Consider the following 72,089-nt stretch of genomic DNA (forward strand, 5'->3'; position numbering starts at 1 on the left):
GAAGACAGGGAAAAGCATATAAGTCAATACTGATATACACATTACTTGCTTCAAAAAGGCCTCATGGTTGAATTGGAAATATGTGCACCTGAGCATAATTCACAACAAGCAAGCAGGAGCTTTTGATAGAGGCTACTGAAAATGCAAGTTGATGATGCAAGTTATTGGTAATAAGAAATTTTTATAGACTTCCATATTCTGCCCTCTTGTATAGATTTGCGGAAATGAACAGTGATAGACATTTTGCCTGAAAACAGAATTTGAAAATAATTTCTAGAAAAGGTAAACACAGCTATCTGTATGGCTTTGTAAAAATGAACAACCATATTCTGGCCAATTGTATAGATTTGTAAATATGAACAACCATATTCTGGCCAATTGTATAGATTTGTAAAAATGAACATGAACAGATTATTATTTATTTTTTTACTTTTTTTTTAATGAAAAATAACTATTTTAAACAACATCAACTGTGAACTGATTTGGGCGTGTGTGTGTGTTAAAGAGACAGACAGGGAGGGACAAAGAGAGAGAGAGGCTACATTACTTGTACTGAAACTGTTCTCTTCTCTCTTTCAAAGCAGCAAAGCGGTCAATGACTTTCTCATTGAAATCAGGCATGCTGAGGACTAGTTCCCTCTCCATGGAAAGCATGGCCAGTGCATTCAGACGTTCCTGGCCCATTGAATTTCGCAGGAATGTCTTAACTCGTGTCAAAGTTGAGAAACATCTCTCAGCTTCAGCTGTTGTCATGGGAGTAGTTATGAGGATGTTCAACAGAGTCACAGTCTCAGAGAACGTCTCCTGGAGGTTGTAGCTCATGAGAACCTGGTACAGTGCCAGTGCACCACAGCAGCCCTTGAATTCAGGATTCTCACAGATCAGAGATAGTTCTGTCTTGAGCTTTGCCTTGCTCAGCATGGGGTATGCATTCACAGTGGCATTCAGAGCCTCATCAGGAAATGAATGGCAGTACCTTTCAAACATGTCTGCTTGCAGTAAGGTAGCACTTGTCGTATCTGATGAATGGTGGTCATTATTGCTGTCAACAAAGAGTCCGTTTTTTGCTGCATCGTGTTAGAGGCTTTTAATAAAATCACGAGGTTACAGCATAAATGACAGGTGACATGACACCCGGAGAACGGCTCCCCCGATTGCCATGGCCGTTCTGACGTCTTCCTCGCCTAACCCCCCTATTTATAAACAACGAAGCTGACCTCTTCTGGCCAATCCCCAGTCTCCAAGACACTTCCGGTCTGCTGGATGTGGCGTTACACCTAAAACCTTCCCTCTGGATACTAACATAAACACATTCCATTTCTTCATGAAAACATTTAACAAAGGCATAATCTTCAGATACTATATTCCCCCCTTCGAGACGAACTAAACGTCTCGAAAACAACCAGAATAGGATTATGACTAGTAACCATTTATCTTATTGAGTATCTTTAACATTAAACTAAAAAACATTCTCCTCTAGAGTGTAAATACCTTTCTATGAAATATGAATAACTGTTTATGAAGTGTGAATACATTACTATCTTTATGAAGTGTGAATACATTACTATGAAATATGAAGAAATCTCTATGGAGTGTAAGAGCGAAAAACTGTCCGGCAGCCATCTTTTCAGATATCCATCCATCAATCAAGACAGTAAAATTCTCTCACGGTCCCTCTGCCCCAGGCAACCACCGTCGGTACTCCAGATAACCTCATAAACCATGTAAATGCATTTTGAAACTATGATGCAATTAAATACACATGTAAGCCCCTGCAAACAAAATCCTATCCAAAAACATCCACTGTACGGCTGGTCAACCCATCGGATCGTACAATGAATCTCTCCTTCCTAGCCTCTCTGTCCCTAAACATTCACCGAAATAAACACAAACATCTAAGATCCTCACATGTATTCAATAACATCAAACATCATTCTACAAAAATTAATACCTGAGACTATTACACAATTATGTATTACACATGTCTATATTTCATTGCAGACACTGGAATGTAGTCCACTACACTTCATCTCCCTGTAGTCTTGACTTGGATGAATGGATTGTTGATGATGAAATCAGCCACACCCTCCTTGTTTCATCTCCTCCAGTCATATTGTCCCTTCATATTGTCTTTGTTTGAGTATTTCAATCTCCACATGTTCTCCCAAATGCTTCTGGAATGAAAAGAAAAGAAACGACCAAACAGTATCTTTTGCAAAACAACCCTTTCAAATTAAACATCAATATCCACTAAGAATATAAACTGATATATAAATGATGCATGAATCACATAAACCTATTCCCCCCTTTGATTCATAAATCATACCAACATCACCCCAATATAGAATTTTTTTTTTGAAAAATAATCAACTCATAAAAAATGATATTTATCCATCAGTAGTCCATCCATCTTCCTCCAGATCAGGAACAGTCAACACCGGCATCTGAGTGTTGTCTCCAGGAATCACTCTCCAACCTATCTCAATATCATAGCTTTCTCAAAGGTCAGTAACAAATTACAAACATCACACAGTGTTATCAAAGCTGAAACTAAAATCTGACCCATCACTGCCCCTACTGGCCTAATTGATCTTGCAACCAAGTCTTCCAAATGCATCCCTTATTTAACCCCAGTGATATTATCTGAAAGTATAACTAATATTTATCACTATGATCTTCCCAAATGTTACACCATACCATGAATAAAGTCCCCCCTTCTCCCTTAAACTTATCCTTCAATGATAGGCTTGAAGCCTATGACATGTCCCTTTTCATCCTATTTTGAACTCTAGTTTCAAATTGATCTGTGTTCGGTGCTACTCCTCTTTTAATAGTAAAAGCCTCATATGGAAGCTTCAACGTTGACATGTAACAAAATCCTTTCCATCCATAATGTAAGAATATATATACGTTTTATCATCACAAACCCTCCAAATATCTCTAAAATTCCCCATAGCCACATTGTCAGACAAAAGCTAATCCTTTAACCATCAAAGTCCTGCTGTTCCTACTAACTGATCCATAAAAAATTACATTATATTTGTCATCTCTAACCTTATGTTCATGCTTATCCAAAGTTATCATATAACATCCCAATCTGATATTCCCATAAACATACCCTTTACCTCATATGTTTTATTAGAACAAAAACAACTTTTAGCCCTCAATGTTTCACCTGAATACTTCAGGGTTCCGTTGTTACCTAATTTTCCTTTCCCATTTAACAATTCCCATATTAATTCACTTAACCCAATTCCACCTAACCCTAGGCTTAAACCACTGTTCTGACAACGACATTATTTTATCTGTCAATGACTGTTGCTAATACCACAGTCATGACAAAGCATAAGACTGACCCATACCTGATAGAGGCCGCGCGACCGTCTAACATGTTTGGTGCTGGAATCCTCAACAGACATGGACCCTCAAGATTCCTCACTGATCTTACAGAATGAGTTAATATATCTCTAATTTCCACAACAGAAGAACGAGCGGCACTGATCAGATACCTCTCCCTGTCTGTCATCAAAATCAAAGATCTCATCCTGTCCTCCATGATGAATCTATATTCTCTCTACTACTATCTGTTCTCCTATTTTAACCCCATTCGTACTATCATTGACAGCACTCTCCATCCGTAACATAACCCATGAGTCTAAAATTCCCCATTTAATTTCAGAAAAGTTGTTGTCGATGTCATACTCCCTCTTTTGCTATTGCCATCGTATCACTAATCCCTTCCAAAGTTACCATTAAAGTAGTTGACTTAATTGCTGTATCAACCCTAATTACTTCCAGTGCAAAAGTTCCCATTATCCTCTGTGTATTATCTACTGTTGGAGTGACTACTATAATCTACTCTTCCTGAACTCCCTCGGTGACTGCGGAAGCTTCACCAGCTTTCAAATCTTCCATCCTAAGCGTCACTTTACGAATTATATAGCCTTTTAACCAATAATTCTTAACCGGAACAACTTCTAATGCTTGCCCTAGATAAGTACACATATATTCTCCCTGACCTTTCTCTGTAACATTACGCCAAATAAGTGAACAGTCACTCCTAACCTCTTCCACTTCATATCGTTGTACAACCTATCCCTCCTTTGGCTAGGTGCAACAGCTTCTACTCTTGGTCCTGATAACAATACCCATTCTCCATAATTATCTCTCCATATGGGAGGAACATCACCATCCTAACCCTAATAAGTATTCTTTCCCTAACATTGGTGCTGTATTGGTTCCCTTATAATCAAATGCGATATATTTATGGCTTTAATACCTATCAATGTTGAAAGAGTTAACTTGCTTCTCACTGTTGTTATAATAGACTGAAGTGTGAATGTCCTTAGTTACTCCTAGTTTTTCCCCCAATATAAAAGTTGTCTTTGCTTGTCCTTCCATCTATCACCACTAGTGTCACTTTTTCCCCAAATCTCAGTCCTTTCTCTAATTCCTGACTTTCAAACTTTTGATTACCCAACATACACCTATAATGACCTTGATCTTCCTACTCTACAGTGTCCTTCACCATTGTTCTCTCTCTTACTACTACCTTTGAAATTTAGCTTACTGTCTCAGAGTTCCTTCAACCCTAATCTACTCCTAACTTATTTTAATCTAATCTTTTCTCTCATAACATTTACAACTTTTCCCCCTGATTTTCACACAATCCCTTACCACCAAATGTTTAGAATATGTGATTGGGAAAGTTCCCCACCTGCTTCTGACTCATTACACACAGACTTGGCAAACGTCTAAACACCTTTTAGCCTAGCCTGAAATCCCTTAGTGTAAGAATGTAACCCAGAATAATAGTCACCCCTTTTAACTTTATTTTTCCAGACAGATTGTCTAATAGACAGAACAATAGATTATCATCCTTCCTATGATATTATCTTTTTAAGCAAATGATTCCCAGATTCCCAAAAACCCAGTCGTCTAGTGTACATCTTATTGTACAATTCAATTTAAACAATGCATCTCTTCCCAACACTGCCATAACAGTTTCTTCTAATATTAGTATGTCTATTTTGATTTCTCTTTGATTTTTATAGCAGAGCTCCATTGATTCCCTAACTTCAATTGTTAGCTATTTTCTCTTCTTCTCTAATCGATTCCCTCAGCAATGCACCCCCCTTCCGGATCTTCTAGACACTAACAGGTGATCTTCACTTGCTACTTCATCTTCCTCTGTTGTTTTCTCCCGACTCATTTTCATCACAGGTAAAGTACCAATCTGTCCACAATTATAACAGTCTTCTGAAAGTTGCTGAAAGTGTAGCTGAAATCTTCCTCCTTTTTCTTCTTTGTTCTTCTCCAATTCTTGGGATCCTCTCAGCAGTTTCTCCTCTTCTTTATCTTCAACTGTGTTACTTCTAAACTATTTGCTTTATCCAGGCATGATAAGCATCGGTCTATATCTCTATTTCTTCTTTGCTAGTCATTGTAGGATAAAATCCTCTCGAACATAAAGCACCTTTAATCTCCAAATCTTCATCACTTTCTTCATCTTCGTTTCTCTCTTGCCAACTTCCTTCTGATCACAGAGTCATATCCACCCATGCATGACCTCTTCATCATCACTCTCATCTTCATCATCCTCATCTTCTTTAAGTTCACTCTTCTCTTCCAGACATCTAATTTTCTTCCTTCTGGAGTTCTGGATTCATCTTCATCGTCGTTTCTGCTTGTCCTCTATCTATTATTCGTCTTCATCTCTGATGCCATAATCACCCTGCTGGATGATCACTGAAAGCTGAGGATAAACCTCCCTAAGCTGTACTTTTTGCTGAATCCGTATGTGAGAAAGGTGTACTAACATCTGCCATTAGTTTCTCCTAACACATCAACCCTTTTACATTCCTTTATTGTGAACTAGCTTATTTTAGACTGTATAGCCTAAGGCTTCCCCCCTGTAATTATTAATATAACCCTAAACAACTCCAAATAAATCCAAATAAATCAATTAAAAATCATGAATAATTAAAACCAATTTTTATTCCTATGTCACCAATTTATCAATTAGTGTTGGCTATCTTACCACAACCCATCAACTGCCAGTAAATGCAAGTTAGTCATCTTCAGACTAAAATACCCATAAACAAAGCCTGTAACCCCTTGCTCTATAACCCATAATTATCATAAATTTACAGAAGAATGTCCGTCTTCGATTCCCAACACATCTGTAATCAAACCCCAGTGATACACAGAGCTTCCAAAATGCAATTTTTTATGAAATAGTATTTGCCAAGCCTATGTAAAATTGTCATAACATCACATATCTTGTTAGGATGATTTTGTGCACTAGCCTGATCTGATCCTCTCGTCTGACTCTGCCTCGTCACACCTTGTCACGTGGCCACGTCAGTCACATGTTAACCCCTCCTCTCTCCTGTCGTATCGTATCGCTCCACTCATATGACAGAAAAAAACAGAGACACAGAATCACATTTTAGTAGTTAATGCCATCACTGAGTATTTCCAACCATTCAATATTCATTCGTTCTACATTATTCACTCTAAGACTAAACTCAGAACTAAATAGATCGCTCAAAAACATTATTTTATTTTAATCCGTTATTTAATTATTTAATTCAATTTATTATAATCCGCTACCATATATCTAATTTATAAATTCAATAGGTTACAAAACAAGTTTCATCTTTAACCAATCGCAGTTTAAACTAGAATCATCGTGTTAAAATTTCTCCTCTGTCTGTCTATTTTCCCTTGCAGGGTTACGCCAAATGGGACCTATGACCTTAACCCACCATTTTGTTTTGTAGGCTTAACCCAACCTCATGTCGTAGTTTTTAGCCCCGTAAAATCAACACGTGTCCTAATCTCGTGTCATAAACTCCCCCTTTCTGTAGTGTAGTATCGCAAAATTAAACGCATGCGCACAGCCATTCAAAAATCCCTTTTCACCGTAGAAGGAAGATTCTCTACTCTCTCTCCCCAAACAGACAGAATAACACTCCAGCTGTAACTCCCGTTTCCCCCTTATAGTCAAACAACATTTAACAGCGCTCACAAAACATATAACCTGACTTAAACACAGAGACAAATTTAAGAGACTTTAATCCATCGCAATGGAATCTCTAAGGATACGTTAGCATGTAGCCCACAACACAATTAGCATTTAGCATTAGCCTCTAGCCACGATGTACCATGTAGCATGAAACACACTCCCATTTAGCCTTGACATTAGCCTTAGCCTCTAGCTAACTGCGGCCTACTACGCAAATAAATATCCTGCACTGCCCTATCAATTTTAAACATATTTATCCTACCGTTTTTGCTACCGGGACTAATGACCATTACACCGAGAAATCAGACCCAATCAAACACCCCGTCGGACGAGAGTCAAATCATAATCACAATCAGATAAACCTCCTTAATCCGAGCTCTCTTTAAGAAGAAAAAACCCACCGTCCACCCATTCTATCGTGTGAACGGATTTGCCGGCCCGACATCTAAAATGGCCCCCCCTGGAGATCTTAAATGGTACAGTGCCCTAAAGAATGCGCATATCTGCCTTAATCGTCACTTCAATACTTAAATCCTACCGTTTAATGCTCTACATTCCAATTATCTGCCGTTTCAATGGAATAACATTTTAGCAGACTCTAGTCGACCGCAATAACGCCACCCGAGGCAAGGTCGGAATGGTGCATCTCTCCAGTGTACACAAGTCGTATCCAATCTAACAAACTCCGAAGCGGTAAGAAAAACTCACCATTTTTTTTTGGGCCATGCTTCAAGCGAGTTAGCCTGGCGGTTGACTGAAACAAGGAAGAGACGCAAACCCAGCCCCACGTTGGGCGCCATTATGTCGTATCTGATGAATGGTGGTCATTATTGCTGTCAACAAAGAGTCCGTTTTTTGCTGCATCGTGTTAGAGGCTTTTAATAAAATCACGAGGTTACAGCATAAATGACAGGTGACATGACACCCGGAGAACGGCTCCCCGATTGCCATGGCCGTTCTGACGTCTTCCTCGCCTAACCCCCCTATTTATAAACAACGAAGCTGACCTCTTCTGGCCAATCCCCAGTCTCCAAGACACTTCCGGTCTGCTGGATGTGGCGTTACACCTAAAACCTTCCCTCTGGATACTAACATAAACACATTCCATTTCTTCATGAAAACATTTAACAAAGGCATAATCTTCAGATACTATACACTCACAAGGTGGCCAGAGAAAGAGAACCTTTCTTTGGTGTGATCCAGGATGGTGTTGCAGACCTCTTCAGACAGCCTCTGCTTCTCCTCTTCTCTCAAAGCTGTTCTGGGTCTTTTGGCTCCTGTTGCTTCTTGTAGCTGCTGTTGAGAGGAGTCCCTGAAGGCAAACAGACCAATGTGTTTGTTGGCTTTGTACAGTATTGTTGTCTATGTGATGCACAGGTATATGCAATGTATCCATGTATAGTACAAATACTTCAGTTCCACTTAAAATGGGCAGGGATGCATAATGTCTTTAGTGTTTAAGTTAGCCTTTGTGTCTCACATAGCCTGGATGTTCAGCACAGTATACAGTGGTGCTCATAAGCTTATGAGCCCATGCTAAAGTTGACTAAAAAGAGGAATAAAAAAGAAAAGAAAATTGGTGTCCTTAAAGGTTGGATTTTCCAACTTTTTTAATTAAGTCATTAAGATCAATTTCCAAAAGATGATTTTTTAAATTTTTTATTCCTCTTTTTAGTCAACTTTAGAATGTGTTCATACACTTATGAGCACCACTGTACAGTACACATAGTATATAAAATAAGCTAGATTACACCACTGGCCATATATAATGAGAATAATGTAATTTCAAACACAAATGCAGTCTCCTTTCATGCATACATTTTCCAAATAAAGCTCTGCTTTGAGAAAGATCGAATGATATTGTTTAATCTTACCTTATGGCCTGCACACTGCTTGTGTAGCTGTCGAGGGCACGTTTGATGAAGACAGCATCGATGTCCTTCTTCTGTAGCTTCTGGTACAGAATGTCGACGTGGGGCATGATTTTGTGAAAAAGCCCCAGGAAAAAAATAAAATCTTCATCATGTAGCATCCTCACGTAGCCAGATGCCTCTCTCACGGTGGGCTGGTCAAATGAACCCAATGAACCCGTCCGGATGGCTTCAAAACATTCTATGAGGTCGTCTCGATTCTCGTAGACAGTGTTCACGACTCTGCTGTTGAAGTTCCACCGTATGGATGAAGGTCTGGGCAGTCTTCGTGCAACAGTCTGGTCAAGAATGCTGGTGCGTTTGGGTGACCGGGAAAAAAAAGTTGCAATCCCGCTCAGATCGGAAAAGAAAATGTTCACTTTTTTTGATGCGAGAAGTAGCTTGCTGCATGATCAAATTCAGCTGATGCGCATAGCAATGCACGTAATGGGCATTCTTGAAATGCTCACGCACCTTTTGCTGCACACCAGCCTTCTCTCCCCTCATCACACTGGCTCCATCGTAAGCTTGCGCAATGAGTTTGACTTTCTCGTCGTCGGCAAAAAGACCGTTCAGTCTCTCCAAAAGCACACTGGCGATTGAGACTGAGGTTGATTCGAGATGGGAAAGAACTCAAAAAAGCGCTCCTGCACTTTGTGGTTGCTATCTATGTACCTCAGCACAAGCACCAGCTGTGTCTGTGTAGAAACGTCCGTGGTCTCGTCAGCTTGGATAGCTACGAAGTTCGCCGACTTCACCTCCTCCACAATATGTTCCCTCATGACCGCTAGCATACACTCCAGTAGCTCGTTTTGAATGGTCTTTGATGTGCCCTTGAAAACTTTAGCATTTTTAAGATGGTCATCAAACACCTCATCTAATTGTGCCACAAAGTTGACAAATCCAAGAACAATACCAGGGTTGGTGGAGCCCTCAGTTTCATCTTTGCCTCGCAAAGCTAGCCATCTTGACAGTAGTACGTGAATTGATTGACGCTGCTACCCGCTCTTTTCTTAGTTATGTTCATGGTTACTTATGTTACGTATGACGAAAGCGCGTAAGTGCAAGCCCTCCCGGAACCCATAGAGATTGTATTGAAAGCTCTGATATTTGAAAAAAAAAGATTTTACATGAGAGTCTATGAGAGACTTCTGGGGCGATTTTCAACCTGACTGAAATCGCCCCAAAAGGGGCGGGGCCATTTGAAGCACGACTTTAGCCTGATTGGATATTTAGTGGCAGATCAGACGTCTAGATTAGAACACTGATAACTACTGTTGCCGTGATATAATTGATTAGAAAAAAAATCCCTTCCTTTTCCCGTTTGGCAGTGCGTCGCCCATATCGCCCTAATGAACACACCGCCCCTGCTGCTGCGTTCTGGATAAGTTGGAGGGGTTTGATGGCACAAGCGGGGAGCCCAGCCAACAGCGAGTTGCAGTAGTCCAGACGGGAGAGGACAAGTGCCTGGATTAGGACCTGCGCCGGTTCCTGTGTGAGATAGGGTCATACTCTATGGATGTTGTAGAGCATGAATCTGCAGGAGCGGGTCACTGCTTTGATGTTTGAAGAGAACGACAGGGTGTTGTCCAGGATCACGCCAAGGGAGGGCAACACTGTGGAGAAGTCAACCGTGATGGAGAGGTCTTTGAGCGGGCAGGCCTTCCCCGGGAGGAAGAGCAGTTCTGTCTTGTCGAGGTTGAGCTTGAGGTGGTGGACCGACATCCAAGTTGAGATATCTGCCAGGCACGCAGAGATGCGTGTCGCCACCTGGGTGTCAGAAGGGGGGAAGGAGAAAAATAGTGTCATCCGCATAGCAATGGTAGGAGAGACCATGTGAGGATATGACGGAGCCAAGTGACTAGGTGTATAGCGAGAAGAGTAGAGGGCCTAGAACCAAGCCCTGGGGGACACCAGTAGTGAGAGTACGTGGTGCAGACACAGATCCTCTCCACGTTACCTGGTAGGAGCGGCCATTGCAGTGAGATTAGTAGGCGAGCAGCCTCTAGTAAAGATGAGGTCAAGCATATTGCATGCCTTGTGAGTTGGAGGGGATTGGTGAAGGGTGAGGTCAAAAGAGGCAAGGAGGGGAAAGAGAGAGTTGGAAAGAAATTAATCGAAGGCAGACGTCGGGAGGTTGAAGTCGCCAAGTACGAAGAGCGGTGAGCCATCGTCAGGAAATGAGCTTATCAAGGTGTCAAGCTCATTGAGGAACTCTCCCAAGGGCACCTGGTGGGCGATAGATGACAATAATGTTAAGCTTGAGTGGACAAGTGACAGTGACAGCGTGGAATTCAAATGAGGAGATGGACAGGTGAGAGAGGGAGAAAAGAGAAAATCTCCACTTAGGAGAAATTAGTAGACCTGTGCCACCACCGCGACAACCAGATGCTCTCTGACTATTTGAGAAAACATAGTCAGATGAAGAAAGAGCAGCTGGAGTAGCAGTGTTCTCTGGGGTGATCCAAAACTCTGTCAGGGCCAAAAAGTAAAGGGACTGAAGGGCAGCATAGGCTGAGATGAACTCAGCGTTCTTCACAGCAGATCGACAGTTCCAAATGCTGCCGGAGACCCGGAATTCCACATGGGTTGTGCGCGCAGGGTACTCTAAATTAGAAGGGTTGCAGCCAAGTGGTGGGGAGCGTCTGTAACGCCTACAGGGAGAGGTACGAAACGGTATAGAAAACACACACATAGTTGACATAGCTACAAAATAGCAAAATTAGATAATCTGTAAATATCTAGGTAAAATACTCAGGTGAGAGAGTGGTGTGGAGCCTCCCCCTCTTTCCTTCCTTGAATAACTCGGCAGAACAACTCGGCAGAACCATCTTTGTTTCGGCAATGGTCTTAGTTTTGCGACAAAACCACCACTGACACGACCGCCGCTGAGAAACCAGGATATTTTTGTACTTTATTAGGATCTCCATTAGCTGTTGCAAAAGCAGCAGCTACTCTTCCTGGGGTCCACACAAAACATTAAACATGACATAATACAGAGCATTAATAGACAAGAACAGCTCAAGGACAGAACTACATCAATTTAAAAAAGGGAGACTGAATAACTAACGCTAATTGCCTAGCAGAGGTGGAGAGCACACCTCCCTGTACTAATTGCTGATTGCCTATTAGAGGTGAAACCACTCCCCCCAATACAGCCACTGATTACCAAAACAAGTCACAAATTGCCCTTCCCCTTGATCCTGGTTGATGTGTCAACAACTATCTGCAAATTATGAGCAGTCAGCAGTTCACACACCAAGCAGGCCACTGGGAAAAAAGGCAGCACTTAAAGTAGATGTCCCTAGCTAGCAAAAAGACAGTACTAGACCGCAACAGATAAAAAGCCGCCTACACATTTATGTACTGAATTAAATATTACCACTACCTTTTTAGAGCCATGTATATCTTTATTTCCCAAACACAATTCAACACAATCGCAATCACTTTTTTTTCTCTTTTCATCATTTTAAGCATCTTTTAATAATAATAATAATAATAGTAACAATACATGGGACATACAGTATATAGCGCTTTTTAAGGACCCAAAGTTGCTTTATAGTTGTAAAAACGAAAAAAAAACAAAAAAAACAGGAGTCAAAACAAAACATCAGAATAAACAAAAACATGAATAAAGAGAGGGGTGGGCTCAAAAAAGGGAAAGAGTGTGATGTATCAGTGTATGGGGAGGGTTGGGATTTGGCTACGAACCCGGTTTAGGGTTTGGGTTAGGTGCTGCTCGGTATGTGTTTGTTACGCATAACACCTAACAAACACTTTGTACTTTTTAAAACACTTTTAACATAGGCCAGGCCCTGTTGTTACCTCATATCCCAGCGATAATGCCTTGCATTATGCCTGGGAAGAAAACACTTCAATTTGCTCAATTTACCCCATGGCCATTGGCTCAACTTACCCAAGGCAAACATTTTGACTATATTATCCGACACAGCTACAAGGATGCACTTTCATGCTAGGTTTAGGACCTCATATTGAAGCTTATAGAGACCCCAACTGATTTATAGTATAATCTTAAAAATATCTACTTTGGTTTAGATACAAACATCATAAAACCTCAACACAATAAATTCATTTTGACATGGTGAAAATCTGTTTTTTGGACCTAACTTGCTTACCACTTTTTCCATGTGGTTTATTCCTTCACATACTTCATAAAATGAGGACCTCTTCCTAAATATTTGGTCAAATTATTCATTTTCTGTATAGTTTCCTAGAAACAAGGGTGGCTCAACTTACCCCTTTGGCTCAACTAACCTCACTCTCCTCTAAATGTTTTTGTAGGAAAGGTATTTGAGGAATGTATTTCTGTAGTGTAATGGGCCATTCATATTTGTTCCTTTCTCTCCTTCCAATAAATTGTCTTATTTTGCCTGGGCTCTATCCCCAGCAAAACAAACGGAAGATCAGGTCATTATTTATCTGATATTATGACGATAGAATATCCCCCACCTGTCTCTGTACTTTATATTGCATGTCCATTTCTAACTCACCAGCTGTGCCAACTCCCTGTCACCTGCACGTCTGTACACCAATCATTCCCACAACCGCGTCTGTCTCTGCCCTGCCCACTCATGCCATGAGACTTGATAATGTGAGTCTGTATCAGTTAAATGTATTAAATAAAATGAAATGGTGATAATTGATTACAATTTTCCTTCAATTGTTTGCTGCACAGAGGTTCTGTGGCAAGGTACTGTATGTTTTTGCAATTTATATTAAAATAGAAAAGTATTATTGTTAAGTGTGATTTGAGGCTTTAATTGTGACAGGTGTCTTCTAATCTAACCTTCTTTCATTGACCTCTAGGTGGCTCCTAGCCTACGAGAATGCACTCTCCTTCCACTTCAGCAACTACTTTGTGGGTTACCTGAGTGAGACCACCACCACTCTGGCTGGAGCAGGCTTTACTGAAGAGAAAGACAACCTCAAATGGTCAGTACATTGAAGCATCATGGTCACTAGGCTTGGCATAGACTTGCCATAAGTTAAATAGTTTGTTTGCCCCCCTCCTAGTTCTCTTTCCCCCCTGAAACAGCCCAACTGAAATGCCTGTGTTTTCTTCTCCAGGGATATGACTGTTGCTTGGCCCCTTCATGTGGAGTTTCCCAGGTCTATGGTGGAGGTGGCCACCTCGTGGAATCTGCCCATGTCCCGATGCCTCAATACCTGTAAGCTTTCTGTGAAATTGATCAAATTTAGAGCATTGTTAGCTTACTTTGAACCACAATAATACAATGTTTTTTATCACCTGTTTTCACAGTTGCCCTCCTACAATGACATTTAAAGCAGTAAACATCCCAACTCAATTACTCTTTCTGAACTGGAATACAAACTTGATCCTCTGAAAACTGTTCTGTCTGATCACCCAGATGTTTTTACCAGTGCTCACAACCTTGGAACCTTTCCAGCCATCCTAGTGACATACACAACCAGTGCACTTCTACATGTGAGTATGCAAGAGCAGGTGTGGGTGAGAGTATGGGTGTGTAAGATATATTTTCTTACCATTGTCTCCTTTGGCCTGTAGGGTCTGAGCTTCCACCTGGGTGCAGTGCTACTGTCTCTCGGGTTCATCACGTAAATTGAGCATGGTAAGTCTGTAAAAGGAGTTCCACGTTACCTTTCAAGGATAACATTATTTACATCTGGAGAATAACTTAAGGTGACATACAAAGTTTGTTTATTACTAATGAACAATCAATCAACTTGGCTGTGACACAAAGCACAGCAAATGCTGTGTAGGCATGATAGGATAAATCATTGTGACCTTTATGTGATCTGCCTGAGACTAATTTTGTTGCATACCCGCTGTTCCAGTTTTGCGGAAGAGACTGGCAGCCATTTTTAACACGTGTATTCTGTCAAAGAAATGTCAGCCAAACTGCACTCACAAGAACAAAAAAGTATGGTTTAATACAAATAAAAAAAAGGTGATATTTATGCATAATGATATTTTCATGTGTAAAGTCTAAAGATTTTTCAGTGTTGGTCCCATGCAAATGGACCAAACAACATTTCACAATAACTCTTATACTAAACCAATGCCAAAAAATCCCCAATAAGAACGTTTGCATTACAGCATGATCTTTCTTCTCTGTCTCCCATCCACACAGGCCCTGTGGGTGTACATTATTAACATAGCCTTCAGTGCCCTGGCAGTCTTCCACCTGGCATATCTGGGCTCTCTGTTCAACTTCAGTGTGGGCTACATGGATGATGATGAGGAGGTAACTATTTACTGAATGGTGTTCAGCTCTAAGATGGCCAAACTCTCATACATTACTCTGATTATACGATGTCACGTAGCACCGTCAGATCTTTTAGAACAAAGCGTTATGGTTGATTTGGGTATTTTAAACCCATGTCTGTTTTCTCCCTCTACAGAGTGACGTGGCCAACCACACCATTCAGAAGTGGACGGAGCTGAGCTGGGCCAGCCACTGGGTGACGTTTGGCTGCTGGGTGCTCTACCGCATAATCCTCTAGATGTGTGAGAGAGAGGGAGCGAGAGAGAGCTGGGGACAGAGAGACATAGAGAAAAGGGATGCAATAACAAGAGGGAATTAATGTGAGCCTGTTGAGGAAAGACCGGCTCTCTACTGCACTGTGAAGTTGTATTGGACTGAAGAGTACACACAACCACCCTATGGACAGTATATTAACTATTTTCTCAATACCAACATACAGTGCTCAGGACACCGCCTAAGAGACTAGGTTATCTACTTACTGTAACCTGCTAGTGACAAACTATTTTTGATACACTTGAAATAATGCCCCACTCTTACTTAATCACATCGTTTTTAATCACATCGTTTTGTTTGAGCTGTTGCATTTGTCTACCCCTTGTGGAGAGACAGACAGCAGATACAGATCAACAGCAGATACGGATCAGACATCTCACTGCGATTCTCAATCAATACCCGTCCTGTTAGCATGACAGTGGTCAATCATTCACTCTCTTTAATGAACAACTAAGAACCCATTCTCTAGTTTTCAGAAGTGATTCCGGAATATGCCATTAAAGTCATATTTTCCTGTTCCTACATATTAGTATGCTACATTTTGTTATTACACCCTTACATCTTACATTTGTTACATTTATAGAGCATGTGAAACCCAGGTTTGAGATGAGGAAAGAGTCCATTTCCGTTTTTATGACCGCACAAACCAACATTATAAGGCAGCAGATTTCCTTTGTGGATTTTAATTGAAAAAATATGTTTGTATTTTTTTAATGTATTTTTTATTTATGGAAATAATAGTGTACATTGGTGTTTGTGGATTTTATACTATGTTTTTCATCTGTCATGTAATTTGAGAAATGTTTTCAATTTTCCTGTTAATAATTATGTAACTGTGATATACAGTGAGGGGAAAAAAGTATTTGATCCCCTGCTGATTTTGTAAGTTTGCCCACTGACAAAGAAATGATCAGTCTATAATTTTAATGGTAGGTTTATTTGAACAGTGAGAGACAGAATAACAACAACAAAAAATCCAGAAAAACGCATGTCAGAAAAGTTATAAATTGATTTGCATTTTAATGAGGGAAATAAGTATTTGACCCCCTCTCAATCAGAAAGATTTCTGGCTCCCAGGTGTCTTTTATACAGGTAACGAGCTGAGATTAGGAGCACACTCTTAAAGGGAGTGCTCCTAATCTCAGCTTGTTACCTGTATAAAAGACACCTGTCCACAGAAGCAATCAATCAATCAGATTCCAAACTCTCCACCATGGCCAAGACCAAAGAGCTCTCCAAGGATGTCAGGGACAAGATTGTAGACCTACACAAGGCTGGAATGGGCTACAAGACCATCGCCAAGCAGTTTGGTGAGAAGGTGACAACAGTTGGTGCAATTGTTCGCAAATGGAAGAAACACAAAATAACTGTCAATCTCCCTCGGCCTGAGGCTCCATGCAAGATCTCACCTCGTGGAGTTGCAATGATCATGAGAACAGTGAGGAATCAGCCCAGAACTACACGGGAGGATCTTGTCAATGATCTCAAGGCAGCTGGGACCATAGTCACCAAGAAAACAATTGGTAACACACTACGCCGTGAAGGACTGAAATCCTGCAGCACCCGCAAGGTCCCCCTGCTCAAGAAAGCACATATACAGGGCCATCTGAAGTTTGCCAATGAACATCTGAATTATTCAGAGGAGAACTGGGTGAAAATGTTGTGGTCAGATGAGATCAAAATCAAGCTCTTTGGCATCAACTCAACTCGCTGTGTTTGGAGGAGGAGGAATGCTGCCTATGACCCCAAGAACACCATCCCCACCTTCAAACATAGAGGTGGAAACATTATGCTTTTTGGGTGTTTTTCTGCTAAGGGGACAACTTCACTGCATCAAAGGGACGATGGACGGGGCCATGTACCGTCAAATCTTGGGTGAGAACCTCCTTCCCTCAGCCAGGGCATTGAAAATGGGTCGTGGATGGGTATTCCAGCATGACAATGATCCAAAACACATGGCCAAGGCAACAAAGGAGTGGCTCAAGAAGAAGCACATTAAGGTCCTGGAGTGGCCTAGCCAGTCTCCAGACCTTAATCCCATAGAAAATCTGTGGAGGGAGCTGACGGTTCGAGTTGCCAAACGTCAGCCTCGAAACCTTAATGACTTGGAGAAGATCTGCAAAGAGGAATGGAACAAAATCCCTCCTGATGTGTGTGCAAACCTGGTGGCCAACTACAAGAAACTTCTGACCTCTGTGATTGCCAACAAGGGTTTTACCACCAAGTACTAAGTCATGTTTTGCAGAGGGGTCAAATACTTATTTCCCTCATTAAAATGCAAATCAATTTATAACATTTTTTACATACATTTTTCTGGATTTTGTTGTTGTTGTTGTTCTGTCTCTCACTGTTCAAATAAACCTACCATTAAAATTATAGACTGATCATGTCTTTGTCAGTGGGCAAACATACAAAATCTTACAACAAATACTTTTTTCCCTCACTGTATTCACCAAATTATTGTAGTTCAGTCAAGAATACTAAAGTATTTACTTGGTCAGTAAGGGTTTTTCATGTTGCTGTAAAGCTGATTATGAAAATGCATAACTTAAGATGAAGTTGCATCTGTAACTTAAGCCTTTGGTCATTTTCAACATGCTGCTCTTTTAAACATGCTTTTAAGGAAATTAATAATTCATGATGGAATACATACTGCTCCTGAACACACTGCACGTTGAAACCTACTGCTCATTTGGTTCATGTGAAGAGGGCCAGTCCAGAACCACCCTTAAGAACTTTTGTTTCCATTTAGTTTCTGTTACACAACTGTGACTGGGAAACTTACACTAGCATATATAACATATACTGTAATTTAGTAGGCTTTCCCTTAGAATACAAGGTGCATGCAATGCACAAGTACACAGCCTTAGCACACCACCTTTCACCACTGTCCTTTTGTCAAACTTGTACCTATATGTGTGAAGCTACTGAGAGAGGTCTGTGATAGTTTTTTTTATACATTTTCTATCAAATGTTAATCACTGTCTATCTTTGGTTCAAGTTTATGTGAAGAACTATTCACTGTTAAAGGAAGCTAACTGAAACAATAAAGTGGGCACCCCGCTTCTGTTTCGGTAAAAAGCTGAGGGTTGGGCCTGGAGAAATGTAACCACTCACAAATTCATAGACAGAACTATGGATGCAAGGACTGACTATCCATGATTTCATAATAACATTTTTAACCATGCTTTGAGGCTATACAGTGTTTGTTTACATGTCCATTGTTTACAAACATTGGAGTTAAACAAGCTTATATTTAGGGTTCTGGTGGGGTACAAAAGTTGAACTATGCTCATGAGGCATTTATAAGTTATATTCTTCAAGAATCAATGGGTATATATAATTAATTTATAAGTCCAAAAATGGATGTAGCAACTAAGGATTCTAGCTTTAAGTAAACTATTTCTGCCAAGTAGACCTGTTCTTACATGGCATTCAAAAACATATTGTGTGAACATGTAACAACAAGAAACTGCTGGACTATTTTAAGAAAAAATTGTTTATTTGCTTATTTACAAGAATGGTTTGGACCGTTAGACAGTTGATCAAAATAAGGAACTTGGGGTGGGAAGAGGGAAAGATTGGGAGGGGTGAAGGTTTCAGTTTCTGGGGAAGCTCAGAGCATTGGCTTGGTTTGACCTTGTGTCCGTCCATTTCTAAGCGTTCAACAATCCAGAGCAGACAACGGGTGAAGGCAAACAGGGTGGGAAGAAAGTTGATCACTGATGGATGGAAATCTGTGTCACTTTCTGCCGTTGCGAGAGCAAGTGAGCGCAGTTGTGTAGCAAGACAGGGCATGTATGCAGGTCCAAGGGAGATGGGGAGAGGATGGGAGGCTGCTTTTCAGCCTTGCCTACCCCAAGGACCACCATTCTTGCGACGGCAGGAACCCAGCAGAGTCTCCAGAGCCATCTTCACAAATGCCTGGAAATTATTGCTTCTCTCCCTTCGGCTGTCCTGCGAGGGGACGGAACACAGAAATAGGCAGTGGCCCTGCTTCTCACATAACAATGGGGGTAATAGCCAACTGTAATTCACTTGGTCCAGCTCTCTCCAATCATTTTGAGAGCAAGGACTCCATGAGGCTGTTAAAGACCATGATCCTCCTACCCTCGGTCCTAGATTAGTCTAATGCTTACCTCCTTGCTTTTTGTTATCATCTCCTTTCTGATCAGCTTTCTTCGGTTGCTCCTTAGGACTCTGTGGTTGCTATGGAGATCAAATGGGGGGAAATTAAATTTAGACAAACTCAAACTTGAATGTTTAACTTACAATGAATGAGGACTATCTGCTGGTTTCTTGTTCTTACCTTGGTAGCTGATTTCTTGTCAGATTTGTTACCTGCAAATGAAGAAAGTATGTTGATTTATTAGTCTTTAGAATAACTGTCCCCTTCATGATGATCCAGGTAAGAGGATGCTGCATTTTCCTTTCCATTTTGCAATAATTTTCATATAGTCAAGTCATTGTATGACTGTAGGGGAGACTGAGGGAATTTAACACTTTTTGTATTTTACTTTATTACTGAGTCCAATTGAACTAGATGGGTAGTCCCAAATTCAGCTTTTAGCTTTTGCCAGTTAATGAATGGAATAAAACACAAATATAGCATTGGCCTAAATTCACTACATTATACACTACCTTGAGAAAAGCCTTTATATATAATAGATATATTTTTTATATACAATAATAATAGACTATAGCCTAATACAAATATATAGGCTACATGAAAGCATAAAAACTACTTTAGAAATACCTTTTGTTCCGGGCATTTTGGCTGTGCTCCAAAGTCTGTGTGTCTTTTAGAAAACTCAGTGCTTATGTGGCGTCCAACTCGCTCATTTATGGCTCCAGCACCTGAATGCTCCTTTCACCGGGGCCCCTTCGGGAAAGAGCGCGGCGAAAAAGCAAAGAGCCCCGTCAGCTGCGCGAGAGGGACACTGTCCTGCGGGCCTTTGCTGAGCTCAGGCGAAACGTCTGAGCGCGCGACCCAAACTCATAATCCCACCATTGTATGGAAGATGAGCTGTCTCATTGTCCTCAAATTAAACAACAAGAAAGCGTTTTTATCATAGGCTATTACTTTAGGCCTACTGGCCTACATAGAGATAATATTATTTATATTTATTATTTATATTTTTGCGTTTGAAGCGCTTTTAGATTGTTATGAAAAGCGCCTTAGTCTAATAAAAAGCATGAGCTGGTGCACACACAGATACATTATTTTGTGTACAGGTGCTGACTAACTGTGAACAAACTGTAAGCTATAAAAAATAAATAAAGAGAGTCGCACACTCTATATATAAACTCCCAGTTCTTTACTGGGTTAACCACCAACGTTTCGGCATCAATGCCTTCTTCAGGGTAATGTCATGAATGCTTGAATCAGGTTATATAGACAAACAGTGCAATTAGTGCAACCAATGTCAATAAAGAGGGTTGTGTCATAATTATTAGGTTGATGAGAATGAATTGAGTGAAACTGTTAAAATATAATAGTTTACAGCATGTTGAATATAATAGGCTATTGTTATCATATGTCAACATAATTAGATATTTTGCATAATATTAGCATCAACATACATACATTTAATTGTTTCCAATTTCATTTCATTTTTGTTACGTGTAATATTTTGGTTCAACCATAATGCATAATAAGCATCATCAACAGGGGGAACATTGGGTGTAAGCTGATAAACTGTAGAAAAAAATATATTCATTTATCAGACTTGTTCATAAAAAATGAGAATTGTTCATAAGGGCCTGAGATCAAAGTCAATATTCAGGCCACTAGGGGTCAATGTTTTTAAATAGGATATCCAGTAGGCCTCCCTCTGTAGTAGTAGGGTCTCGATGTTACCTCCTCTCCTTGGTAGAGTAAAACACTCAATACCTGTGTATTTGAGGGAGGAGATGGGATGGTTAGCTTCAACAAAGTGAGCTGCTACTGGATAGTCAGTGTTCTTACACCTGATTGAGCTGCGGTGTTCAGCTATGCTTGTTTTAATTGTCTTTTCGTTTGTCCTACGTAGGCTTTCCCACATGAACAGGTGATGAGATAGATTACTCCCTTCGTCTTGCATGAGATGAAACTCATAACAGGGATTTTTCGACCTGTATGTGGGTGTCTGAAGAAGGATGTTTTTGTAGTGCTATTGCACTGTGCACATGAGCCACATTTGTAGTTCCCATTTGGAATGGGTGTCAAGCACAGGTGGTCGGTGCACCTTAATTTGGGAGGACCGGCTCGTGGTAATGGCTGGAGCGGAATGGGTGGAATGGTATCAAATACATTCCATTTGCTCCATTCCAGCCATTATCATGAACCGTCCTCTCCTCAGCAGTCTCCACTGGTGTCAAGAGTGTCTGAGTGGGCAATATATAAGCTATCCAGAATATTGTTTTTCTTCTTTGGTTTAGTTTTTAGAAAGAAGTAGAGGGTGCTCAAACAACGTGAGTCGAAGTGCAACTTAAAAATGTGTAAACATCATTGGAAAGGAAAAGGCGCAACACTTGCTCACCATTTAAAATTCTTAGTTTTTTTAAGCAAGTTTAAAAGATTGACGTTTCGGCCTTCAATGGCCTTCTTCAGAATAATCACAAGGAAATGGACAAGTTCATACAGGGCACGGGGAAGACAATTAGGGAGAAAACTCTCTTCAGATGGTGGTGCTTATGAGAGACGGTGTGGTAGACCATACAGGTTGGTTCGCAGGGTGTTGTGTGTTGTGGTCAATGTCTCCTCCTAGTGATGAAATACAGAAGTGGAACCAGTAAAAAACAATTGGAAAACTGGGCAAGCTTTATTCAACTACACTAGGTGTAATTGATATACAACCATTACTATATAATACATGTTGAATATGTTGGGTATTGGAAAATTACAACAGGGCTAAGCAAAACTATGGATAACAACAAAAAACATAAAACGCTTATGCATTTATTTGGGAACACGCCCTAATTGCCATGGTTTCCTGGTTTATTAAAGACTGTACAAACTCTGCATACATACATTTTTGGCGTACAGACATATTATTTGATTTGTAAATCATATTGATTACGTCAAGACATAGTAATGCTGGGTCAGCCATATGTTTTACAAGTCAGCGTAGCTGCGCACTAGGGCAGGATCAATGGTGTCACATGATTTGACACTGACAGCGCTGGCGAAAAGCTAAGGAAGGAAGGTGAGCTATCGGTGAGGTTTTCGTTATATGTTGAATGTCATTTTTTATGGAAAAGGACGTCGTTTAAAATGCTTTTGAACAAATAGACAAAATCAGTCTGCTAAGTAGCATTTGAGGACAGGGGCGTCCAGTTATCATCAGGCATGGCTAGCAAGCAACTGTAGCTAGCCCAATATTTGACTAAAGGAGCCTAACATTACTCCGTAGTCCAAGGACCTTACATGTTCTGTTTTAAAGGGCAAATTGCCTCTGGAAGCCAAAACAACCAAATTCTCAAATATAAACTTGAATCGATTCTCATTTGCGGTTCTAGAAACATAACCCTCTACTTTCATATCACATCCAAATAATTTCACAAATGCAAAATACACACTTACTGTATGTACAGTGTTTTAATCGGGTTTAACACAGTTACAGCGACAGTACTTTTCAGTGACAACACATTTGTGGTGTCTGTCCTTTACACACAGGTGTTCCGAGACGCAGATAGCTAATTAGCACAGGTCTTCCATCTTTACAAGCGCTCAAATACGGCCATGTGGGAACCCTAACCATATAAAGGTGTGTATCAATTTAACCTTTTTGTTTTTTGAAAATTATGTCTTGCTGATATGAAAGATAAGGTCCTTATGCTTCAAAAACTTAAGGCAAGCAATGCATGTTAATGTTCAGACCAAGCGTTGCGGCTCTCTTTACAAAACTTCCCCCTACAGAAGACGCCTTCTTCCAATTTGTATTTATTTTATTTCACCTTTATTTAACCAGGCAAGCCAGTTGAGAACAAGTTCTCATTTACAACTGCGACCTGGCCAAGATAAAGCAAACCAGTGCGATAAAAACAACAACACAGAGTTACATATGGAATAAACAAAACGTACAGTCAATAACACAATAGAAAATGTATATACAGTGTGTGCAAATGTAGTAAGTTATGGAGGTAAGGCAATAAATAGGCCATAGTGCAAAATAATTGCAATTTAGTATTAACACTGGAGTATATATAGATGTGCAGAAGATGATGTGCAAATAGAGATACTGGGGTGCAAATGAGCAAAATAAATAACAATGTAAATAATATAATAATAATAATATAATAATAATATGCCATTTAGCAGACGCTTTTATCCAAAGCGACTTACAGTCATGCGTGCATACATTTTTGTGTATGGGTGGTCCCGGGGATCGAACCCACTACCTTGGCGTTACAAGCGCCGTGCTCTACCAGCTAAATAACAATATGGGGATGAGGTAGTTGGGTGGGCTAATTACAGATGGGCTGTGTACAGGTGCAGTGATCGGTAAGCTGCTCTGACAACTGATGCTTAAAGTTAGTGAGAGAGATAAGTGTCTCCAGCTTCAAAGATTTTTGCAGTTCGTTCCAGTCATTTTCAGCAAAGAACTGGAAGGAATGGTGGCCAAAGGAGGTGTTGGCTTTGGGGATGACCAGTGAGAAATACCTGCTGGAACGCATACTACGGATGGGTGTTGCTATGGTGACGGATGATCTAAGATAAGGCGGTATTTGCCTAGAAGTGATTTATAGATGACCTGGAGCCAGTGGGTTTGGCGACTAATATGTAGTGAGGGCCAGCCAACGAGAGCGTACAGGTCACAATGGTGGGTAGTATATGGGGCTTTGGTGACAAAACGGATGGCACTGTGATAGACTACATCCAATTTGCTGAGTTGAGTGTTGGAAGCTATTTTGTCAATTACATCGCCGAAGTCAAGGATCGGTAGGATAGTCAGTTTTACGAGGGCATGTTTGGCAGCATGAGTGAAGGAGGCTTTGTTGCGAAATAGGAATAACTTTGGATTGGAGATGCTTAATGTGAGTCTGGAAGGAGAGTTTACGGTCTAACCAGACACCTAGGTATTTGTAGTTGTCCACATATTCTAAGTCAGACCCGCCGAGAGTAGTGATTCTAGTTGGGCGGGCGGGTGCAAGCAGTGTTCGATTGAAGAGCATGCATTTAGTTTTACTAGCGTTAAAGAGCAGTTGGAGGCCATGGAAGGAGTGTTGTATGGCATTGAATCTCGTTTGGAGGTTTGTTAGCACAGCGTCCAATGAAGGGCCAGATGTATACAAAATGGTGTCGTCTGCGTAGAGGTGGATCTGAGAGTCACCAGCAGCAAGAGCGACATCATTGATATACACAGAGAATAGTCGGCCTGAGAATTGAACCCTGTGGCACCCCAATAGAGTCCAGACAACAGGCCCTCTGATTTGACACATTGAACTCTATCTGAGAAGTAGTTGGTGAACCAGGCGAGGCAGTCATTTGAGAAACCAAGGCTATTTAGTCTGCCAATGACTTACACTACATAACCAAAAGTATGTGGACACCTGCTCGTCGAACATCTCATTCCAAAATCATGGGCATTAATATGGAGTTGGTCCCCCCTTTGCTGCTATAACAGCCTCCACTCTTCTGGGAAGGCTTTCCAGTAGATGTTGGAACATTGCTGCGGGACAATAGCATTAGTGAGGTCGGGCACTGATGTTGGGCGATATACCTGGCTCACGGTCGGCGTTCCAATTCATCCCAAAGGTGTTTGATAGGGTTGAGGTAAAGGCTCTGTGCAGGCCAGTCAAGTTCTTCCACACCGATTTCGACAAACCATTTTTGTATGGACCTCGCTTTGTGCACGAGGGCATTGTCATAATGAAACAGGAAAGGGCCTTCCCCAAACTGTTGCCAAAAAGTTGGAAGCACAGAATCGTCTAGAATGTCTTTGTATGCTGTAGTCTTAAGATTTCCCTTCACTGGAACTAAGGGGCCTAGCCCGAACCATGAAAAACAGCCCCAGACTATTATTCCTCTTCCACCAAACTTTACAGTTGGCACTATGCATTGGGCCAGGTAGCGTTCTCCTGGCATCCATCAAATCCAGATTAGTCCATCGGACTGCCAGATGGTGAAGCGTGATTCATCACTCCAGAGAATGCGTTTCCACTGTTCCAGAGTCCAATGGCGGCGAGCTTTACACCACTCCAGCCGACGCTTGGCATTGTGCATGGTGATCTTAGGCTTGTGTGCAGCTGCTCGGCCATGTAAACCAATTTCATGAAGCTCCCGACAAACAGTTCTTGTGCTGACGTTGCTTCCAGAGGCAGTTTGGAACTCAGTAGTGAGTGTTGCAACAGAGGACAGACGATTTTTACGCACCTCAGCACTCGTCGGTCCCGTTCTGTTAGCCTACCACTTCACGGCTGAGCCGTTGTTGCTCCTAGACATTTCCACTTCACAATAACAGCACTTACAGTTGACCGGGGCAGCTTTAAAAGTGCAGAAATTTGACAAATTGACTTGTTGGAAAGGTGGCATCCTATGACGGTGCCAACGTTGAATGTTACTTAGCTTTTCAGTAAGGCCATTCTACTGCCAATGTTTGTCTTTGGAGATTGCGTGGCTATGTGCTCGATTTTATACACATGTCAGCAACAGTGTGTCTGAAATAGCAGAATCCACTAATTTGAAGGGTTGTCCACATACTTTTGTATATATAGTGTATATGTAATGGAACTGAATCATGATCAAGGGCTAGCATAGCTTTCTTCACACAGTATAAGCACTCGGAAGCCGACGTTCGTGAGCATTCTCATAGACTTTGACTGGGCGGGTTAGCAAGTTAGTTTTGTGGCATCTACATAAAAGATTTCGGCACCGTTTCTGTCTTTTGTCATTGATATTCTGTGACTAACAATGTAGCTGTCGTTATAATAGGGCAGCCCTTTTAATGTCAAGAAGTCGCAGAAGTCAATCGCTGGATCGTGTCTGTTGCGACCTGTCCTGTTTTGACAGAGTAGCTACCATCTGGAACACAAATTGCATTACACTGTGCCCAATTTCTTTGCCACTGAAGCTATATCCCGGGATTAATGCCGATCTAGCCGACAGTGTTCTGTACCTGCCAATAACACACTGTCTGGACTCTGGAGGCTAAATTGAATTAGCCTGCATGTAGCCTACTCCCCTACCATTCTCTAATTAGTTGTGCTGTGTATGTGTTTATAGGGATCTGACATCTGCCCTGGCCGTGGCGTCCTCTCTACCTTGAATGTTTGTGGAATGGCTGCAGTTTGGCAGCAGGTGTTGGCAGTGGATGCAAGGTAAGTCTCATTTAAAGAACTGGTGGCATGGCTTAATGGCCTCACAGTACTGATAAAAATAAGTCTACTGATACAGATCTTGCATAGATTGCTGTCTAGGGCTAGCCTGGTTAAACCAGACTGACCGCTGCTAAAACAATGGTGATCGCAGTTGTTAGTCTCGTTAAACCAGGCTAGCCAAGGGCATTGATTGTAGTAAAACTGCTGTCAGCATGTTTGTATTAGTGAATAGTAGGCCTAATACTTATACAGCAGTTCTCAGTTCAAGCAAAACGATCTAAAGAAAGGTACAAAGTGAGAAATTACCATTCACAGATCCTACTGTTGCTAATAACTGTTGTCTGTCTCTCTCTCTCGCTCTCTTTACCCCCTTCCCGCGATCACTTCACAGGTACAATGCTTACCGCACACCTACGTTCCCACAGTTCCGCACGCAATACATTCGCCGGCGCAGCCAGCTGCTCAGGGAGAACGCCAAGTGTGGCTTTGAGCCGGGGCTGCGCAGACATTACCTGAGGCTGCGCAGCCAGCTGCTGGGCATGCGCTACGGGCCCCTGTCTGAGCAGAGCAGCTTCAGGGCCAGCAGTGTGCGCAGCTCCCGCACCACATTGGACCACATGGAGGTTAGACTCAGAGACTGAGAGGAAGGGAGAGCGAGAGCGAGATGGTCAGAAACAGAATACTGTCAATAAGTAGTTTGAACAGTCAAGATTAGACTGAGATGAGATGCCGTCAAGGTAAATTGAGATGGAGGGAGAAAGACAAACGTAGGCAGACTCAGAAGATGATTGTTTTGATATGGCCTGTAAATCTCTCACTGCTTGCACTCACTCCATTAGGTTCTCTTGCTCATTATCCCACCCTCTTTCTTGACAGGACTTTGAGGAGGACCCCCGTGCTCAGGGGGCTCGTGGTCACCGTCGATCGGTGAGCAGAGGCTCCTACCAGGTAAAGGCCCAGATGAACAGGGCAGTCTACGATGAGAGGTAACCCCAGCCACTCCTTACTGATCCCATTCATCCTTTAGTCTCTTTTCTTTTGAAACACTGGATTGTTTCATGTTTATAAGCACAGCATTTCATTGAGTGATGGTCAAATGTGTAATAAATTATTCTTCCTGATTAGAAACGTTAGTTTGTTTGTGCCTACAGGCCTCCAGGTGCCTTGGTGCCAACCTCTGTAGCAGAGGCTAGCCGTGCCATGGCCGGGGACACCACTCTGAGTGAGAACTATGCTTTTGCTGGCATGCACCACATATTTGACCAACACGTGGATGCTGCAGGTGAGTGGAAAGGACAGTATGTGATGGAAAGATATCAATGCAAGGACTGAGTATTTCTGTGTCTTATTCTCATGTTTTGTTGGGTTCCCTCTTCTCCTCTAGTTCCACGGCTGCAGTTTGCTAACGATGACAAGCACCTCCTAGCCTGCTGCTCATTGGACAGCACTCTATCTATCATGACCCTGTTCTCGTCCCCGCCCAGTGTGAAGGTGATCCTGAAGGGTCACGCAGGTCCCGTCACTGACTTCGCTTGGTCCCTTAGCAACGACGTCATCGTGTCGACGTCAAAGGATGGGACGCTGCGTATTTGGAACACGGAGGATGGGAGGTGTATCCGTGAGGTCAGAGACCCTGAGGCCAGCGAACTGCTCTGCTGCACCTTCCAGCCCATGAACAACAACCTCACAGTGGTGAGTCATAGTAAAAGCGTTGTCTCTACAATGGCCAAACTCTCTTCCTTACGGCTTCCCTGACCTTCACCAATGCTCACCCTGACCCCCTGACCTCTGTTCTGTCCTCCAGGTGGGGAACAGTAAGCACCTCCTGCAGGTGGTAAACATCTCCACAGGGAAGAAGGTGAAGGGAGGTTCTAGTAAGCTGACAGGACGGGTGCTGTCTATGTCCTTTGATGCCCCTGGGAGGATCCTTTGGGCCGGGGACGACAGGGGCAGCATATTCTCCTTCCTGTTTGACATGGCCACAGGTAGACCGAGGAAAACCCTCTCTGCTTTTTATGAATAAGTAGTATAAAATCATTTTATCTATAAAGCGCTTTATCACAAACCCAAAGTACTAGGCCACAAGCATAGGAAAGAGAAGTGTTGTGTGTGTGTGTGTGTCTAACAACAACTCTGAATTTCGACCCACAGGGAAGCTGACCAAAGCCAAGCGGCTGGTGGTGAGTGAGGGCAGTCCCATCTGCAGCATCTCTGCCCGCTCCTGGATCAGCAGAGAGGCCCGAGACCCCTCCCTGCTTATCAACGCCTGTGTCAACAAACTGCTACTCTACAGGTCACACACACAGAGGCTCCATTAGTTATAATCCAAACACTTAAAAATGAATTTAACTGTCATAGTTTCATTAACTGCTGCATTTTGCATTGGAACGTGTATGTAATATCAGTCATACATACTTGTATGCTATTGCATAAACAAGGAAGGTGTGATCCACTCTGTGCACTGTATGCTGAGTTGAGTTTGACTGGTTCTGTGTTCCTCTCGTCTTCATAGAGTGGTGGATAATGAAGGCACTCTGCAGCTGAAGACGAGCTTCCCTATCAAGCATGGCTACCAGCCCCTCCACAGCATCTTCTGCCCTCTCATGTCCTTCAGACAGGGCGCCTGTGTTGGTATGAGCCTCACTCACACTGCCTTACTTATAACATAGTTATAGCATAGGATTGTTCACACCAGTATTCTCTCTCTAACTCTCTCTCTTTCCTGTTTTTCTCCCCCTTTTCTCCTCTCTTTATGCCAGTGACTGGCAGTGAGGATGCCTGTGTCTACTTCTTCGATGTGGAGCGCAACACTAAGGCCATAGTCAACAAGCTGCAGGGTCACGGTGGCCCAGTGCTGGATGTCAGCTTCAACTGTGATGAGAGCTTACTGGCCTCTGCTGATTCCACTGGCATGGTCATCATCTGGAGGCGGGAGCAGAAGTGATCAACCAACCACACAGTGGGGGAAAAAAGTATTTAGTCAGCCACCAATTGTGCAAGTTCTCCCACTTAAAAAGATGAGAGAGGCCTGTAATTTTCATCATAGGTACACGTCAACTATGACAGACAAATTGAGAATTTTTTCCCCAGAAAATCACATTGTAGGATTTTTTATGAATTTATTTGCAAATTATGGTGGAAAATAAGTATTTGGTCACCTAATAACAAGCAAGATTTCTGGCTCTCACAGACCTGTAACTTCTTCTTTAAGAGGCTCCTCTGTCCTCCACTCGTTACCTGTATTAATGGCACCTGTTTGAACTTGTTATCAGTATAAAAGACACCTGTCCACAACCTCAAACAGTCACACTCCAAACTCCACTATGGCCAAGACCAAAGAGCTGTCAAAGGACACCAGAAACAAAATTGTAGACCTGCACCAGGCTGGGAAGACTGAATCTGCAATAGGTAAGCAGCTTGGTTTGAAGAAATCAACTGTGGGAGCAATTATTAGGAAATGGAAGACATACAAGACCACTGATAATCTCCCTCGATCTGGGGCTCCACGCAAGATCTCACCCGTGGGGTCAAAATTATCACAACAATGGTGAGCAAAAATCCCAGAACCACACGGGGGGACCTAGTGAATGACCTGCAGAGAGCTGGGACCAAAGTAACAAAGCCTACCATCAGTAACACACTACGCCGCCAGGGACTCAAATCCTGCAGTGCAAGATGTGTCCCCCTGCTTAAGCCAGTACATGTCCAGGCCCGTCTGAAGTTTGCTAGAGTGCATTTGGATGATCCAGAAGAGGATTGGGAGAATGTCATATGGTCAGATGAAACCAAAATAGAACTTTTTGGTAAAAACTCAGCTCGTCGTGTTTGGAGGACAAAGAATGCTGAGTTGCGTCCAAAGAACACCATACCTACTGTGAAGCATGGGGGTGGAAACATCATGCTTTGGGGCTGTTTTTCAGCAAAGGGACCAGGATGACTGATCCGTGTAAAGGAAAGAATGAATGGGGCCATGTATCGTGAGATTTTGAGTGAAAACCTCCTTCCATCAGCAAGGGCATTGAAGATGAAACGTGGCTGGGTCTTTCAGCATGACAATGATCCCAAACACACCGCCCGGGCAACGAAGGAGTGGCTTCGTAAGAAGCATTTCAAGGTCCTGGAGTGGCCTAGCCAGTCTCCAGATCTCAATCCCATAGAAAATCTTTGGAGGGAGTTGAAAGTCCGTGTTGCCCAGCAACAGCCCCAAAACATCACTGCTCTAGAGGAGATCTGCATGGAGGAATGGGCCAAAATACCAGCAACAGTGTGTGAAAACCTTGTGAAGACTTACAGAAAATGTTTGACCTGTGTCATTGCCAACAAAGGGTATATAACAAAGTATTGAGAAACTTTTGTTATTGACCAAATACTTATTTTCCACCATAATTTGCATATAAATTCATTAAAAATCCTACAATGTGATTTTTTTCTGGGAAAAAAATTCTCATTTTGTCTGTCATAGTTGACGTGTACCTATGATGAAAATTACAGGCCTCTCTCATCTTTTTAAGTGGGAGAACTTGCACAATTGGTGGCTGACTAAATACTTTTTTTCCCCACTGTACTTCTGTCAATTCTCTGCTAGAAAAAAAGCAGCTACCACTACTGTCCAACCATAAGCCATTAGAACTTCACTTCTAGAATGTTAAATACAGTACAAATTAAATGAACTCTGACAACGTGCAGTGAGGTAATCAAGGGATATCTGTGTTGTCTAGGAGGTTTTAGTGGAGTTTTTAGGTTTTCACCATAGAAAAGAGAGCACTGCTTCTCACTGAAGGACCTGAGAGGCTTGCATGAGTCAAGATTAAGACCTGTAATGACACCCTGGTATAGAGCTAACTGTTTATTGTAAAGCAGTAATGAAGCAGAATAATGGAATATACTAATTGACAGCCTTATTTATGCATTTGCCCATTTGCCTTCAAGGGTTCCCATGTTTATTGTTGGACTTTGATGTATCAAGAACCCATCATAGAAATCATTATTGACAATTCAGAATAACTACAGGATCAATAAAGACTGATCAAAATGATGGGACCTCAAAACATTTGTGAGTGTTTGTATTTGCATTTGCCTGTGTTTGTCACTGAAGTCTTGCTGGTTGCAAATTACTATAATATATTTATTAAATGCATATACTGAATAAAGTAACCACAGTACATCACACAGAGTTGCTTGATTTTGTTGAATTGCTAGTGTTTATTACAATGTAGCCATGTGTAAATTATTTTCGTTTTCCACACTTGAGCTAGAAGTCTATTGGTCATTTGGGCTGTCATTCTAAAAGCGGATCCATCCAACCTTTGGCTAGCGAGAGTTCCTGGGATTTTGGCGGTGAAGTAAAGATGGCGGAAGATTTAAAAGGTAAGGTCCCAAATTCTAAAGAAAATGTTGGATTTTGTTTACTTTTCTTCGGTAACAGCTGTTATGTGATAATCACGCTTTAAAAAAATTATATATCATGAAGTTGATTAGAAAAATGGTGATGCAACACAGTTTATTATATATTTGTCGAAGTTAGCCTAGCTAGCTAACGTTAGCTGGCCCATTTCGCAATCAGTGGTCGAATCTTGTAGCTAGTTAGCTGCAACATGTTTGATTTTCATTAATAAACAGTAGTGAATATAACTACCATCGCATATGAATACTTAGCAACCTAGCTATGCACATACAGAATGAAAACATGTTGATAAATAAATGGAGTCATGATGATAGTTGCTGATCGGAGCGAGCCATGTCGTGTTGTTCTTTGTGTAACTGGCTTGTCACTCACTGCAGAGTGCCAAGTTGCATGTAAAGTGACAACGAGCCAGTTGCAGACACACTGTCGTCATGAAGGGATTGTGTGCTTGGATCTGGGGGTCAACAAGAGACAAATGCACGACTTCGAAGTGGAGTACCTGTGTGACTACAAGAGGACACTTGTTCCTGGAAGGAAGAGAGCCAATCCAACGGGAGTACCAAAGGTTAGAACAAATTCTATCTATCAGTGGTGGAAAAAGTACCCAATTGTCATACTTGAGTAAAAGTAAAGGTACCTTAATAGAAAATTACTCAAGTAAAAGTGAAAGTCACCCTGTAAAATACTACTTGAGAAAGTCTAAAATAATTTGGTTAGAAATATACTTAAGTATCAAAAGTACATGTAATTGCTCAAATATACTTAAGTATTAAAAGTAAAAGTATATATCATTTCAAATGTGTTATATTAAGAAAACCAGATGGCACGATTTTTTAAATATATATATATATATATATATATATATATATTTATTTTTTTAATCGTGCCATCTGGTTTTCTTAATATAACACATTTGAAATGATATATACTTTATATATAAAACAGGATAGCCAAGGGGCACACTCCTAAACTCAGACATCATCATTTACAAACAAAGCATTTGTGTTTAGTGAGTCTGCCAGATCAGAGGCAGTAGGGATGACCTGGGATGTTCTCTTGATAAGTGTGTGAATTTGACCATTTTCCTGTCCTGCTAAGCATTCAAAATGTAATGAGTACTTTTGGGTGTCAGGGAAAATGTATGGAGTAAAAAGTATATTATTTTCTTTAGGAATGTAGAGGAGTAAAAGTTACCCCAAAAAACTACTTAGGTAGTACTTTAAAGTATTTTTACTAGTATACTTTACACCACTGCTAGCTATGCTATGGTTTGATTTTGGTAGCTAGAGATTATATTGATCCAGCTTTAATTTATGTAATTTACAGTGCTGGCAATGTCTGACTGTCACTGAAAGCATCCATCTTTAATTGAGAGAGACATGCTCCCCTGCAAACCCTGCTCCAACCTGTATGTGTATGTGTGTCTTTCAGAGGGGTTGGGATAAAATAGAAGTCACATTTCCGTTGGACCTTGTGTACAGTTGGCCAAATAAAGTGATCTTAAGAGATGTCTACCTTGTCATAGGGGCACCAGAGTTTAGTCTGACTCCTTGTCAGCTGCTGTTTTTTTCCTAGGAGAGGGAGTTCTACCTGGTTAAATGGAAGCGTTACCCAGATCACATGAACACCTGGGAGCCGAGGAAAAACCTCAGGTGTGTGGAGCTCCTACGTCAGTTCTGGGACGATGTCTTCCTGGAGCTGCAGAGACAGAAAAAGACTGTAGTCCCCAACCGGTTTGAACCAGAGCTATCCTCTTACCTGGAGCAGAGAGCCAGGCATAGGCAGAGCCTGCAGAGGTGGGAGGCCCAGATCAACAGTGTCGGGGGCCTCACCAAACGCATCCTGGTCCGCAACCGTGTGGACCTTGAGGGCCCTCCGAAGAACTTTACCTACATCAACGGATACAAGGTGTGCAAGGGCTTGTGAATCACCAGTACTTTGTATCCAAGACATGTTTCAACTGTAGTGATGCTACCCTCTTTATCACTGTCTAGTATATAGGCTGCAGTATTATGCATCAGCAATACAGTACAAATATAAATATGTATAATGAAATCAAAGATTTTCTCTCCTAGGTGGGTGAGGGCATTTCGGTGACGACGGTGGCAGTGGGGTGCGAGTGCACCAACTGTTTGGAGAACCCTGTGGGTGGTTGCTGCCCAGGAGTATCGGGCCATGGCTTTTCCTACAACGAGTGTGGGCAGGTGACGGTTAAGCCTGGGCAGCCCATCTATGAGTGCAACAAGAAGTGTCGCTGTGGACCAGACTGCCCCAACAGAGTGGTACAGAGAGGGATACAGCATACCCTCTGCATCTTCAAAACAGACAACGGGCGGGGGTGGGGCGTACGCGCCTCTGAGCGTATCAAAAAGCATTCCTTCGTCATGGAGTATGTCGGAGAGGTAAGAAAGACAACTTTGATTATAGAGAGAGCTTATTTGGTGCTCAGTTTCTAATATCACCAGCAGCTGTCACAATTGACAATCAAACATCAACATACTACTAGTGGTTTTTATTATCTCATGCAGCACTGTGTGTATCCTGGCTGTATTACACGGTATGGTTGTTCTCTGTTGTGATTGGCTGTGTTGTGTTCTATCCAGATCATCACTACAGAGGAGGCAGAGAGGAGGGGTCAGGTCTATGACAGACAGGGAGCAACATACCTGTTTGACCTGGACTATGTTGAGGATGAGTACACTGTTGACGCTGCTCGCTATGGAAACGTCTCCCACTTTGTCAACCACAGTGTGAGTGGGGGAAGGGAAACTTACTGGTTTGGGGTCAATTCCATTTCAATTCAGTTAAGTACTTACTGAATTGAAAGGGAATTGACCCCCAACCCTGTTACTGATACTTACCAAATCATTTCACATTTGAGAACACTTAATCATTAGACCTTGTCTTTTCTGACCTCTGTCCCAAAGTGCAACCCGAACCTGCAGGTGTACAATGTATTCATAGACAACCTGGATGAGAGACTACCACGCCTGGCTTTCTTCTCAAACCGTGGTATCAGAGCTGGGGAGGAGCTCACCTTCGACTACAATATGCAGAGTAGGTTTCATCTGATATATCATACTGTATATCCACAGATCACAAGATCGCTGAAATAAAAGATATGGAAATACAGTCGAATTACATTTCTGAGAGCCTACAAAATGGAACATTAATTCATATGTCTCAATAGAGCTGGTGGTAAGGTTAATGGAAGATTTAGAATCCATTTAGGTTGTAGATTCGGTGATATCTTAAAATGGGTTGCATTGCTTCTGTCATTTTAACCCTTTTTTCTTTTTGTCTTTCTAGTTGATCCAATAGATGTGGAGAGCACTAAAATGGACTCCAATTTCAGTATGACTGGCTCACCTAAAAAGGCTCACATGTCTGGATCACCTAAAAAGGCTCACATGTCTGGATCACCTAAAAAGACTCACATGTCTGGATCACCCAAAAAGGATCACATGTCTGGATCACCCAAAAAGGATCACATGTCTGGATCACCCAAAAAGCGTGTGCGCATGGAGTGCAAGTGTGGGAATGACAATTGCAGGGGGTACTTGTTTTAGGGGTGTGACACCATTAGTGCCATCATGACAATTAAACTTTATTTCTGGCATTTTAAATGGACTGTGAATATTTGGTGTCTTTTAATATTCAACCCTTTCATCAAACACTATTCATTAGGGTTGGGACATCATATGTTTAATTTGTTTCTAACCTGTTTGCAGTTTTTTAGAGTTATTTGGTTTTAGTATACAACACTAGAATCAAATTGTGTGCCATATTTAAATAACATAAACACTATGATCTCTCATTGAATGCTGAACTACTTTTCATTTGATGTAATCATCTGCTGTACAATTTGTCTGTACAAAACTGGCATGTGTGAAAGTTGAAAGGTGTGTTTTTAATATGTATGAAAATGCACTCTTCCATGACTTTTTGGATTAGGAGCCGTTGATTAGTGATGGGGGGGAAATCGATAGTTACATATTGGGATATTATTTTTGACTATAAATCGTATAGGTTTGACAAAATTGGAATATAATTTTTTGCTGAAGTTGGCTGCACCAAAATGCCAGTAGTTTTCCATCATAGCTTGTTCTCCATATTATTTTTAGATAGGGCGCCAATATCTTTTAAACACTTATTTCCATGACTGATCAAAACTGGTTTTCTCATGGCTCTCTCTTGTCCCTCTGCAGCAGATATATGGTGAGCAATATGTTTGGAACATCGAATTGTAATAAAATCACATTATCGAATCGCAATACATATAGAATCGTGAGAATCTCAATACATATCGTATCGTGAGGTCCCTGGCAATTCCCAACCCTACCGTTGATAGAGAAATTGTAAAGAGCTTTCTTGTGACTGCAATTCAATAGGCTGGCTAAAACCATTAATTACAGGCGGTAGGCCTGTCACTCGTGTTAAGCCTCACATTTATTGGTATATGGAGCTACTGTCCCCTCATAGAGGTTGCACTGGGTTAGACTGGCAAAATTGTAGGACCTCTTCCCATTGTGAGATCTTATGTATCACGTGTCTCAGAGTAGGAGTGCTGATTTTAGGATCAGTTTTGCCTTTTAGATCAGCACTTCTACTCTGAGATACTTGATACGTACTGCCCCAGACTTTCCCTAACGGATGTCATTCAGTGGCAAAAGCTACACTGTATATTGAGCATTACTAGGTCATCTTGGTCCAGATCTTTCTGTAAATAAAACATGCCTTTTTCTTACGAATGTACAACTGGCAAAATAAAAGGAATATTTTATTATACCAACTGCATGTTTAGCTCTATTTGTTTTGTGTTTCTCTAATTGCTAAGAATATGGATCCCATAGCAACTGAAGTCAGTAGCCAGATCAAAATGCAGCAAAAGTAGACTATTGGTGAGTGGAAAAAACAACCCCTTTAAATACTGTACAACAGGATATCTTAGAGATGAATACCAGACCCCTCCAATCTTTCTAAACCCCATTTCACTTCTCAGTTGTTTTTTCAATGTCAAAACATTATTTGCAAACTTCAGTCTGGGAACCATGAAAAAATGCAACTCTTGATGTTGGAAAGCATGCTATTTTGTTGCTCTCTGCCTTTAGAAAGTGTTATCTTTGAACAAGGAATGTTCAGACATATTTAAGCCAAATAATTAGCACTGAATTCCAAACATTACTCTTATCTAAATTAGTGAATGTCATTAGATTTTTATGATTATCTGGAATATAGAAGGCACATACTTTTGCCCAGGTTATATTGGTGGTTCCCTGATGGTTAAAGAAAATAAATAACAATATGGGTCCCATTACAATGCACATGAGATTCTTTCCAATCTAGATTCATTATCCATTTGCAGTTGATGATAACCTATGCTATTTTGGTGACAGTTGCAATCGCCTCCATTGAACTAGAGAAAATCACTGTTAATAGTTTTGACATTTTCAGCCATATAAATGAGATAATCTACGGATAATGTTAATTACCAAGTATTACTACAAACCTGCTTCTCATACTGCATGTGTCCACACACACACACACACACGTGATATGTACATCACATATGAAACGAAGTCATAATTCATTTGCAAAAATAGTAGCATCTGATAAACATTATATTTACAAAAAAATGTCAAATAGACATTTCAGTATAATATAAACAAAACACACCAATCCCACCACCATCACTCAATGCAGTAGAGCAGGGGTGTCATACTCATTTTGCTCCGGGGGCCGCATTTGCTCTTCAACAGACTGAGGGCCGCACTGAATTTTTTTAAATATTTCCTCTGCGTCGAAATTTGAACAAAATAGTCCTCTATCCATAATATTTTTTATTTTTGATGCTCCCTGACTGTCTAGCTTTAATTTCGGTGATTATTAGCAAGCTGGACACAGTCAAGAAACTGTATGAGTGTAGGTCCATTATAATTTCTACACAGTTTCGATTTGGTTTTAGTCATTATAAAGTATATTGAGTTTGTTTCACCCCCCCACACATTTCTTCTTCTAAAAATACATTTTTTAAATAATTGTTTTATGCAAACCACCTGCGGGCCGGATGTTTGACACCCCTGCAGTAGAGCATCATGTGATGGTGAACACCAACAGCTCATGGCGAGGCAGCTGTTGGTGTTGTCTAGTCCTGCTGTAGGTGGGCAGGTGGGCCCTCAGCACTTTCCTCAAGTCCTCATTGAGAAGGAGGCAGAAGATTGGGTTGACCCCGGCCTGGGCGAAGCTCATCCACACTGTGATGGAGAGGTACCTGTGTGGGATGGAGCAGGACTTGACAAACACCCTCCAGAAGCAGGCCACTATGTAGGGAGCCCAGAGCACCAGGAAGAGCAGGGTGACGATGTAAAACATCCTGCCCAGACTCCTTTCCATCCTCACCTCCTCCATGCCCATCAGACGCCGGTGCTGCTGGTTGTGCAAAGTCTGCCTGATGCCCAGCAGGGTGGGGGGCATTGGGCCCCGGCCGAAGCCTGCGATCCAGTTGGCTGCTGCCTGGCCCGTGGCTCCTGGTCCATGGAAGGTCCAGTTCTGGCTGATGGCCGGCACTAGCTGGATAGGCTTCATCTTCCGGTGCTTGTATTCAAACAGCAGGAGTTTGGCGTAGAAACCATGAGTGGCCAGGACCACGATGGCCAGCATGAGCATGAAGCCCAGAGTGTCATTGGTCTTAAGGTAGCGGTGCTCGAAAATGCACTGGTCCTCGTCTTGAATGAACTTGTACGTCCCCACGTCAAAGATGGGTGGGGATGACATAGCGATGGCCAGAGTCCACACCATGCAGATGATGGCAGCGCAGGTCCAGACCGTCATGCGCTTGGTGTAAAAGCGGTGATGGGCAATGGCCAGGTAGCGAGTCACAGCCACACAGAACAGCATGAAGGCAGCGTGAAAACAGAAGAGCACAGCCAGGAAGGCCACCACCTTGCAGCTGAAGGTGCTGTAGGTCCACTCAGAGCTGTTGTGGACAGACACCAGGACAAAGGGGAAGCAGGCAACAGAGCGGACAACATCAGCCAGGCACAGGTCCAGGAGGAAGAAGTAGGGGGCCTTGTGGAGGGCCCGGTCTCGGAGGACCAGCAGAGACACCAGCAGGTTGCCCACCAGGCTAACACAGAGGATCAGGCCCAGGAACACCAGCTTGATGTAGGCGGACACAGCTGCAGCCGAGATTCCTTCACTGCTGCTGGTGCTGATGCTGCTGGCCCTCTGTGAGGCCAACACTGCCAGCAGGCTGCCTGGGCCATCAATGCCAAAGATCTGGGTCTGGTTAGACATGCCTCCAGCTCTGTGATTCTAGGGGTGGGGTGCTTGGGTGATTCTACCCCTTCTCTCTCTCCGACCGACGCCACTCTTCCGCCTCAGGCAGCCCTCCTCTCGTACGTCCTGGTGTATGCCTCTGTCCCACTCTTACAGGGAGCTGTGAGGATCCATTCTACATAACAGACTCATTTGTCCTCTCTCCATTACATTCAGCACCTGTGAACAAAGAAACAGACAGACATAATAAGACAGTGCATTAACACTCACTCCAGGAGGGCATAGTTAGCACATTTATCCATTTACCAGAACGCAATCATCTGCAAAGCAGGCAGCCTCTACTTATATGTTTGTCAGACCGATTCAGATCCATAAAAACAACAAAGAAAACATGGCTTCTCAGAAGTGTGTGTTGGGCAACAGTGAAGATATCTCCGCCTTACTGTCTTTCAATGGCTGGGATCAGATCAGCAGTTCACCAGCATGCCAGCTCCTTGGCTCTCTCAGTAATTACCTTGCCTGTTGCTAAGATACAACAGCTCACATACTTTGTGCAAGTGTGGGTGTTTGAGTGCATGCATGGGGGTGTATAGGGGATGGAGCAGAGCAGAGCACAACCAAGCAGATCAAATAAGAAAGACAGCATTAGAGTCCAACTAATTCACATTCTAAATGTGAAAATAGTGTTTGTGGCGAAAAAGGGTACTCCAAATTGGTTATGTGATTAAAAGGACACTGTAAATGGAAATTGAGTTATCATTACAGCTGAACAAAGGAGTTGGGAGGAAGATGCAGGTCTATGAGTGTGTCTGAGAGTGAGTGATTCACCTGTTGACTTCATAGAATATAAATGATTCCCTAATATTTGAATACACAGGCCTCCCAGGGGACAATGTAGGCCTAAACATAATAATAATAATATATCAAGGAAATGTCTACATAGCATGCAGGGAATTTTCTGCACATTAGAATACCCTGACCCAAGCATATTTCAACTTAATTGTAGAAGGAGCAGGTACAATAAAGAAATGTAACTAACCAGGCTGCGGGAATTCATTGTTGTGCCCATCAAGCAAACATACAGCACAATGGACAGCGCCACATCAGCGCGAACTAAAACAAAGGCCCGATCGCAGATTTCAGCACCCATGTCACTGAACAGCGCCGTGCCCAGGAAACTCATATGATGATAACAATGCACCTGTTCTTGGGGCTGAGCCTGCAGGGAGGCACTAAATACATAGAAGAGTATTGCATACTGCTCTAATCCCAATTAAGACTGTGTAGATGCATGTCATCTTTTTCATAGACCTTGGCTACAAATGACTAGCTTTGATAAGAAACATATTTCTGCATGAACACATATCACTTTATCACTGCATTGACTCTTGACTCGTTTTAAGTAATGCCCTGTGAACATGCAGCATGGGAAAGAGATATAAGGTGCATCGTCATGTCACATTTACATTATTTGCTTCATATACAGAAATAACTTACCTTCGATTTCTGGGATACAATTTTGGAGAAGCTACTCTGAAAATATAGTTTACCAAGCTAACAATACTTCACACTGGAAGAAGTTAAGCTACACTAAATCTACCCTTAAGAAAAATATAGTTTACTTAACTAAATAAAGTTACATTGAAAAACTAGTTCACTACATCCAAACTACAAAAAACTATCATATCTAAATCTGAAATGTCAGACTACAAATTGAAAGAATAGATCACTCTGGAGTCAGATGTTAACAGAATGTGTGATTTAGCCTATTCCACACAAAAACTGTTTCAAGTGAGAATTGGGCAGGTCTAATGCTGAAAAATAAAGTAAATTATTGCCTACGTCACCGATATTTCCTTTTTTTTATTGCAAAAAATGTAGTGTGTAGTTCCAGTAGTTAGCTACACCGCTACATGGCAAAATAATTAAATGTAACTACTGAAAACACTACCAAGATTTGAATTTAGTTAAACTACCACCAAGCTACTGCAAAATGTAGTTAAATTACTAGCTTAGTTCACTACTCTCCAACACTGCTGGGAAATGTAAAGATGCCGGACACCTCCTTCATAGAAGCGGCATTGACATTGTATGAACACATTCTCCAGTCAATATTGAAACCACGTCACTCAAGATAGGCTATGTCTGTCCTCTCTGAGCGATTACACAATTGGGTTGGGCCACAGGTAGCATAATGTTTACTGGGCCTCTTAAGCATAAGTTTGACACAGACCAAAGGATGTGTCCAATTTTAGTGTGCATCATTTCATGTAATTTGCACTATCATCGGATAGGCTATTGTTGCATCAGGTCGGAGGTAAATAGAGCCTAACGACAATTTAGGAGAGGTAACAGTAACAGCACGTAGGCTAGCCTCTATAGCCTGCAATACAATCTTCCTCTATATCGTCAGATCCAAATCTCAGATTTTCATAGCCATAAACGTAAAATGAAATATCGAGTTTCCCTTGACTAACGTCTTGACGCCCCTTGACGCATATCCACAGTCTTCAAAATAACCTCGATTAATCTCTATTTCCATGATGTCAAAGTAAACGCTGTGCATTTATTTACCCAGTAATTTGAAGCCAGTCTGTGTTGTTGTCCGGTGAAGGTCCACATTGCATTTGTCTGCCTAGCGAACGGTCGGAGCGCATTTGATTTGGCATTGGCTTTTGAAAATGACAAACATTTACATTTATATTGCATGTCTAGTCGACAAACATATGTTAAAAATAAAAACATTTGGGTGTTTAAATTAATTATTTTAAAGTAATCCCAATTAAATGGCTGCGTCTGCCTGCGTGGATGCTGTTCGCCTATTCGTATAAATCTTTGGTATTGCTTGCAGAGGGGGGAGTGTACCTACATGCACATACTCTATTACCTCAATTACCTCAACTAGCCTACCTCGTACCCCTGCACATTGACTCTGTACCGTTGCTCCTTGTACATAGCCTCGTTATTGTTATTTTATTGTGTTACTATTTCCTTTTTATTTAGCAAATCATTTTCTTCCTTTTTAACTGTGGATTGTTGGGAATGGGCTTGTAAGTAAGCATTTCACGGTAAAGTCAACACCTGTTGTATTCGGCAAATGTGACCAATACATTTTGACTTGATTTGATTAGAATCCCACCTATCAGAATCAGAATCACCTTTGTTTGCCAAGAAGCCTACCAGGTTGTTTAAGGTCACAGTGCATGTACCAGGAATTCCCTCTATATGTGAAAGGTCAAATGTCATGACCTCGGAGTGGGAATGCACTGTGACCTTAAACAACCTGGTCTCAGAGCATTTCATATTATTCTCTACTTAAATTCAAGACACTCCATTTAGTATGATATGTTACGTTTCGTATCGTATGTATTCATTTGTGATTACAATTCGTATGATATGTTAAGTAATGCAATTCTTACAATACAGTAAAACTTAAATGAATAGCCTTGGGATTAATTTGCTTAAATCACTGAACACAACAGGCGCTTATTAGAGACAAGCTTCTATTTGAGCCAGGTGTCTATTTCCCATCTATTTCCCATTTGAGCCAGGTGTCTGTACTCCCGAAGTTGTTGACTGTTTTTGTGCTTGCCAGTTAGCTAGCAGTTCTCAGCTTTTAGCAGCCAATGGCTAGCAGTTTCCTACTGGCGATAAAAAAATATTATTGCCAGAGTTATTTTGAGTCATTACTGAATTAATTAATGTAACAAATAAAACATTAAACCTTGTACAATTCATTTAGACCCAGTGTTTATTTGAAACAGACATTTATTTGCTGAAATGTGTGCCGTTGCCTGGCTATTAAAAGGGACAGGCGGCTATTTGTACTATATGTTATGAATTTGCAATATGTACAATATGTTACGAATTCCAATTTGTTGTTGCTAATGTCAGCTAGGTGGCTAAAGCTAATGTTAGCTAGACTAGGGGTTAGGGTTAGGGGTTAAGTTAAAGGGTTAAGGTTAGGGTTAGAGTTAGCTAAAAGGGTTAAGGTTAGGGGACGGGGACTGGTTAGCTAACATGCTAAGTAGTTGCAAAGTAGCTAAAAAGTAGTAAGTTGCTAATTAGCTAAAGTTGTCCACGATGAGATTCAAACACACAACATTTGGATTGCTAGATGTTTGTGTTATACGACCACTCATCCACCCCGTCCAACCACCCTCCCTTCATTTTTGCCTTAAGTAACCATCGTTCTTATGTAACCATACCAAATGTAACATATCATACTAATTTGAATGTCCTGGATTTACTTTACTATGTCACGTCTAGTGTATGAGACCATGCTGCCTTAAAATGAATCAATACTGACCAATACCTATGTAATAGAAATTGTAATTTGGCCCAACAGTAATTATAAAACACATGTATAAGAGTTGCTTTATTACAATTAAAATATCCTAAAGATTAGATCATTTATAGCTGTATAAAAATATTGTAAGATAACAAGCATTATCCAAAGAGTCTGCCATTACTTTTCTCTGTGTAGTTAACCACAACAGTCGCTGGGGGGCAGATATGTCCTGTTTTTTGTATTTTTCAGCTGTTAAATTAATTACTATTTTGCAGAGGGGGCATAGCAGCGGGAAATTGGGGTGCTGAGGGTGCTGCAGCACCCCCTGAAAAAAACAGAATACAAAAAATATATAGTGCATTCGGAAAGTATTCAGACCCCTTGACTTTTTCCACATTTTGTTACCTTATACTCAAATTGATATATTATTGTATCTCAATCTACACACAATACTCCATAATAAAGCAAAAAAAGGTTTGTAGAAATGTATACAAATTTATTAAAAATCAAACACTGAAATATCACATTTACATAAGTATTCAGACCCTTTACGCATTACTTTGTTGAAGCACCTTTGGCAGCGATTATAGCCTTGAGTCTTCTTGGGTATGACGCTACAAGCTTGGCACACATCTATTTGGGGAGTTTCTCCCATTCTTCTCTGCAGATCCACTCAACCTCTGTCCGGTTGGATGGAGAGCGTCGCTGCACAGCTATTTTCAGGTTTCTCCAGAGATGTTCGATCGGGTTCAAGTCCAGGCTCTGGCTGGGCCACTCAAGGACATTCAGAGATTGTCCCAAAGCCACTCCTGCATTGTCTTGGCTGTGTGCTTAGGGTCATTGTCCTTTTGGAATGTGAACCGTCGCCCCAGTCTGAGGTCCTGAGCACGTTTTCATCAAGGATCTCTCTGTACTTTGCTCTGTTCAGCTTTCCCCTCGATCCTGACTAGTCTCCCAGTCCCTGCCACTGAAAAACATCCCCACCGCATGATGCTGCCACCACCATAGGGATGGTGCCAGGTTTCCTCCAGACGTGACGCTTGGCATTCAGGCCAAAGTATTCAATCTTGGTTTCGTCAGACCAGAGAATCTTGTTTATCATGGTCTGAGAGTCCTTTGGGTGCCTTTTGGCAAACTCCAAGCGGGCTGTCATGTGCCTTTTACTGAGGAGTGGCTTCCGTCTGGCCACTAAACTACATAAAGGCCTGATTGGTGGAGTGCTGCAGAAATGGTTGCCCTTCTGGAAGGTGCTCCCATCTCCACAGAGGAACTCTGGAGCTCTGTCAGAGTGACCATCAGGTTCTTGGTCACCTCCCTGACCAAGGCCCTTCTCCCCCGATTGCACAGTTTGTCCAGGCGGCTAGCTCTAGGAATAGTCTTGGTGGTTACAAAGTTCTTCCATTTAAGAATGATGGAGGCCACTGTGTTCTTGGGGATCTTCAATGCTGCAGAAATGTTTTTGTACCCTTCCCCAGATCTGTGCCTCGCTGCAATCCTCTCTCGGAGCTCTATGGACAATTCCTTTGATCTCATGACTTGGTTTTTGCTCTGACATGCATTGTCAACTGTGGGACCTTATATAGACAAGTGTGTGCCTTTCCAAATCATGTCCAATCAATTGAATTCACCACAGGTGGACTCAAATCAAGTTGTAGAATCATCTCAAGGATGATCAATGGAAACAGGATGCACCTGAGCTCAATTTCGAGTCTCATGGCAAAGGGTCATAATACTTATTTAAATAAGGTTTTTCTGCTTTTCTGTTTAATACATTTGCTACATTTCGCTTTGTCATTATGGGGTATTGGGTGTAGATAGATGAATTTCAGAATAAGGCTGTAACGTAACAAAATGTGAAAAAGTGCACTGGTCCTTTCCTAGTATTAGCAGACTGATACAGGCATCTGTAACACGGGCAAAAGCATTTTTTCAGCAACTCTGCTTTGGCAAAAAAAAGGTTGTTGTATAATTAAGAACAGTATCTTGCAGGATTCAGTAGTTGGAATTGTAAGAGTTGTTGCCCTGTCCCTTTCTCTGTGATTGTCATTCTAATGCAGTCCAGAAAGAACAAAACCCTGTCCTCAAACATTTACATAAAAAGGTGCAAAGTTATGGGGAAAGACACAGAACATCCACATCAAATTAAATACATTTCTTGATAAAATAACATGGACAACAACCACTTTTTGTGCAGTATTAATTTACCATCCTTACAAACCATTTAATGTAAATATACACTGCTCAAAAAAATAAAGGGAACACTTAAACAACACAATGTAACTCCAAGTCAATCACACTTCTGTGAAATCAAACTGTCCACTTAGGAAGCAACACTGATTGACAATACATTTCACATGCTGTTGTGCAAATGGAATAGACAACAGGTGGAAATTATAGGCAATTAGCAAGACACCCCCAATAAAGGACTGGTTTTGCAGGTGGTGACCACAGACCACTTCTCAGTTCCTATGCTTCCTGGCTGATGTTTTGGTCACTTTTGAATACTGGCGGTGCTTTCACTCTAGTGGTAGCATGAGACGGAGTCTACAACCCACACAAGTGGCTCAGGTAGTGCAGCTCATCCAGGATGGCACATCAATGCGAGCTGTGGCAAGAAGGTTTGCTGTGTCTGTCAGCGTAGTGTCCAGAGCATGGAGGCGCTACCAAGAGACAGGCCAGTACATCAGGAGACGTGGAGGAGGCCGTAGGAGGGCAACAACCCAGCAGCAGGACTGCTACCTCCGCCTTTGTGCAAGGAGGAGCAGGAGGAGCACTGCCAGAGCCCTGCAAAATGACCTCCAGCAGGCCACAAATGTGCATGTGTCTGCTCAAACGGTCAGAAACAGACTCCATGAGGGTGGTATGAGGGCCCGACGTCCACAGGTGGGGGTTGTGCTTACAGCCCAACACCGTGCAGGACGTTTGGCATTTGCCAGAGAACACCAAGATTGGCAAATTCACCACTGGCGCCCTGTGCTCTTCACAGATGAAAGCAGGTTCACACTGAGCACGTGACAGACGTGACAGAGTCTGGAGACGCCATGGAGAATGTTCTGCTGCCTGCAACATCCTCCAGCATGACCGGTTTGGCGGTGGGTCAGTCATGGTGTGGGGTGGCATTTCTTTGGGGGGGCCACACAGCCCTCCATGTGCTCGCCAGAGGTAGCCTGACTGCCATTAGGTACCGAGATGAGATCCTCAGACCCCTTGTGAGACCATATGCTGGTGCGGTTGGCCCTGGGTTCCTCCTAATGCAAGACAATGCTAGACCTCATGTGGCTGGAGTGTGTCAGCAGTTCCTGCAAGAGGAAGGCATTGATGCTATGGACTGGCCCGCCCATTCCCCAGACCTGAATCCAATTGAGCACATCTGGGACATCATGTCTCGCTCCATCCACCAACGCCACGTTACACCACAGACTGTCCAGGAGTTGGCGGATGCTTTAGTCCAGGTCTGGGAGGAGATCCCTCAGGAGACCATCCGCCACCTCATCAGGAGCATGCCCAGGCGTTGTAGGGGAGGTCATACAGGCACGTGGAGGCCACACACACTACTGAGCCTCATTTTGACTTGTTTTAAGGACATTACATCAAAGTTGGATCAGCCTGTAGTGTGGTTTTCCACTTTAATTTTGAGGGTGACTCCAAATCCAGACCTCCATGGGTTGATAAATTTGATTTCCATTGATAATTTTTGTGTGATTTTGTTGTCAGCACATTCAACTATGTAAAGAAAAAAGTATTTAATAAGATTATTTCATTCATTCAGATCTAGGATATGTTATTTTAGTGTTCCCTTTATTTTTTTGAGCAGTGTACATGACTGTCATGCACATAGGCTGGTCATCTAGGTTTGTACCTATAGACTTTCCATCACCATGAATTAAAACAATGCACAATACAGTAATTGAGTACATTGAGACATCAAGTGGTTTGTAATGATGTGTTGATGTGGCTCAGTTGGTAGAGGATGGCGCTTGCAATGCTAGGGTTGTGGGTTTGATTCCCACAGGGGATCAGTGCGAAAAAGTATGAAAATGTATGCACTCACTACTGTAAATTGCTCTGGATAAGAGCTTCTAAATAGGAATGAATAGACCATTTCAGGTTTCACATAGAAATACGGTCCATTTGCAAAGTATTTCAAGAAACTGAAAAACATATATCAAAGAAGTGTTTTTATATTCCACAAGTATTATCAGATGAACTGTTTTGTACAGATAATTATCAGACTCAAGTTACAAATGCTGGTAAACACTCAAATACATTTAGTTTTTTTTTTTATCACAAAAGTGAATTAATTAAAATAACAATTGAACAGGTAAAGAGGTATGGTTAGATTACCTATGCAGAATTTGTTTTTACATAGAATTAGGCATAATTATTATGGCTCTAGATAGGTGTTTGAAAAATGCTAAATTCTCTGACAACCCACCCTCCACCCTCACATACTTTGTGCCCACTCTAAAATAATGAGTGTGTACAGCTGAGTACAGCTGGGATTATGTGTATGTCAGTATTTACAGTGTCTTCAGAAAGTATTCACACCCCTTGACTTTTTCCACATTTTGTTGCGTTACAAAGTGGGATTAAAATTGATTTTTCATGTTTTGTCAATGATCTACACAAAATACTATGTAATGTCAAAGTGGAAGAAAAATTTGAAAATTTAAAAAAATATATATATATATGAAAAATAAAACTTATATATCTTGATTACATAAGTATTCAGCCCCCTGAGTCAATACATGTTAGAATCACAGCTGTGAGTCTTTCTTGGTAAGTCCCTAAGAGCTTTGCACACCTGGATTGTACAATATTTTCACATTATTATTTAAAAAATTGTTCAAGCTCTGTTAAATTAGTTGTTGATCATTGCTAAAAAGACATTTTTCAGTCTTGCCATAGATTTTCAAGTCGATTTATGTCAAAACTGTAACTAGGCCACTCAGGAACATTCAATGTCGTCTTGGTAAGCAACTCCAGTGTATATTTGGCCTTGTGTTTTAGGTTATTGTCCTGCTGAAAGGTGAATTTGTCTCCCAGTGTCTTTTGGAAAGCAGACTGAACCAGGTTTTCCTCTAGGATTTTGCCTGTGCTTAGCTCTATTCCATTTAATTGTATCCCCAAAAAATCCCTAGTCCTTGCTGATGACAAGCATACCCATAACATGATGCAGCCACTACCATGCTTGAAAATGTGGAGAGTGGTACTCAGTGATGTGTTGTGTTAGATTTGCCCCACACATAAAGCTTTGTATTCAGGACATAAAATTAATTAATTAGCCACATTTTTAGCAGTTTTACTTGCAAACAGGATGCATGTTTTGGAATATTTTTTATTCTGTACAGGCTTCCTTCTTTTCACTCTGTCATTTAGGTTAGTATTGTGGAGTAACTACAATGTTGTTGATCCATCTTCAGTTTTCTCCTATCACAGCCATTCAACTCTGTAACTGTTTTAAAGTCACGATTGGCCTCATGGTGAAATCCCTGAGCGGTTTTCTTCCTCTCCGGCAACTGAGTTAAGAAGGACCCCTGTATCTTTGTAGTGACTGGGTGTATTGATACACAATCCAAAGAGTAATTAATAACTTCATGACAATTATTATGTGACTTAAGCAAATTTGAACTTTAGGCTTGCCATAACAAAGGGGTTGAATACTTATTGACTCAAGACATTTCAGCTTTTCATTTTTAATTAATTTGTAAAACTTTCTAAAAACATAATTCCACTTTGACATTATGGGGTATTGTGTGTAGGCCAGTGACACAACATCTCAATTGAATACATTCAGGCTGTAACACAACAACATGTGGAAAAAGTCAAGGGGTGTGAATACTTTCTGAAGGCACTGTATCATAAAACAGTTATGACTTCTAGTTTATTAAGGCCAAGATTCTATCAGATCTAACCAGCGATAGCAGACACCCGCTTAGCAAATGTTTTGGCGGTGTAGGAAGTGGAACTGTTGGAGCAGTCAAATCGGTGAGCAGCTGCTCTTGCATCATTATCAAGAAGCCACACCCGCCCCACTCGCGTTAGAAGTTCCAAAATCAGGTGGCCACTACACCGGGAAACCCTTCACCACCTGCCTGGAAGCTCTCGAGCTACCCTCCTCAGCTCTGCTGAACTCACAGTGGGTGGGGTCTGAGGATGTTCTAGGAGACTTGAGGAGCTGGTGCTTGGCTCCTGAATTCTGAAGGACTTTTTGTTTTCCTCCTCTGTCTCCTTCTCTGCTTCCTGCCTTGGATCCTCTGCCTCCACCTTTGATCCCTGCTGAGGCACCTCCTTCTCTACCTCCTTCTCCTCTACATCCTCCTCCTCCACCACCTCCTCCACCACTACATCTGGTGTTGCGGGAAGCACACTCTGATATGAAACATCTTCCAGTGAAGGCATGTTGGCTTGGATCTCTGTGTGAGGTGGGTCAGGTTCAGTGTGTGGTTCTCTGTGATTCAGGGTGGAGGTTCCTCCCTCCTGCTCCTCCTCGACCTCAACCTCTAAGGTTTCAGCCATGCTGCTGTGGTGCGGTGTTACAGGTATGGATAGCTCAGAGGTGTGCAGGGACTTCTATCTTTGGGCTCCTCCTGGGGTTGGTCGTTGAGTTTCGGTATTTCACAGTTCAGGTCAGTTTTGGTAATTCACAGTCCAGTTCCGGTGAAGGTTCAGTTGTCAGTTGGTTGACTTGGGATGCTACAGTATGTATAGTAATTCATTGGTTTGTGCTGTGGATGTGGAAGACACATGAGGTGAATGTTCACCTAGGGATACAGTGGTACTGGACAGTGTTCCATCTACTGATGGAAGGTTGGCTGGGAGAGGAGAACTGGGTATGTCATTGGCAGTCTGTAGGAATAACATAAAGAGAAATAAGTAATTGACGGACATGGGAGCTTTGAGGTAGCATGGTCCCAGATTTGTGGTGTACAGCCAACAATGGTCATTGTTTGGCGTGACAATGACAATAGGAGTTGGCTATACAGCACTAACAGATCTGGGACCAGAATAGCTTTGAGGTACAGGGACTAGTCACAAAATACGAAGATGTATGCATTCACTACTGTAAGTCGCTCCGGATAAGAACATCTGCTAAATGACTCAAATGTAAATAATTCCTGTAACTGTACTCAAAATGCTCCTCTACACTTTTACGATCGACAGCGTGTCATTCCTAAATGGGTCAGGATTACATTTAAAACATAGAGAATCTAGTATATTATAAAGCCCCATGGTGAAGATACGGTAGGCAGAAAGAGAGCTTGAAGGAAAATGTGTCTCACCGTTGCCCTGGACATAATCTGCTGGATAATCAAAGTAGGTGCTCCATCTGTCCATAGTTGATCGAATGCACATAGTTTTGTTAAATGAAATATTGAGGACTCGAATAAACCTGGTTAATGCCAGGGGCTCATCTTCAACCGGAGACAAATTCGGCACCTCTACTTTATTAGTGTGCATTGCTTTCTTTAGGGCAGAGGTGGTGGGCATGGTCCACTCCAGGCTCACGCGGTAGGTCGGTTCACGGATTTTCCGTCGGTTTTTGCTTCCTCTTCTTTCCACCTGGCATCATCATCCTCATCAAATGTGAGGAATTCCATCATCTCGGTTAGGTCTCCACCTGTTGTATCGGCAATCCACACTCTCCTGCTGTGAATTGCATCTTTGATTTTAAAATACTCTGCGGTTTCAGCATAGATTTTATTGGGGTAGGAGGGAATCTCGAGATGAGAGTCACGTTCGTTTCCCCGCTCTCTTCGCATTTTTCATCCGAATTACACTGCCCTTCGTCATTACACCGTACTCCTCCGGATGACCCCTCATTTTTCACCGCGGTGAAAAGTCCCTCCCCTTATGGTATGGTTAAAAAATACATTGTGTTGGCTATTCCCCTTTAGTGTAGGAAACGTTAACACTGGATCAGAGGACTCCAATAGAATTCAGTGGTGCGGGTTTGTGCAGCGTTAAACCAGCATTACACAGAACCACTGCCACTTATCCAGTTTCAGAACGTGTTGTAAAGCATGACATCAATGGAGAACCGATTAGCAAGAGCGAGTGTCTATAATGTCAGCTTTTGTGGCTCGTAGTAGAGGGTAGCCCGTCCTTGTTTCGAAGACAAAGGGCTCAGTCTCAATATCCCCTGGGCTCAATCCAATTAGCCCAACCCTCCACCTCCGTTTTACGCGATCCCGTGAACCGCAGTGGGAGTGGTGTGACGTCAGATTCAATTTTGAGATAAATCAAAACAACCAATAACTAAATCCTCAGCCAAACAAAAAGTGCTCTCTCACGCGACAAACAGTTTATATGCTCTAGTCAATCAGTCACTCAACCACAGCTGCCAGGACTCCGGACCGAAGCCACGCCCACGCAACTCAGCACACCTGAAATAACCAGAACACACCAACAGAACAACCACTCTGAACCACACAAACACTACAAAGGAAGATTGGGAGAAAGAAAAACATGTCACACATAACAACGTCATTTTATCTGTGGCCAATGACCTTCAGCCTTCTTGGATGGGCACTTCTAATGTAACTCTATGGCAGCACCCAAGGGGCTTGAATTTTTGCGGTGACGTAATGTCCCCATGCATGACAGAACACTGAGCCGATCATGGCGCAACTAGAGAACATTACCAACCTCTACACTGTGTATTTTCCGCTGGCTGCCCACCACCACAGAAAGCACTGAGCTAGGCTGAAACGAATGCATTTTGGAGCTGCCTTACTCAAGAAAGCAAAAAAGAGACCATGTTTGTATGCGGCTTTATTAACTCAATTATTTAATTTGTCATTGTTTGCAAACTGATATGTGACACGTATGAATGCCAAAATAACATACAGAACATGCAAAAATAAATAAATGATATATCATGTATATACAGTACCAGTCAAAAGTTTGGACACACCTACTCTTTATTTTTACTATTTTCTACATTGTAGAACAATAGTGAAGACATCAAAACTATGAAATAACACTTGTAGTAACCAAGAAAGTGTTAAACAAATCAAAATATATTTTAGATTCTTCAAAGTAGCCACCATTTGCCTTGATGACAGCTTTGCACACTCTTGGCATTCTCTCAACCAGCTTCACCTGGAATGCTTTTCCAACAGTCTTGAAGGAGTTCCCACATATGCTGAGCACTTGTTTGCTGCTTTTCCTTCACTCTGCGGTCCTACTCATCCCAAACCATCTCAATTGAGTTGAGGTCGGGTGATTGTGGGGGCCAGGTCATCTGATGCAGCACTCCATGACTCTCCTTCTTGGTCAAATAGCCCTTACACAGCCTGGAGGTGTGTTGGGTCATTGTGCTGTTGAAAAACAAATGATTGTCCCACTAAGCGCAAACCAGATGGGATGGCGTATTGCTGCAGAATCCTGTGGTAGCCAGGCTGGTTAAGTGTGCCTTGAATTCTAAATAAATCACTGACAGTGTCACCAGCAAAGCACCATCACGCCTCCTCCTCCATGCTTCACGGTGGGAACCACGCATGCAGAGATCATCCGTTCACCTACTCTGCGTCTCACAAAGACACGGCGGTTGGAACCAAAAATCTAAATTTTGGACTCATCAGACCAAAGGACAGATTTCCACCGGTCTAATGTCCATTGCTCGTGTTTGTTGGCCCAAGCAAGTCTCTTCTTTTTATTGGTGTCCTTTAGTAGTGGTTTCTTTGCAGCAATTCGACCATGAAGGCCTGATTCACGCAGTCTCCTCTGAACAGTTGATGTTGAGATGTGTCTGTTACTTGAACTCTGTGAAGCATTTATTTGGGCTGCAATTTCTGAGGCTGGTAACTCTAATGAACTTATCCTTTGCAGCAGAAGTAACTCTGGGTCTTCCTTTCCTGTGGCGGTCCTCATGAGAGCCAGTTTCATCATAGCGCTTGATGGTTTTTGTGACTCCACTTGAAGAAACTTTCAATGTTCTTGAAATTTTCCGGATTGACTGACCTTCATGTCTTAAAGTAATGATGGACTGTTGTTTCTCTTTGCTTATTTGAGCTGTTCTTGTCCATAATATGGACTTGGTCTTTTACCAAATAGGGCTATCTTCTGTATACCACCCCTACCTTGTCACAACACAACTGATTGGCTCAAACGCATTAAGAAGGAAAGAAATTCCACAAATTAACTTTTAATAGGCACACCTGTTAACTGAAATGCATTCCAGGTGACTACCTCATGACGCTGATTGAGAGAATGCCAGGAGTGTGCAAAGCTGTCAACAAGGCAATGGGTGGCTACTTTGAAGAATCTCAAATATAAAATATATTTTGATTTGTTTAACACTTTTTTGGTTACTACATGATTCCATATGTGGTATTTCATAGTTTTGATGTCTTCACTATTATTCTATATTTTAGAAAATAGTAAAAATAAAGAAAAACCCTGGAATGAGTAGGTGTGTCCAAACTTTTGACTGGTACTGTATATACAGTTGAAGTCGGAAGTTTACATACACTTAGGTTGGAGTCATTAAAACTTGTTTTTCAACCACTCCACAAATTTCTTGTTAACAAACTATAGTTTTGGCAAGTCGATTAGGACATCTACTTTGTGCATGACACAAGTAATTTTTCCAACAATTGTTTACAGACAGATTATTTCACTTATGATTCACTGTATCACAATTCCAGTGGGTCAGAAGTTTACATACACTAATTGACATAATTTGAGTCAATTGGAGGTGTACCTGTGGATGTATTTCAAGGCCTACCATCAAACTCAATGCCTCTTTGCTTGACATCATGGGAAAATCAAAAGAAATCAGCCAAGACCTCCACAAGTCTGGTTCATCCTTGGGAGCAATTTCCAAACGCCTGAAGGTACCACGTTCATCTGTACAATCAATAGTACGCAAGTATAAACACCATGGGACCACGCAGACATCATACCGCTCAGGAAGGAGACGCGTTCTGTCTCCTAGAGATGAACGTACTTTGGTAAGAAAAGTGCAAATCAATCCAGAACAACAGCAAAGGACCTTGTGAAGATGCAGGAGGAAACAGGTACAAAAGTATCTATATCCACAGTAAAATGAGTCCTATATCGACATAACCTGAAAGGCCGCTCAGCAAGGAAGAAGCCACTGCTCCAAAACCGCCATAAAAAAACCAGACTACGGTTTGCAACTGCACATGGGGACAAAGATCGTACTTTTTGGAGAAATGTCTGATGAAACAAAAATAGAACTGTTTGGCCATAATGACCATCGTTATGTTTGGAGGAAAAAGGGGGAAGCTTGCAAGCCAAAGAACACCATCCCAACCGTGAAGCACGGGGGTGGCAGCATCATGCTGTGGGTGTGCTTTGCTGCAGGAGGGACTGGTGCACTTCACAAAATAGATGGCATCATGAGGAAGGAATATTATGTGAATATATTGAAGCAACATCTCAAGACATCAGTCAGGAAGTTAAAGCTTGGTCGCAAATGGGTCTTCCAAATGGACAATGACCCCAAGCATACTTCCAAAGTTGTGGCAAAATGGCTTAAGGACAACAAAGTCAAGGTATTAGAGTGGCCATCATAAAGCCCTGACCTCAATCCTATAGAAAATTTGTGGGCAGAACTGAAAAAGCGTGTGCGAGCAAGGAGGCCTACAAACCTGACTCAGTTACACCAGCTCTGTCAGGAGGAATGGGCCAAAATTCACCCAACTTATTGTGGGAAGCTTGTGGAAGGCTACCTGAAACGTTTGACCCAAGTTAAACAATTTAAAGGCAATGCTACCAAATACTAATTGAGTGTATGTAAACTTCAGTCCCACTGGGAATGTGATGAAATAAATAAAAGCTGAAATAAATCATTCTCTCTACTATTATTCTGACATTTCACAAACTGAGTTTAAATGTATTTGGCTAAGGTGTATGTAAACTTCAACTATATATATTTATATAGCTAAACAGGCAGGGCTCAAAACAGGTGGGGCTCTACCTGCCCTGAATGACAGGTCGCCACTTCCAACTCCATATTAATGCCCATGATTTTGGAATGAGATGTTCGATGAGCAGGTGTCCACATCATTTTTGTCATGTAGTTGATATATATTTTTTTTATTGTCTTTTCCTGTGAAGCTCATTGCGTTGCATTCATGTCTAAAACGTGCTATATAAATAAAGCTTGATTTGATTTGATTATACACTGTGTGTACAAAAACATTAAGAACATATGAATCCAGGTGAAAGCTATGATCCCTTATAACCTGTTAAATACACTTCAATCTGTAGATGAGGGGGAGGAGACAGGTTAAAGAAGGATTTTTAAACCTTGAGCCAATTGAGACATGGATTGTGTATGTGTGCCATTCAGAGGGTGAATGGCAAGACAAAATATTTAAGTGCCTTTGAACAGGGTATGGTAATAGGTGCCAGGCACACCAGTTTGTGTCAAGAACTGTAACACTGCTGGGTTTTTCATGCTCAACAGTTTCCCGTATGTATCAAGAATGGCCCACCACCCAAAGGACATCTAGCCAACTTGACACAACTGTGGGAAGCATTGGAGTCAACATGGGCCAGCATCCCTGTGGAACGCTTTCGACACCTTGTAGAGTCCATGCCCGACGAATTGAGGCTGTTCTGAGGGCAAAAGGGTGTGCAACTTAACATTAGGGTGTGGTAACTATTACTCTTTCCTCATCTGACCATGTGTTCTTGCATACCCCGAGAGCATCTGGTCAGCGCGGCGGTGGCACAGGAATCGTCATCTCTCCCAAGTGGACATTCTCTATTTTTCCCCTGACCCATCTGTCTATTTCCTCATTTGAATTCCATGCTGTCACAGTCACTAGCCCATTCAAGCTTAACATCCTAGTCATTTTTCGCCCTCCAGGTTCCCTTGGAGAGTTCATCAATGAGCTTGACGCCTTGATAAGTTCCTTTCCTGAGGATGGCTCACCCCTCACAGTTCTGGGTGACTTTAACCTCCCTACGTCTGCCTTTGACTCATTTCTCTCTGCCTCCTTCTTTCCACTCCTTTCCTCTTTTGACCTCACCCTCTCACCGTCCCCCCCTACTCACAAGGCAGGCAATACGCTTGACCTCATCTTTACTAGATGCTGTTCTTCTACTAATCTCAGTGCAACTCCCCTCCAAGTCTCCGACCACTACTTTGTATCCTTTTCTCTCTCGTTCTCCTCCAACACTACTCACTCTGCCCCTACTCAGATGGTAATGTGCCGTCGCAACCTTCGCTCTCTCTCTCCCGCTACTCTCTTCTCTTCCATCCTATCATCTCTTCCCTCTGCTAAATCCTCTCCTGATTCTGCCTCCTCAACCCTCCTCTCCTCCCTTTCTGCATCTTTTGACTCTCTATGTCCCCTATCCTCCCGGCCGGCTCGGTCCTTCCCTCCTGCTCCGTGGCTTGACGACTCATTGCGAGCTCACAGAAGAGGGCTCCGGGCAGCCAAGCGGAAATGGAGGAAACTAGATTCCCTGCGGACCTGTCATCTTTTCACTCCCTCCTCTCTACATTCTCTTCCTCTGTTTCCGCTGCTAAAGCCACTTTCTACCACTCTAAATTTCAAGCCTCTGCCTCTAACCCTAGGCAGCTCTTTGCCACTTTCTCCTCCCTGCTGAATCCTCCTACTCCTCCCCCTCCCTCCTCCCTCTCTGTGGATGACTTCGTCAACCATTTTGAAAAGAAGGTTGACGACATCCGATCCTCATTTATTAAGTCAAATGACACCGCTGGTCCTGCTCACACTGCCCTACCCTATGCTTTGACTTCTTTCTCCCCTCTCTCTCCAGATGAAATCTTGCGACTTGTGACGGACGGCCGCCCAACAACCTGCCCGCTTGACCCTATCCCCTCCTCTCTTCTCCAGACCATTTCCGGAGACCTTCTCCCTTACCTCACCTCGCTCATTAACTCATCCTTGACCGCTGGCCATGTCCCTTCCGTCTTCAAGAGAGTGAGAGTTGCACCCCTCCTCAAAAAACCTACACTCGATCCCTCCGATGTCAACAACTACAGACCAGTATCCCTTCTTTCTTTTCTCACCAAAACTCTTGAGCGTGCTGTCTCTAGCCAACTCTCCTGCTATCTCTCTCAGAATGCCCTTCTTGATCCAAACCAGTCAGGTTTCAAGACTGGTCATTCAACTGAGACTGCTCTTCTCTGTGTCACGGAGGCTCTCAGCATTGCTATAGCTAACTCTCTCTCATCTGCTCTTATCCTTCTAGACTTATCCGCTGCCTTTGATACTGTGAACCATCAGATCCTCCTCTCCACCCTCTCTGAGTTGGGCATCTCCGGCGCTGCTCACTCTTGGATTGCGTCCTACCTGACAGGTCGCTCCTACCAGGTGGCGTGGTGAGAATCTGTCTCCGCACCACGTGCTCTCACCACTGGTGTCCCCCTGGGCTCAGTTCTAGGCCCTCTCCTATTCTCTCTATACACCAAGTCACTTGGCTCTGTCATATCCTCACATGGTGTCTCCTATCATTGCTATGCAAACGACACACAATTAATCTTCTCCTTTCCCCCTTCTGATAACCAGGTGGCGAATCGCATATCTGCATGTCTGGCAGACATATCAGTGTGGATGTCGGATCACCACCTCAAGCTGAACCTCGGCAAGACGGAGCTGCTCTTCCTACCGGGGAAGGACTGCCCGCTCCATGATCTCGCCATTACGGTTGACAACTCCATTGTGTCCTCCTCCCAGAGTGCAAAGAACCTTGGCGTGACCCTGGACAACACCCTGTGGTTCTCCGCTAACATCAAAGCGGTGACCCGATCCTGCAGGTTCATGCTCTACAACATTTGCAGAGTACGACCCTACCTTACACAGAAAGCGGCACACGTCCTACTCCAGGCACTTGTCATCTCCCGTCTGGATTACTGCAACTCGCTGTTGGCTGGGCTCCCTGCCTGTGCCATTAAACCCCTACAACTTATCCAGAACGCTGCAGCCCGTCTGGTGTTCAACTTTCCCAAGTTCTCTCACGTCACCCCGCTCCTCTGCACACTCCACTGGCTTCCAGTTGAGGCTTGCATCTACTACAAGACAATGGTGCTTGCCTACAGAGCTGTGAGGGGAACGGCACCTCCTTACCTTCAAGCTCTGATCAGACCCTACACCCAAACGAGGGCACTACGTTCATCCACCTCTGGCCTGCTAGCTCCCCTACCTCTACGGAAGCACAGTTCCCGCTCAGCCCAGTCAAAGCTATTTGCTGCTCTGGCACCCCAATGGTGGAACAAGCTCCCCCACGACGCCAGGACAGCGGAGTCACTGACCACCTTCCGGAGACACTTGAAACCCTACCTCTTTAAGGAATACCTAGAATAGTATAAAGTAATCCTTCTTCCCCACCCCCCATTAAAAAAATAAAATTAAAAAAAGGTGGTTGTCCCACTGGCTATCATAAGTCACTCTGGATATGTAAATGTAAATGTAACTCCTACTGTATGTCTAAAGGTTAGTAATGATGTTAGGTACAGTGGCCGTTTTTGTAAAAGGGCTTTATTATGAAAACATAGCAATGTATCAGCATATGTGACGTCAGAGGGACAACCAACTTTCTGGTATAGAATACAGTGCTGAGTACTAAACCTGTTGCCCGCAATAAAGTGCAATGCGCTATAATAAACTGCATCTAACGGCTTTAAACAAGTGGCAGCTGCGTTTATGTAGATGATGTCGCCATTGTCTAGGAGTGATAGGAATGTTGACTGAATAATCTGATTTCTACTCTTTAGCAAGAGCCATTACCTATTTCTACAGAAAATAGCTCATTTTTATTCTCAGCTTCTTAACAAACCCATATTTTTAAAAGACAGCTTTTGGTCTATCCAGAAGCCCTGATATTTGTAAGCAGGGACACGATCAATATGGGCACCATCCAAAGTGCATATGCTTAAATTATTAAAACGTAAGTTATTTTTATGCGACAACATATGGGCAAGTCCACGGTAACAGAGTGACGCGGAGACTCACTTTTTCACTTTAAAATGTATGCCAAGCAAAAACCATTGATTGCAAAGTTTAACAAACCATACACCTACTGTATATGCAGAAGTCTACTTTTAACAATTGCCACAGAACATTTTACTAAAACACATTTACTCGAGGAAGTGCAGATGCAAAGTTTGGTAACAGAATGACAGTAAAATCTCCCTCAGTTTTTTATATGACCACATTTTCCAAAAACTCTTAAATATATACTCCAAATTAAGATTCAAAGACGTCTGCAGAAAGAATGGGGTGTCAGCTGTGATATGACACCTTGAGTTTGAAAAAATCTCCTTCTGTTATTGAACTACAGTAAGTGAAGTGGATCAACACCCGGTAACAGAATGACGGTAACAGAATGACATCATGGGTCCCTAAACTGTACTATACAGAAATGCATAATTATGAATGTCATTATCGTCATGGTGATGTATCCTGAATAGAAAAATGTAATATTCCCCTTTGCATGTTTGGGTATTATTCTACACATTTGCTATTATTCTAATTAGCGCTTGTGGTGGAAATTCTAATCAAGTGAGAGAGACTGTCATTTCTTCAAACAATCATCTTTATTTAATATCGATTAATTATTGCAATAATGGAGCTTGTCAACGAACCTCCTTGGAAAAGTATTCAACCCCCTTGGCGTTTTTCCTGTTTTGTTGCTTTACAACCTGTAATTTAAATGGATTTTTATTTGGATTTCATGTAATGGACATACACAAAATAGTCCAAATTGGTGAAGTGAAATGAAAAAAAAATTTGTTTCAAAAATTTTGAACAAATAAATAACGGAAAAGTGGTGCATGCATATGTATTCACCCCCATTGCTATGAAGTCCCTAAATAAGATCTGGTGCAACCAATTACCTTCAGAAGTCACATAATTAGTTAAATAAAGTCCACCTGTGTGCATTCTAAGTGTCACATGATCTCAGTATATATACACCTGTTCTGAAAGGCCCCAGAGTCTGCAACACCCCTAAGCAAGGGGCACCACCAAGCAAGCGGCACCATGAAGACCAAGGAGCTCTCCAAACAGGTCAGGGTCAAAGTTGTGGAGAAGTACAGATCAGGGTTGGGTTATAAAAAAATATCAGAAACTTTGAACATCCCACGGAGCACCATTAAATCCATTATCAAAAAATTGAAAGAATATGGCACCACAACAAACCTGCCAAGAGAGGGCCGCCCACCAAAACTCACGGACCAGGCAAGGACGGCATTAATCAGAGAGGCAACAAAGACACCAAAGATAACCCTGAAGAAGCTGCAAAGCTCCACAGCGGAGATTGGAGTATCTGTCCATAGGACCACTTTAAGCCGTACACTCCACAGAGCTGGGCTTTACGGAAGAGTGGCCAGAAAAAAGCCATTGCTTAAAGAAAGAAATAAGCAAACACGTTTGGTGTTGGCCAAAAGGCATGTGGGAGACTCCCCAAACATATGGAAGAAGGTACTCTGGTCAGATGAGACTAAAATTGAGCTTTTTGGCCATCAAGGAAAACGCTATGTCTGGCGCAAACCCAACACCTCTCATCACCCCGAGAATACCATCCCCACAGTGAAGCATGGTGGTGGCAGCATCATGCTGTGGGGATGTTTTTCATCGGCAGGGACTGGGAAACTGGTCAGAATTGAAGGAATGATGGTTGGCGCTAAATACAGGGAAATTCTTGAGGGAAACCTGTTTCAGTCTTCCAGAGATTTGAGACTGGGATGGAGGTTCACCTTCCAGCAGGACAATAACCCTAAGCATACTGCTAAAGCTACACTCGAGTGGTTTAAGGGGAAACATTTAAATGTCTTGGAATGGCCTAGTCAATCAAGTGACTTGATTGCTGTACACCAGCGGAACCCATCCAACTTGAAGGAGCTGGAGCAGTTTTGCCTTGAAGAATGGCCAAAAATCCCAGTGGCTAGATGTGCCAAGCTTATAGAGACATACCCCAAGAGACTTGCAGCTGTAATTGCTGCAAAAGGTGGCTCTACAAAGTATTGACTTTGGGGGGATAAATAGTTATGCACGCTCAAGTTCTGTTTTTTTGTATTATTTCTTGTTTGTTTCACACAAAAAAATATTTTGCATCTTCAAAGTGGTAGGCATGTTGTGTAAATCAAATTATACAACCCCCCCCCAAAATCCATTTTAATTCCAGGTTGTAAGGCAACAAAATAGGAAAATGCCAAGTTGGGTGAATACTTTCGCAAGCCACTGTAGGTGGTTATATAGTAGACCTAAAAATGCGTAGTCATGGCTGGTTCCACCCCTCCCCGACAGATCAGGGCATCATAAGCTACCTTGTTTTCTTCTTGTGGCTATGTGTATTGGGTCATAGCGCACAAACAAGTGATAACGTTAGTTCCGTTACTCCTCTCTGTTCAAGCCAGCCTCTGTGCACCTCATATCTCCACACAGCTGTGCCCTTGAAAGATATGAGAAGAACAGGATAGACTGAGACACTGTGGTCACTCTCAGAGGCTCTTTCTCTTGACTGTGTGACTAAGTTGAACAGAGGCAGAGTGGAAAAATACCAGCTTCTTCTTACAATACCTCCAAACAGTTGGAAATGTACAGGTTTAAGCGCATGTGCATAACAAATATTGTAATTTTGCCACGACATTCCTCCCTTTTGAGATTAATCTCAATCTAATATAAAATTACAAGTAAGCATATAAATCATAATTCATAATGTAAGCCAATTATGTCATAATCTAAGCAAAACTTAAACCAAGCAGAATATGAAACATTGTAGGAGAGGGCTTTCTTACGCTAGCACATTATCTTTGTAAATGGCTTCTGTTGTGCCACTGAGTTTAAAACCTTTAACCGTCTACACATACCATATACAGTTCTAACTTGCCAGTGTCTGCTGATGATTAGGCATAATAAAGACTGCCAAGTGCATCATTTCTCAGAAAAGCGTTTGCTCCCAGAGTGCGGCTGATTAGGAGAGAACACCTAGCAATCACAGAGTCTGGGCGTTCAGCCAATATTCCACTCCCACTGAGCCGACCTTGTGAGAGCAAATCACTGTCTACAGCAGGCGCATTTCTAAGTGAGCAAACAGGTCAAACATCACTGTCTTCAGCAGTAAAGGGTAGCTCCATTTGCATAGTCAGATTTACCCCTATGGGAATTCCCACAAGCGGTAAATCTGCTCCTACCTTAACTTAATTGTATCCCATAAGGTAATTCAAGGAATAGTAAAATTGACAGTGACAGGTGTCCCTCATTCAGGGGCAGCGCACTCGCTCTTTCCTTGTAAGTTATACAGAAAAAAAACTCTTCATCTGTACAAAGAGGACAATCATCACGTTGATGCATCAATCTCAGTCCTCTTAAACAATGGGGCGGCTATTGTTTGCTGGACTCCTGTCCTGAGCCTGCCGTTGGCTCGAGCTGTAGCGGCTGTTATTTAAGTCCCGCTGTGGGACTATACTGGTATTCTTCAGTTGCATTGTGGTCACTTCTCCCAGGGCCCATACAACAGCTGCAATGAGAAGACTGACCACGAAAGCAACAAACATGATGCGTAGAGTCTGGTCATGGTCCTCCCATGGCCACTGGGGTCGCCTATGACATTTTTACATTTACATTTTAGTCATTTAGCAGACGCTCTTATCCAGAGAGACTTACAGTTAGTGAATACATATTTTTTTTATACTGGCCCCCCGTGGGAATCGAACCCACAACCCTGGCGTTGCAAACGCCATGCTCTATCAACTGAGCTACATCCCTGCCGGCCATTCCCTCCCCTACCCTGGGCCAATTGTGCACCGCCCATGAGTCTCCCGGTCGCAGCCGGCGGCGACAGAGCCTGGATTCGAACCAGGATCTCTAGTGGCACAGTTAGCACTGCGATGCAGTGCGTTAGACCACTGCGCCACTCAGGAGTATGACGATTCATCGGCTGGTACATCTTCGTCTGGGTTGTGGGGCACCTTCCTGCAGTGGCTGGCATGAACCCACGTCGACCTCTCTGCAACCGTCAGGAGCACCTGGAATGGATCAGTCCAGCGCTGTTGGTGCCAAGTCTTTCTGCGGAGGTCCTTGATGACCACCCGTTCTCCTGGCTGCAATTTGTGGAGCTGTCTTCCCTTTGGTTCAGGTAAAGCCGCTTTTATCCTGGGGAAAATAGACTTCAGAACATTGTTACGTGCAGCACAGTAGCTTACCATTTCATCCTCGCAACCCAGCAGTGTCAATCTGTTCTGTGGAAAAGGGGTTTACACATTTTGCACAAAATTGCTCCGCAAATAGAGAAAAACTTGGAGCAAACCAAAAATTATTTACAATTCCCACTACTCCCCTCTTTGACACATGATCTTGACCATGTGCCAATTTAGCAACATAGGGAAAACAGGACCTAGGCAGGGCCCATCCACAGCTGAGTCTGTGAATCGCGTGTACATTTTGTGTTCCAGAGATGAAATTCCACTGGCCCTGCAGTAGACTGCAGGTCAGACACATCCTGTAAAGAAAACGTGTTTTTAACAGAGACAGGAAGTGCAACAAAATAGCCTCCAACAAGTTTTCAACCAATTTAGAATGTGAAATTGTCTTACCAGATGAGGTGAGGAACCCAAGTTGCTTCCAGAGTGTACCGAAGTCATGCACAACCCCAAATGCATACCTGCTGTCAGTTTAATCATAACATTTTTATTCTTAGCCAGAATAAATGCTCTACATTTTACATTTTTACATTTTAGTCATTTAGCAGACGCTCTTATCCAGAGCAACTTACAGTTAGTGAATACATATATATATTTTTTATACTGGCCCCCCGTGGGAATCGAACCCACAACCCTGGCGTTGCAAACGCCATGCTCTATCAACTGAGCTACATCCCTGCCGGCCATTCCCTCCCCTACCCTGGACGACGCTGGGCCAATTGTGCGCCGCCCATGAGTCTCCCGGTCGCGGCCGGCTGCGACAGAGCCTGGATTCGAACCAGGATCTCTAGTGGCACAGTTAGCACTGCGATGCAGTGCCTTAGACCACTGAGCCACTAGTAAGAGCAAACAATTTTGCAGCCTGAGCAGACAGATGGGGTGGTATTTTAGCACTTTCTAAGGTAGTGGCAGCCGTGGTTACTGCATAAGCCACTAAATGTTTTTATTGAGGTGATTTTTGAGCTGAACAATCAAAAAATAGTTCCAAATCAGCATTAATTAAAGGCACATCAGATAAATTGGAGCGTGGTTTACAGACCCGGCAACTAGGAAAGCACAATAATGGGGCTCACCATCATCGTCAGTTGATAAAGAGTGGCAGGGTTAAGGATGGTACAGCGCTTCAGTGTGACATGTGACATTGTTAACAGCACATTCTAGTAATGGAACAGCCTTGCTGGGGTGAGGTGAGCAGTACGTGCCTGTGAAATGAGAGCATGAACAGTGTGAGGAACTTTAAAGGTTAAAGGGCACATTGACACGATGTCAGCACAGCTGTCATGTCTCTTAGAGTAGTATGCAACGGCCACTGCTTCCCACTGTTATCCTGTATAAGGACAGATGACATAAAACCATTAACAAAAAAAAAATCCAACTGTAAGCTATAAAAACCTGAAGAAGGCACAGTGATGCCGAAACGATGGTGGTTTCTTACCCAATAAATTACTGGGAGTTTATACATAGAGTGTGCAACTCTTTGTTTTTATAACTTACAGTTTATTCACCGTTAGTCAGCACCTCTACACTAAATAATGTTCTCTGGTTGTGCGCCACCAATAGATTAAACGGTTTAGAATGATCCGGCAACTGTTTCAATGTTAAGTGCCTGCAAACCCTCAGGAATCCACCTTATCTTGTCCTTCATCGCCATCTTGTGGCCATGGGTGAGATCAGAAAATGGTTGAGTGTCAACATGTGTTAAACAGTTCATCATTATGCAATCATTCATTCACAATCATTCTGTTATTGTGTGCATCCAAACATTAATTAATGGGGGTACTCCTCATTATTTGTTTAGTTCTTTAAAAAGGTATCTACATTTCTTAACAGCAGTCAACTCTTAGATCAACCAGTTAACTAATTCCAGGACTATTTTAAATTAAATTTGGTTCACTTAAATTCAATTCCAAAGATCAATCAACACAATTCTCACTACTTAAATTCTGTTCCCGAGAGTTCAGGTATCCTTACTACACGTGTCAACTCACTTGAAAAACAGGCCTCCTCTACACAAGGCTCAAAGCATTCACTTTTAAAACGTAGAATTCTAAAGTCTTCACCGGTAGTGCTGTGAAAGCAAAGGTTAGCGGTAAGAATACTGCTACAATTAACAGGCGAACAGAAAATGGTATTGTTGGAAATCAGTCATAACTCCTTCAGTCAGTAGTTTAGTTATAATTTTGTAAAACTACAGTCTACAGCAATTGTAGATCTTATAAAATGTAGGAAGGTCTAAAGGAGTCCACTAAATTACAACAGTACTCTTATTCATTCCATTACCAAGTTAATTCCCCTTAAACAAATGTCATATTTCAACGCTAATTTTCTAATAGTCTTCAAACATCTAATTTCAAGATAATTCTACAAAAAAGCATAACTTTCCATCAATCTGAAATAAAACCACAGCAGGAAATGCTTTAAGCAGTACATTATCCTTACAAAACAATCATCAAAAGAAATCACAACTAAAGCAACCTTAAACAACTATAACCCGCTAACAGCAGATGCTTTTCAAGCAGTACATTTCCCTTACAAAACAATCATAAAAATAAATCACATCTAAAGCAACCTTAAAAAACTATAACCCGCTCATTTAACCCACAAATCATTTCCCCATCGCAGTCATTACTGCACCCAGCTGTTAATGATAATGTTCTACATACCTTTGCCATTCATTTCAGTCAGGAACTTGGGAAAGAATGGTCACAACGCCCACACGCTTTTTGCGTTTCCTTAATTTAATTTAATCCAGCCAATTCAGTCTGTCATCTTGTAATTGTAAATGGAAGTCCACACGCAAGCCCAGTTAATGAGATATCCGTCTTCAGTTTTCAGCCTCATGTCCTTGTCTCGTTAATAATTCCAAATTATCTTTCACTGCCGGCGACTCCTATTTCCACCTAATCTGTCACGATTCTCTCTTCAAAACACACACATTCAGGAAACAAAACAAACACACAAAACAAACAGTATTTGGTTAGGAACGTCCTCCTTTCTTATAATTCAAAAAGGAGTAATTTCTTCTCCATCAAAAAAAATTATATATATATATATATATATATATATATATATATATATATATATATATATATATATATATATATATATATATATTTCTTAATGACTATGTAATTTTAGATTTTGTACCCACATGGTAGTTCCTCCTATGCACATTTCCGTTTAGGGTTTAAATTTATAGCTGGTTTCCCAATCATAATCAACTGTTTTACCAGTCCAATGATTAATACATTTTATTTTACTAAAAATTTTGTAACCTGCAGGAATATTTTCTAACTTCAATAAGTGGTTGAGAATTAAAACATTCACACGTACATCTCACTATTTTATACCATATCATTGTAATGCATTCTCTAAATGTCTATAGCGCTTTTGAGTCCACACAGGTCTCTAGCCCACACAGGACTTTAACCCATTTACATTTTTAGTCATTTAGCAGACGCTCTTATCCAGAGCGACTTACAGTTAGTGCATACATTATTTTTTTTCATACCCCCTGTGGGAATCGAACCCACAACCCTGACGTTGCAAACGCCATGCTCTATCAACTGAGCTACATCCCTGCCGGCCATTCCCTCCCCTACCCTGGGCGACGCTGGGCCAATTGCACGCCGCCCCATGGGTCTCCCGGTCGCGGCCGGCTACTGGCTAGACTGGATTCGAACCAGGATCTCTAGTGGCACAGCTACCACTGCGATGCAGTGCCTTAGACCACTGCGCCACTCGGGAGACCCCACACAGGGTCTCTGCTTTAAAGTATTAACTAGTCCACACAGGTTCTAGTTTCCATCTGGTCTACATAGGTTTGGATGCTAACGTTAAATGATCGTAACTAGTTCACACAGATTCTAGTTTTTTTAAGTGTTTTATATCCGGTCCACACAGGTTTGGATGTTCATCCAGTCCAAACAGGTTTGGATATTAACATTAGATGGCAGTTCCCTCAGAACTCAATTTTCTTCAAAAAAAAAAATGTAATAGTTGTTTTCAAGAAATGTCAGTCTCCCCCTATTTATCTGTCTCTGTTCGGGACACCGTATCCACCCTGCCAACACCATCCTTCAGATTTTAGGCAGGTCCCTGATTAGTGCGGGTTTCTTAAGCCACTTGGTGTGGCCCCCGTGCCCGGTTAACCTAGGTCCTCAGGAGCCGTCAGCAGATGGAGTTTAGTGTCCCATCTGGGTCGTCAAGTATTGTGGTGGAAATGAGTGAGAGACTTTGTCATTTCTTTGTCATTTCTTCAAACAATCATCTTTATTTAATATCGATTAATTATTGCAATAATGGAGCTGGTCAACGAGCCACCCGTAGTTGATTTGTTGAGATCCCGACAATACAAGAAATGCTGAGGTCTTATATAGTAGACCTAAAAATGCTTAGTCATGGCTGGTTCCACCCCTCCCCGACAGATCAGGGCATCATAAGCTACCTTGTTTTCTTCTTGTGGCTATGTGTATCGGGTCATAGCGCACAAACAAGTGATAACGTTAGTTCCGTCACATGCTGACTAGACCGGGCGCGCGCGTGCGTCCGCCTGCGCCATCGTGCGCGTGTTTATTTTTGTCCACCCACACCAGTCATGATCAGGGGCCTGTTGCACAAAACTAGGATAAGGGATTAAGCCAGGATATCTTGGTGATCCTGGCTCAATTGATCCGTAATCCGGTTGCACTAAAGATGGATAGGGGGCAGGAGGATATGTTATGGTATAAATTACCATGGAGATTTATTCTGTGGAGCTAGCCTGCTCCAGACCAGGCTAAATTCCAGGATCTATTTAATCTCATCCCTAATGTCAGTCAGCAGTCACCACAAATAGAAACCAATAGTTATTTCACTGCTCACTATACATTGTTATCACATATAACTAGACCCACTGTCATTATTTAAACGTTTGTGATCATTAATTTCAATGATTTTGGATAAAAAATGATTTTTAGATGATGTTGCTATCATTAGATAATTTACAGTTTCCCATAGACTATAAGGCTATATATAAAATGATAGAATATTAGGGCCACAGAGGGGAAAAAACACAAGTCATAATATTGTAACCAGTTGTTTTAAAGGAGGACAGTTGTTAAAATGACAGATGTGGGGCATTTCGTGAAATTGTACTTCAGTATGGTTTCATAAACAAAGACATGCTGATGTGCCAGAATATTAAGTATCACATTGTCATAAGTATCAAAACTGTAAAAACAATATGTAGCTTTTCTGCAGAAAGAACCAGCCTCATAAATTTATGACTTTATCCTTTTTCTTCAGTGTGGCCCTAGTACTCTGTCATATAAACAAATACACATTCCATATGAATATAAAAACACAATGTGTAACATTATGTTCCTTTATTGAATAAGGACAAAACAAAGCAGGTAAACCATCAGCTCCTTTCGAAACTGAAGTCACAGTGACTCTACAAGATGGAAAGCACAGAATCCAAGCATATTATACAAAATGATACATACACATTCAAAGGTCTGTATATAACACACCCTGCATGTCTGCACACTAAAATAAATGCAGGACAAATCCATACACATCAACTGAACAGACAAATGAATGGATGCAGTAGCCTCCCTGCAGCCTTGTATTACACACAGTATACCGCACAAACATCATAAGAGGCCAAATTCGTAAAAAAACGAACCCAAAAAAACCCAAATTCCTCTGCCACCGCAGGACATATTTAACCAAAATTGAAAGCACACATACTAACTAAAATAATTCAACACATATTGGTCCCTCAGCAGCCGACCACTGTCGTCATCAGGGAAGATTGCCGGATTGTCCCAGTCCATGGCTGGTGGCACTCTGGGGGCCCTCTCCTTCCTCAGGCAGGCCACATTGTGGAGGACAGCACAAGCCACAGTAATATCACATGCCCTAACAGGGCTGACCCTTAATTTGTGAAGGCAGTGAAAGCGTGCCTTCAGGAGGCCAAAGGTCATTTCAACTCTGGCCCTGGTCCTGGCATGGGCATGGTTGTAGGCCTGCTGTGCTTCCTGGGGGTCTGTGAAAGGTGTCAGGAGAAAAGGCTGGCAGCCATACCCCCTGTCTCCCAGCAACACACCAGAGAATTCACCTGTCAACACAAAATCTCATCATTACTACCTCATAAACACAGTGATATTCTTGACACAGCCATGATGGTTATAAATAGGGGTTGTGTGGCTTACCTTGTGATAGGCACTGATAGATTTCAGAGGCCCGAAAGATTCTGGAGTCATGGACTGAGCCAGGCCATTTTGCCACAACATTGCTGATCACACAGTCAGCATTGCAGACCATCTGAAATCATAAGATGAGGAATATTACACCAATCAATGCACATCACTGGCAATGCAGAGTGTTCGTCAATGGACAATATCAAAAAGTTATGTTCACCTGAACATTAATGCTGTGAAAGGATTTCCTATTCACAAAATCGGCCTCATGGGCACCTGAGGGGGCTTTTATCCTTATGTGTGTGCAGTCCACTGCACCAATGACATTGGGGAAACCTGTCACACAAAGTAATGAGTATCCTACTATGTGTTAACAGTTGTCCTGTAATTTGTAGATCCTCTTACCTGCAATCCTATAGAACTCCTCTTTGATGTCACAGAGTCTTCTGTGGCCAGGGAAGGAGATGAAGACATCTGCTAATGCTTTGATAGCCAGACACACACTCCTTATTGTGCGGCAAATTGTGGCCTTGTTCAGCTGTTCTGCATCCCCCACTGAGTACAGGAAGGCTCCACTAGCAAAAAAGCGCAAGGCCACACAAACCATTTGCTCCACACTCAGTGCATGGCTCCGTGCAGTGCGGTGCTTAATCCTGGGACCCAGTAGTCTGCATAGATACCTGATGCCATCTGCAGAAAACCTGTATCTTTCATATAGATGGTCATCAGGGAAGGCCAGTGGGTCCAACCGGTCCCTGAAGACCCTTTCTCGCCTGAAGGCTCTCCTCAGCACAAGTGCTTCTTCATCCACCACATCTCGCACGAATGGGCATGCCATTGTCAGAGCAGAAAGGAACACACAATTTTGGGCCTTCATATAGGCTAGTGGCCACACCTGGTGCTGGGGGGTGGGCAAAAGAGGGCGATGCCTTATAACGATGACTTGGTTGTACTGATAGCTGGGAAAATAAAAAAACCTTAGAAAGATGCCACCGTCCTGTGTGCTCACAATAAGAGCTCATATGTCATGGCTCACTTGACTTTACGAGAATATACCTAATTTTTATTTTGAGCTGTGTCATCTTCTTGGAGCTGGGGGAGGAAAGAAAAATAATGATTAATACATTTGTGTTACAGTTAGCATACAGTGTACATTGAAGGCATATCTCACCTCCCTCTCAAGTTTTTTTATTTCAAGGTCCAGTTTCCTAATTGTCCTCTTTTTTATTTCGGACTCCAGTGCAAGATTTTCCATCTTTTTCTTCTTGTACTGAATGTCTATGTCTGCCAGTTCTATTTGGCGCCGGAGGTGGTTGCCATACAACTTTCTGATAGCTTGTGAGCTCTGTGAACACAATACAATTAGCGCAGCTGGAATTTGGCAGGATGTGGTGTCCTTTTATTAATACGCACTATGTTGCCAGGCTGGTTTTCCCACTGTATAGCATCTGGGTCCTGTAAAATAAATTAGATTTTTTGATTTTGATGAGGACTCCTCACCATTGTAGAGTAAATAGTACTTTCACAGTCTTAACATGATACCTCATGCCTTCTGGAATCCAGAGAGATGGTCTCCTCCTCATCATCGTCTCCATCATGTGCTGTTGCTGCTGCACTGGGGCCTTCACCCTATCACATTTAATCGGATTCATATTGAAGCTAGTAGACAAGACATGCCAGGCCTACAGTATGCCTTTGATGGAGTACTCACTGGATCAGCATCGTCTGGTGCTTGTGCTGGTGGCTCTAACAGGAACACAGTGCTGCCAGACACTGCAAGGCAATAGGTAAACCAAAGTCAGACAGTCCAAATTGATTCAATATGAATGTGGTTGTATCCCATGTAGAGATGGAAGGACATACCTTGAATGAAGCGGGTGGCATCTTGGGAGGAACCTATGCTCGTCTCTTTCCCCCCAGGGATCCCCTCTAAGACGGGCCTGCCTTTATTTAGCTCCAAGGCCATGTCCTCTGCTGGGGTAAGGTCAGCCTTTGGTGA

At 42.3% G+C, this 72,089-nt stretch overlaps 3 protein-coding genes and 1 pseudogene across 7 annotated transcripts; 3 read left to right on the top strand and 1 right to left on the bottom strand.

Annotated features, from left to right (window-relative positions):
* The window catches only part of LOC121546693, a 17,947-nt pseudogene extending 2,469 nt beyond the window's left edge, over window positions 1–15,478 (top strand).
* Window positions 15,479–22,596: 7,118 nt separating this feature from the next.
* Window positions 22,597–29,780, top strand: LOC121546692 (WD repeat-containing protein 13-like). Of its 3 annotated transcripts, XM_041857923.2 has the most exons (11): window positions 22,597–22,669; window positions 23,140–23,230; window positions 26,689–26,783; window positions 27,175–27,406; window positions 27,660–27,769; window positions 27,935–28,065; window positions 28,168–28,475; window positions 28,588–28,768; window positions 28,935–29,076; window positions 29,296–29,414; window positions 29,543–29,780. In XM_041857923.2, exons 3-11 carry the CDS (start codon window positions 26,743–26,745, stop codon window positions 29,725–29,727), a joined length of 1,449 nt encoding a protein of 482 aa, XP_041713857.1. In that variant the 5' UTR covers window positions 22,597–22,669; window positions 23,140–23,230; window positions 26,689–26,742; the 3' UTR covers window positions 29,728–29,780. The 3 variants fall into 3 exon arrangements, with proteins under 3 accessions (XP_041713857.1, XP_041713856.1, XP_041713858.1); XM_041857922.2 differs by lacking the exon at window positions 23,140–23,230 and having other exon boundaries at window positions 22,602–22,669; XM_041857924.2 differs by lacking the exon at window positions 23,140–23,230 and having other exon boundaries at window positions 22,614–22,680.
* A 2,209-nt stretch (window positions 29,781–31,989) lies between these two features.
* On the top strand, window positions 31,990–36,411 carry LOC121545663 (histone-lysine N-methyltransferase SUV39H1). 2 transcript variants are annotated; one of them, XM_041856406.1, is made up of 7 exons: window positions 31,990–32,150; window positions 32,565–32,752; window positions 33,763–34,095; window positions 34,263–34,589; window positions 34,791–34,937; window positions 35,115–35,244; window positions 35,497–36,411. In XM_041856406.1, exons 1-7 carry the CDS (start codon window positions 32,132–32,134, stop codon window positions 35,754–35,756), a joined length of 1,404 nt encoding a protein of 467 aa, XP_041712340.1. In that variant the 5' UTR covers window positions 31,990–32,131; the 3' UTR covers window positions 35,757–36,411. The 2 variants fall into 2 exon arrangements, with proteins under 2 accessions (XP_041712340.1, XP_041712339.1); XM_041856405.1 differs by lacking the exon at window positions 31,990–32,150 and having other exon boundaries at window positions 32,157–32,752.
* LOC121545664 (probable G-protein coupled receptor 173) lies at window positions 35,209–42,297 on the bottom strand. 2 transcript variants are annotated; one of them, XM_041856409.1, is made up of 3 exons: window positions 42,040–42,297; window positions 38,244–39,684; window positions 35,209–35,294 (listed from the first exon to the last, which is right to left on the bottom strand). In XM_041856409.1, the coding sequence occupies exon 2, from the start codon at window positions 39,481–39,483 to the stop codon at window positions 38,281–38,283; it is 1,203 nt and encodes a 400-aa protein (XP_041712343.1). In that variant the 5' UTR covers window positions 39,484–39,684; window positions 42,040–42,297; the 3' UTR covers window positions 35,209–35,294; window positions 38,244–38,280. The 2 variants fall into 2 exon arrangements, with proteins under 2 accessions (XP_041712343.1, XP_041712342.1); XM_041856408.1 differs by lacking the exon at window positions 35,209–35,294 and having other exon boundaries at window positions 38,168–39,684.
* Window positions 42,298–72,089: the final 29,792 nt, after the last annotated feature.

This window comes from Coregonus clupeaformis, chromosome 30 (assembly GCF_020615455.1).
Source record: "Coregonus clupeaformis isolate EN_2021a chromosome 30, ASM2061545v1, whole genome shotgun sequence".
NCBI classification, from domain to species: Eukaryota; Metazoa; Chordata; class Actinopteri; order Salmoniformes; family Salmonidae; genus Coregonus; species Coregonus clupeaformis.

Excerpts from the sequence above, each read along its gene's own strand:
- LOC121546692 (XM_041857923.2), top strand. The coding sequence starts at position 26,743 with ATGGCTGCAGTTTGGCAGCAGGTGTTGGCAGTGGATGCAAG. Across the intron at positions 26,784-27,174 it reads GTGTTGGCAGTGGATGCAAG|GTACAATGCTTACCGCACAC; the intron begins GTAAGTCTCATT and ends ATCACTTCACAG. Across the intron at positions 28,769-28,934 it reads CCTGTTTGACATGGCCACAG|GGAAGCTGACCAAAGCCAAG; the intron begins GTAGACCGAGGA and ends TTCGACCCACAG.
- LOC121545663 (XM_041856405.1), top strand. The coding sequence starts at position 32,492 with ATGATGATAGTTGCTGATCGGAGCGAGCCATGTCGTGTTGTTCTTTGT. Across the intron at positions 34,938-35,114 it reads CCCACTTTGTCAACCACAGT|TGCAACCCGAACCTGCAGGT; the intron begins GTGAGTGGGGGA and ends TCTGTCCCAAAG. Across the intron at positions 35,245-35,496 it reads CTTCGACTACAATATGCAGA|TTGATCCAATAGATGTGGAG; the intron begins GTAGGTTTCATC and ends TTGTCTTTCTAG.
- LOC121545664 (XM_041856409.1), bottom strand. The coding sequence starts at position 39,483 with ATGTCTAACCAGACCCAGATCTTTGGCATTGATGGCCCAGGCAGCCTG.